Source organism: Copadichromis virginalis, linkage group LG9, assembly GCF_057382275.1.
Source record: "Copadichromis virginalis isolate Kocher_CV1m ecotype Utaka linkage group LG9, C_Virginalis_male_GT1.1, whole genome shotgun sequence".
Taxonomy (NCBI): Eukaryota; Metazoa; Chordata; class Actinopteri; order Cichliformes; family Cichlidae; genus Copadichromis; species Copadichromis virginalis.
In genome coordinates this window covers 1,827,530-1,899,618 of record NC_140626.1, presented here as the reverse complement: position 1 = coordinate 1,899,618, position 72,089 = coordinate 1,827,530, and the positions used below count along the sequence as shown (strand labels likewise).

Below are 72,089 nucleotides of genomic sequence, written 5' to 3'. Positions count from 1 at the left end.
CACACATCACGTAAGGGCAGAGGTAAAGAAGTTTTATTTGATCGAAACTGTGTGTGACGTAAGAGTGCCGAAATAACATCCGGCTAAATAAGATAAGATAACCTTTATTAGTCCCACACGTGGGAAATTTGTTTGCTTCAGATCTGCAGAGGGTTTAGCCTCGTGCACATCCCTTTCCAGAAAGTAATGATTGAATAAAATAATTATAAATATTTTTACCAACTGAGTTGCGTTTTCTCTGTCCAGTAAAAGAATAAAAAGAACTGGGGACTCTGTTGTCCTACTGGGAGACTTCAATGCTCACATGGGCAATGACAGCGAGACCTGGAGGGGCGTGATTGGGAGGAACGGCCTGAATCCGAGCAGTGTTTTGTTATTGGACTGTTCAAACATAAGAGTGTCCATAAGTGCACGTGGCACCAGGACACTCTAGGCCACAGGTCGATGATCGATTTTGTAATCATATCACCAAACTTGAGGCTATATGTTTTGGACACTCAGGTAAAGAGAGGGACTGAACTTTCAACTGATAACATCCAGTGGTGAGTTGGATCAGGTGGCCGGGGAGGACGCTGGACAGACCTGGCACGCCCAAACGTACAGTGAGGGTGTGCTGGGAATGTCTAGCAGAGGCCCCAGTCCGTGAGATCTTCAACTCACACCCCTAGCAGAGCTTCAACAGCATTCCGAAAGACACTGGGGACATTGTGTCCAAATGGTCCATGTTCAGCACCTCCATTGCCTAAGCTGCTGCACTGAGATGCAGCCGCAAGGTAGTTGGGCTTGTCGTGGAGGTAATCCCTAAACCAAATGGTGGACACCAGAGGTGAGGGGAGCCAACAAGCTAAAGAAGGAGTCCTACTGGGCATAGTTAGCCTGTGGGACTCCAGAGGCAGCTGATAGGTACCGACAGCCCAAGCGGAACGCGGTGCGGGTGGTGGCTGAAGCAAAAACTCGGGTATGGGAGGGCATGGAAAAGGACTTTTCGACTGCCTGGAAGACATTCTGGCAAACCGTCAGGTGACTCAGGAGGGGGAAGCGGTGTTCTACCTGCACTGTGTATAGTGCGGGGAGAGTGCAGCTGACTTCGATGGAGAAAATTGTCGGGCAGTGAAAGGAATACTTCAAGGACCTCCTCAATCCCACTGGAATGCCTTCCGTGGTGGAAGCAGAGTCTGGGGACGAAGGGGATGACCCGCCAATCTCCTGGGGCGAGGTCACTGAGGCAGTTAAACAACTCCTTGGTGGCAGAGGCCCTGGGGTGGACGAGATCCACCCGAGTTCCTGAAGGCTTCTTGAAGACTGATGTTGTAGGGCTTGGTTAACACGTCTTTACAAAGTTGCGTGGAGATCAGGGGCAGTACCCCTGGACTTGCAGACCGGGGTGGTGGTCCCCATTTTTAAGAAAGGGGACCGGAGGGTGTGTTCCAACTACAGGGGAATCACACTCCTCAGCCTACCTGGGAAAGTCTATGCCACGGTGCTGGAAAGGAGCTTTTGTCCGTTAGTCGAACCTCAGATCCAGGAGGAACAATGTGGTTTTCATCCTAGTCGTGGAACACTGGATCAGCTCTTTATCCTCTCGAGGATACTTCAGGGTGCATGGGGGTTTGCCCAACCAGTCTACATGTGTTTTGTGGACTTGGAGAAGGCATTCGACCGTGTCCCTCTGGGGGTCCTGTGTGGGGAGAGAGAGAGAGAGAGAGAGAGAGAGAGAGAGAGAGAGATTTGATTGGGTGAATGAGAGTTGTTGTAGTAAGAAGTTTTTAATAACAACAAGTAATAATAATAGGTTTGTTGTTGTTTTCTGTCTTTTGGAATATTAATGCAAAATTTGGAGAGCTTAAATACTGAGTCTATATGGATTTTATTTAATGATACATACACTCAGGTGGACATTCACACCTGCCCGCACAAACAGTGGAGTTCAGTCTATTCGTGGCAGGTCAGTTTGTCAGCTCAGATAGGCAGTGACAGCTCACCTGCAGTGTAAAGGGTACTGCTGGCCTGTAGTCAGACTAAGGGAGGAGGGAGGGAAAGGGAATGGGGTGGCGATGACACAAACCCAGTATGACTCACCCATGTAGACAAACACAGTGGGGGTTAGCGGGAACAGTGTGTATTGCCTTTGATGAAAAAGAATGGAAGGCTAGGTTTGGGGAAGGGTAGTTGCCAGCTGACACAGAGTAGGCCTGCTTAGATGACCAGACACATGTCTCTGCTGAGAGGGAGGATATCAAGGAAAACTGAAATTTTATGTATTTCAAAGGAAGGTTTACAGTCCATAAAAACTCCTGGGTTTGTCACTGTGAAGAGATAATCTTGTTTTATTTTTTATTTGAACAAAATCTAATCATATAGTAGTGGTCAGAATGGGCATTAATATCATGGGAATTTTGGGCTGTTCTTTTTCCAGGATGGAATTGTTATATAGCATACATTTTAAAAACTTTTGCACCTAATTCAGTTTTTTTTAACCATTAAATGAATCCCCCACAAAGTATGCATACAGTCTCAGCCAGATGCTTTTATTAGCTATCAGCTTATAGCATCATTGTTGCTGGATATTTGACCACTCTCCTTACAGAATTGGTAGAGTTGATTAAAAGTTGTCAATTTACTGGCACAGATACGGCTTTAAAAAAATTGTCCACAAAGTTTTACAAGCATGGACTGGCCAATGGACTGGTAGGATAGCAGGACAGTGATAATTTGCATAAATTAATAGCACAATTAGAACAATGTCCACCAATGTTCACCAGTCAGCTGATTTACTTTTAGATGGATGGATAAATTGACATTAGAAAGCAAAATATTTTCTTGCAGTCTCATCTCATTGCTAAATGTTGGGTGATTGCTGTGGGGACACCCTCACCTTCATCCTTCGAAAATTCTGCCCTGAACTGAAGTGCCTTGAGGCGACTTTTTTTGTGATTTGGCGCTATATAAATAAAATTGAATTGAATTGAATTGAATTGAACTGAAATCTGTGTAGGTCTATGTATCTGAATACTGACTCACAAACTGTAAAGCTTCTTTACATTCCTCACACCAAATGGAGGAGCAAGATCTGTTTTCTTTTTTCATTTATTAATAGCATTTACAAATATGCACACACACACACACACACACATGCAAACAAAAATGCACATTCAGACTAACTCTACAGTACAAATTATATGTATTAGGTGTGCATCATATGCCGACATTTAAGGCCAAACATTTTTTTATGTTTTTTATTTCTAAACAAAAAAAAGGTATTCATAAACCAGTGATATTGTTTATATATCAGGGGCTCCAAGAGATGATTATTGTCAGTGGATGAAGCTCAAAGATAGGGTGAGAGTAGCCATGTTTCTGTCTATATCTCACAGTGTGATGCACATGAACCAAACACAAGTATTTTATCCAGGAGGCCCTGCTGTGAGGCACTGTAGCGACCCACACAGACCCACAGGTGTTTCTGGTGTCTGAAGAGGTGAGAGCAACATGTTTTCCTGCTGAGCATGTACCTGCAGGTAGTCAATAGAGATGCATGGAGGGCAGAACAAATGATGGACAGCAGAAGGAACTGGCTAACTGAGGGCAGGTCGAGGAAGATGGAGGAGTTTGCAGAAAAGAGGATTTCAGATGGTAGGGAGAAAAGAATAGGAGCAGTGCAGGATTCTGCTTACCCCTGCTGTTGCTTGGCAAGCCAGCAGCACTAATAAAGACTTCAGGGCAGACAGACTGTCCAACACTGTGGGAGACCAGAGACAGAGAGAACTACATCGAATAACAAAGAGGTGGCAGTTTTACAGTGAAGCTAACTGCCTGAATGCTCAGTTAGTGTCTAGCTGTACATGAACCCTGTTAATTTCCTTTGCACTATGGTTCTTGTGTGAAGACTTGAAATATAACGCAATACAGTAACCCTTCATATAATATAATAATATAGCAAGTGGTGTTCAAAGAAATAGAACATTCATCCTTCTTTTAAAATAATGGACTACTTTACAAGCACATAAATTTACACATTAAAATTAAATTCCATCAGACTATTTTGATTATTCTTGGAATTAAATTGACATTAAATGTCAACATGTCGGTCTAATTGCATTGCCACATTCTTGTGATCTGCCTCAATTATCCCAACGCCAAAGCAGAGGACTATTGGGATCAGAACATTCATCTTACAGTGGGGCAAAAAAGTATTTAGTCAGCCACCGATTGTGCAAGTTCCCCCACCTAAAATGATGACAGAGGTCAGTAATTTGCACCAGAGGTACACTTCAACTGTGAGAGACAGAATGTGAAAAAAAAAAATCCATGAATCCACATGGTAGTATTTGTAAAGAATTTATTCGTAAATCAGGGTGGAAAATAAGTATTTGGTCAATAACAAAAATACAACTCAATACTTTGTAACATAACCTTTGTTGGCAATAACAGAGGTCAAACGTTTACTATAGGTCTTTACCAGGTTTGCACACACAGTAGCTGGTATTTTGGCCCATTCCTCCATGCAGATCTTCTCGAGAGCAGTGATGTTTTGGGGCTGTTGCCGAGCAACACGGACTTTCAACTCCCGCCACAGATTTTCTATGGGGTTGAGGTCTGGAGACTGGCTAGGCCACTCCAGGACTTTCAAATGCTTCTTACGGAGCCACTCCTTTGTTGCCCGGGCGGTGTGTTTTGGATCATTGTCATGTTGGAAGACCCAGCCTCATTTCATCTTCAAAGTTCTCACTGATGGAAGGAGGTTTTGGCTCAAAATCTCACGATACATGGCCCCATTCATTCTGTCCTTAACACGGATCAGTCGTCCTGTCCCCTTGGCAGAAAAACAGCCCCATAGCATGATGTTTCCACCCCCATGCTTCACAGTAGGTATGGTGTTCTTGGGATGCAACTCAGTATTCTTCTTCCTCCAAACACGCCGAGTTGAGTTTATACCAAAAAGTTCTACTTTGGTTTCATCTGACCACATGACATTCTCCCAATCCTCTGCTGTATCATCCATGTGCTCTCTGGCAAACTTCAGACGGGCCTGGACATGCACTGGCTTCAGCAGCGGAACACGTCTGGCACTGCGGGATTTGATTCCCTGCCGTTGTAGTGTGTTACTGATGGTGACCTTTGTTACTTTGGTCAAAGCTCTCTGCAGGTCATTCACCAGGTCCCCCCGTGTGGTCCTGGGATCTTTGCTCACCGTTCTCATGATCATTTTGACCCCACGGGATGAGATCTTGCATGGAGCCCCAGATCGAGGGAGATTATCAGTGGTCTTGTATGTCTTCCATTTTCTGATGATTGCTCCCACAGTTGATTTTTTCACACCAAGCTGCTTGCCTATTGTAGATTCACTCTTCCCAGTCTGGTGCAGGTCTACAATACTTTTCCTGGTGTCCTTCGAAAGCTCTTTGGTCTTGGCCATGGCGGAGTTTGGAGTCTGACTGTTTGAGGCTGTGGACAGGTGTCTTTTATACAGATGATGAGTTCAAACAGGTGCCATTCATACAGGTAACGAGTGGGGGACAGAAAAGCTTCTTACAGAAGACGTTACAGGTCTGTGAGAGCCAGAGATTTTCCTTGTTTGAGGTGACCAAATACTTATTTTCCACCCTAATTTACGAATAAATTCTTTACAAATCCTACCATGTGGATTCATGGATTTTTTTTCACATTCTGTCTCTCACAGTTGAAGTGTACCTCTGGTGCAAATTACTGACCTCTGTCATCATTTTAAGTGGGGGAACTTGCACAATCGGTGGCTGACTAAATACTTTTTTGCCCCACTGTAAATAACATCCATATGATTTCAGAACTCTGCAGACCCAGATACACAAATCATTCCATTTAAAAGCAAAGCTGTCGACATGTTCATCCACCATATTAGGTTCATACATATCATATACATTTAAACACAGAAACACAAGTATCAGAGCTTGTAGAAATATATGAAATGTTATATTGTTATGTATTAGTAAATAAACATTTTTCACATAAATGACCAAAATATGTAATTATAAGGCTAATATGAAACACTAACGCCTCTGAGAACCATCAAACAGTACAGACTTTGGGATCAAATGTGACGTGCAACAGAAAACTGCCATCAAAACAAAATGCTCCACAGTTGATAACCAGGATGATTTCGTGGTCGTAAGCCAAGATTAGAAAATAAATGTCTTACAAAACACAACTCTTTTAAAATGTTTTTATTTCTAGGCTGATAATATTACACATTTGATAATTTTATGTTTTATAATGTTTTATAAATAATCACTATGATTTGTGAAAGTATGTTGGCCCTCAGTGGCCAACTGCACAGTAACTCAAAAAAGCACCAGAAAATATAAAAACACTACAAGACACATGAAACACAAAGGAAGTGGACTCAAACAAAATGGAAACAGAAAAAAATGGAATCACTGCAGAAGTGACAAAAACCAAAACAGGTAAAGGATTGTACCGAGACCTGTGGAAAACAAGCAAAGGATTAATCTGTGTTGTGAAAAAAGTATTCAAGGTAATGTGCTTTTTAATCAATGATACGTAGACTGTGTCTAAATGGGGCTGCATCCTTTGAAGGACACAGTCTACCATGAAGGCCGCTAAGACCCTAAGTGAGGCGCTGTTAGATTGAACGATCAAGCCTACAAAACACTGCTGCTGCTGCTGCTGCTGCCTAGTACCGTATTTTCACGACCATAAGACGCACTGTACTAAAAGGCGCAGTCTCAGTTATGTGTGCCATTACTGTATTTAACACACACATAAGGCGCACTAGATTATAGGGCGCATACAAGTATGCGTATTTAAAAAGAAAGCAGGAGCAAACCTGAGTTCGGTACCTTACTCACATTTCTATTACCGGTAATCATCATCATCAACAACACACAAGCATACAAGTGTGCATATTTAAAAATAAAGCAGGAGCAAAACAAAGTTTGGTACTCACATTTTTATTACCAGTAATCGTCATCATCAACAACACACAAGCATACAAGTGTGCGTATTTAAAAATAAAGCAGGAGCAAAACAAAGTTTGGTACTCACATTTTTATCATCAAACCCATCGAAGTCCTCATCCTCTGTGTCTGAATTGAACAGCTGCGCTAAATCTCCATCAAACATGCCAAGTTCACTTTCTTCACTGTCAGAGTCACTTTCCGTGCCGTGCGGCTCCTCGGAAATGATGCCGGCTTTTGCGAAAGCTCGAACAACAGTGCCAGCAGACATGTTAGCCCAAGCATCTACAATCCATTGGCAAATTGTGGCGTAACTCGCCCGCCGCTGCCTTCCACTCTTGGTGAAACTGTGGTCTCCATCGGTCATCCATCACTCCCAGGCCGCTCGCAGCCTTACTTTGAACGGCCGGTTCACACCGATGTCCAGCGGCTGGAGTTCCTTTGTCAGGCCTCCCGGAATGACAGCAAGCTCACAGTTCATTTGTTTCACTAGTTTTTTCACATCGGCTGTGAGATGGGCACGCATAGAGTCACAGATTAAGAGCGATGGTGATGCGTGGAAAAAACCACCTGGTCTCCTTACATACACCTCCCTCAGCCACTCTTTCATCATTTCCTCATCCATCCAGCCCTTTTCATTTGCCTTAATGATGATTCCTGCTGGAAACTTCTCTTTAGGCAAAGTCTTTCGCTTAGAAATCACCATAGGCGGCAGTTTCTGTCCATTAGCATGGCAGCCAAGCACAACAGTAAAAGAAGACTTTTCATACCCCGTTGTGCGTATCGCTACCGTGCTGGTCCCCTTCTTCTCCACAGTGTGACTCACCGGGATGTCAAAAGTGAGCGGGACCTCGTCCATGTTTGTGATGTGGCTGGGCTGGATGTTTTTGTCGCCGATGTGTTTGCTGCAGTAGGAGCGGAAGATGGCCAGCTTTTCCTTATAATCCGCTGGAAGTTGCTGCGCTACCGTAGTCCTGGTCCGGATGGAAAATGGCACTGTTTCATAAAACGAAAGCACCAAGACGGACCTCCTTGGAAATGTTCAATGTTCATCTCTTCAGCTAGCGAAACTGCTTTTAGCCGAATGGTGACCGTCGAAACGCTTCTCCCGCTCGTTCTTTGCTCGATGATCCACCGCTCGAGTCTTTCCTCCAACTCGGGCCACCTCGCCTTATGTCCACGGAAACTCAGCTGCGTTTTCTTGACCTGCCGGAGCTTGTTTTCTAGCTTCCTCCATTTGCGAACCATCGATTCGTTACTTCTAAATTCTCTCGCCGCTGCTCGATTTCAATGTTCCTCCGCATAGCTGATGGCCTTCAGTTTAAACTGTGCTTCATAAGCGTGTCTCCTTGCCATTTTCAGGGTTGTTAAAACAACGATGTTCCACATAATGCACATACCTTTCCTTTTATACAGGTATGTGCGATTGTCCGGTATATACGATCAACGCCCACACTTCACCCTTTAGCATTCTCATGGTGTTCTCTACTACGTCCTCCTTACAACACACAGGGCGCACTGCGCTATAGGGCGCGCCATACTTTTTGAAGAAAATCTAAGACTTTTAAGTGCGCCTTATGGTCGTGAAAATACGGTAACCATGACAGTAGCAGCTAAGTGACTGAAATAGAGAAAATCTTTATTTTATGTCATTTGTTTGACTTTTATTGGAGAAAATTGAGATATTTCATCTGTGTGTGATAAATACACAGCTATTGGCCGCTAGTAATGCTAACTTTAGCTAGTAAACTAATTTGCAAATGTTGCTCAATTGACTAGTGTCATTTCACTTCATGGTAAATGGACTGGTTCTTATATAGTGTTTTTCTACTCATCTGAGCACTCAAAGCGCTTTACACAACATTCACACCCATTCGCACAAGCACATTTTTCTAAGTGCTTCATAGCTAACATTCACACACATTCATATTCCGATGGATGCATCGGAGAGCAATTTGGGGTTAGTATCTTGCCCAAGGATATTTGGCATGCAGACTAGGGGAAGCCAGGAATCGAACCACCAACCTTCCGATCAGTAGATGACCTGCTCTACAGCCACCCCAACACTTACATTATACTTTATTATCTAAACTATATATACGTTTTTAAGATGCTCAGTGGTGGAAATGAACTCCGTTGTACTGTCTCTAGATGCAGAAAAAGTATTTGAGTGAGTTAACTGGAAATTTTTATTTGCAACTTAAAACAAATTTGGTTTTGGAAACTTCTTTCATAAAGTGGTTAAGAATATTATATAATTCCCCAACAGCATGTTTCAGGCCCGTTTTGTCATTGGGCCTCCTTTGTGTTCCTTGTCTTGCATCTAGTGCTCCTGCTTTCTACGGGGTGGGCCATTTATATGGATACACTGTAATAAAATGGGAATGGTTGGTGGTATTAAAGTCCTGTTTGTGGCACATTAGTATATGTGAGGGGGCAAACTCCTCAAGATGGGTGGTGACCATGGCGGCACACCAGCCTATTAATTAATGAAAGACCAAGACAGACTTTTAATTCATTTGAAAGCCTGATGCTTAGCCTTGTCCACCCCAGCTGTAAAACTCGGAAACCAGTCTTACTTCAGAATCAGAATCAGAATCAGAAACTTTATTGTCATTGTCACAGGTACAACAAAATTAAGAATGGTCCCCGATCATTGCATCATCCCTAGCAATATCAAAATATAATTAAAACAATAAAATTCAATATATAAAATAGATAGAATACCGTAATTGTCGGGCTATAAGCCGCTACTTTTTGCACAAGCTTTGAACCCTGCGGCTTTTAGTCAGGTGCGGCTTTTTTATGGATTGTCCATGATTTTTGTGATATCGTAAGAGGATTTGTTTTGTTTGTTCCGCTGTTGTACGGCACTACGTTGCCTGGCGGAAGGATCGGGGTTCAAGAGTGGTATGTTGGTCACATTTCCGTCCACCAGGCAACGTAGTGCCGTACTAGTAGTGTGAAAAACAAACTTCAAAGTAGCGCTACACGTTCAGTGGGAGGCGTGGATGATGAGCGGCGATAAACTTGCGAAAAGCAAGTTATGCCCAACTCCACCAGTGGATTCTGACAGCGTGGAAAAGTTTGAAAACATCCACGATCACCAACGGATTTCGAAGGGCTGGACTGCTGCATGATGGAGAGGAGGACACCGCCACGGCCCTTCTGAGGGTGTTTGACTCATTTATGAAGCACAGTACATGTTTCGTACTTGTAATTACCGCTACTTGTACATATACCTAAAAAGTTATGCAAATATGTACCCATAACTTGTTTTTCAAAATATTAAAAAAAGGGGTGTGTCTCCAAACAGCCATCTCTTTCCTGACAATTCGCTTTGTGCATATTCTCTTACATATGATAAGTCAACATTGAAACACCTGCGGCTTTTAGTCAGGTGCGGCTAATGTATGTACAAAACAGGATTTCCCCTGATTTTAGCTTGTGCGGCTAATATTCAGGTGCACTCTGTAGTCCGGGAAATTCGGTACTTAAAATACTAATAAGACGTAACAGTAAAACATTCACATACATTCCCCCATACATGCTTCAGACCGTGCATAGATTAACACAAGAGTGGCGTGATGGACATTTTTTTTTTGTAGTATTCAGATGTGTTATTGCAGTTGGATAACAGCTGTATTTGAGTCTATTAGTCCTTGCGCTGATTGCCCTGAACCGTCTGCCTGAGGGCAACAGTTCAAACAGGGAGTGGCCAGGATGTGAGGTGTCTTTTATGATGTTTTGGGCCTTTTTACAACAGTGGATGTTGTGTAGAACTTCCAGTGTGGGGAGAGGGCAGCCAGTGATCTTTTGGGCGGTGTTAATGATCCCTTGGAGTGCTTTACTCTGAGCCCCTGTGCAGCTAGTGTACCAAATACATATGCAGTAGGTTAGAACACTCTCAATGGTGGCTCTGTAGAAGGACAGTCTCTGTGTGATGTTATTCCTCCTGAGAATTCTCAGGGGGTACAGTCTCTGTTGGGCCTTTTTCAGCAGCTCGGAGGTGTTCACACTCCAGGAAAGGTTCTCCTCTATGTTGACTCCGAGGAAGCGGAAGCTTGCCACCCTTTCTACACAGTCCCCATTAATGAATAGTGGTTGGATCTCTGCCTTTTTCCTTCTGAAGTCTATTATGTTATTGTTATCATCTATCATCCAACTGGGCCTTACACAGAGTTTCTGTCTGATTGCTCAGACTTTATATCTAATTTAGTTCTGAGCTCAGATAAAATAATTATTGTGGGTGATTTTAACATCCATGTAGATGCTAAAAATGACAGCCTCAACATGGCATTTAATCTGTTATTAGACTCAACTGGCTTCTCTCAAAATGTAAAAGAACCCACCCACCACTTTAATCACACTCTAGATCTTGTTTTAACATATGGCATAGAAACTGAACATTTAACAGTGTTTCCTGAAAACCCTCTCCTGTCTGATCATTTCCTGATAACATTTACATTTACAATAATTGATTACACAGTGGTGGAGAGTAGACTTTATCACAGTAGATGTCTTTCTGAAAGCGCTGTAACTAAGTTTAAGAATATAATCCACCCACTGTTATCATCTTCAATGCCCTGTACCAACACAGAGCAGAGCAGTTATCTGAACGCTACTCCAACAGAGGTCGATTATCTTGTTAATAATTTCACCTCCTCACTACGTACAACTCTGGATACTGTAGCTCCTGTGAAAACTAAGATCTCAAATCAGAAGTACCTGACTCCGTGGTATAATTCTCAAACACGTAGCCTAAAGCAGATGATTCGTAAGCTGGAGAGGAAATGGCGTGTCACAAATTTAGAGGATCATCATTTAGCCTGGAGAAATAGTTTGCTGCTTTATAAGAAAGCCCTTCGCAAAGCCAGAACATCTTACTATTCATCACTGATTGAAGAAAATAAGAACAACCCCAGGTTTCTCTTCAGCACTGTAGCCAGGCTGACAAACAGTCAGAGCTCTGTTGAGCCAACCATCCCTTTAACGTTAACTAGTAATGACTTCATGAACTTCTTCACAAATAAAATTTTTATCATTAGAGAAAAAATTACCAATTAAAGCTGCAAGCAGCGTTCTGAGGGCCCTCGCATCCCCTGCACGTCGAGCCACACCCAACACCTGAAACCAGCACGTCCGATCTGATGTCACATTGATGAAATTCATGCATTTAACCACCAACTAACATTTCATCTCATTCAATCATGATTAGTTAGTCGTACCACTAGGTGGCGCTCTAACCATTACTGACAAATGGCATAACAAACATTTCCAAGCTCGAGTCTCATCACACCTGCGAACTTTGGGAGAGATTGGACATGGTGTTTTTGAGTGACAGCAGATTACTGCTTTTTGGCGAGTGATTGAAACTCAACGTGCCGCCATGACCACCTCGTTTCCCTGAACGTAAAAAGCTTCGCAATTTAACATCACAAAGGTCGTTAGATGCCGCGCACTGGAGATCGCGTCAATCTGATGAAATCCCTTGGAGGAGTTCGTCAAAGTACGGTGCCTGAAAAGAGGGGAAAATGTCGTCAAAATTGCACATTAATTTTAAAATGGCTGACTTCCTGTTGGATTTGGGATATTGCTCCAAGAGACTTTTTTGTACATCTTGATATCTCCTATAAGCTTACCAGGTTTCAGAATCATACATAGAACACAGAGCAGGGGCTGTGGTTTTGAAATTTTGTAGGGGGCGCTGTGGAGCAATTTCGCACTATTCAATGAAAATGATCACATGCCAACAAAGCCTTCATCCATTTGGAGGTGTGTGCCAAATTTCAAGCCTCTATAAACTTGCCAAGACCCTCAAAAGCCACTTCATCTTTCATGGTGAACAGCGTTGCCACCAGGGTGCGCCGTTCAGTTTAAAGTCACAATTTTTGCACTGAAGCATCACGAGGGACTGATGGTGATATTCACCGCTTTTCAGGTGGCCACGATGAACCTGTGAAAATCAGTACAACAAAATGAAAGCCATGACAGTTCCTGTTCCCACTAGGTGGCGCTGTCCGTATTTCCGACAATGGGCACATCAATCTGTTCAGGGCGGGTCTGACATCATGCCTGTAAAGTCTGGTACTGATCAGACTGGATTTCATTGAGTTATACTAATTTGTTTCTTCATGGCGTGACATCAAAGTTCGCCATGCTGCTGGGGTCACACCCTTTCGCGAAAACTCACAGTTTTCACTGTAACCCAAGACCAACTCCTTAAGGCTTTCCTGGAGAAATTTGAGGCTGCAGATGTCACCCATCACTATACTGTACCCCAAAGTGTAAAACATGACATTTCCTGTTCCCACTAGGTGGCGCTGTCCTTGATGTCAAATATGGCAGTTGAAATATGTTCAGGGGTGGAGCCTTATCATATGTGTTCACTTTGGTCAAGGTCAGAAAATGTATGACAAAATGAGAGGCAATAAGATTTTCATGGCGAGTCATCGAAATTCGCCATGGCGCCACGGCCTCATAGTATTGTGAAAACTCAAAAGCTCCGCAATTTAACATGGCACAAGGGTGTAGTTGACACTGTCCAAATTTGAAGGTTATGAAATGAAACCCCAAGGAGGAGTTCGCAAAAGTTCGAGGCATGGAAATGGCAAAATTAGAGCCAAAATGTCACCTTCTCTTCCAAATGGCGGACTTCCTGTTGGGTTTGCGTCAATGGGCCCACAGACTTTTTTGTTCGTCTTGGCATGATACACATGTGTGCCAAATTTCATACATGTAGCTCAAACGATGTGGTCGTAGGGCTGCATTTAACATGGCATAGGTGGCGCTGTAGAGCCATTTCCCAGTGCTCATATGTAAAACCATTAAAATACAAAATTTTTCACCAGACCTGGCATGTGTGCAAAATTTCATGAGTTTTTGAGCATGTTTAGGCCCTCAAAAAGGCCCTTGTTTGGGGTGAATAATAATAATAATAATAATTAAAGCTGCAAGCAGCGTTATGAGGGCCCTCGCACCCCCGGCGCGTCGAGCCACGCCCAACACCTAAAACCAGCACGTCCGATCTGATGTCACATTGATGGAATTCATGCATTTAACCACCAGCTAACATTTCAACTCATTCATTCATGATTAGTTAGTCGTTCCACTAGGTGGCGCTCTAACCATTATGTACAAATGGCATAACAAACACTTCCAAGCTCGAGTCTCATCACACCTGAGATGTTTGGGAGAGATTGGACATTGTGTTTTTGAGTGACAGCAGATTACTGCTTTTTGGCGAGTGATTGAAACTCCACGTGCCGCCATAACCACCCCGTTTCCCTGGACGTAAAAAGCTTCGCAATTTAACATCACAAAGGTCTTTAGATTCCACAAACTGCAGATCGGTCCAATCTGATGAAATCCCTTGGAGGAGTTCGTCAAAGAACGATGCCTGAAAAGAGGGGAAAATGTTGCCAAAATTGCACATTAATTTTAAAATGGCTGACTTCCTGTTGGATTTGGGATATTGCACCAAGAGACTTTTTTGTACATCTTGATATCTCCTATAAGCTTACCAGGTTTCAGAATCATACATAGAACACAGAGCAGGGGCTGTGGTTTTGAAATTTTGTAGGGGGCGCTGTGGAGCAATTTCGCGCTATTTAATGAAAATGATCACATGCCAACAAAGCCTTCATCCATTTGGAGGTGTGTGCCAAATTTCAAGCCTCTATAAACTTGCCAAGCCCCTCAAAAGCCACTTCATCTTTCATGTTGAACAGCGTTGCCACCAGGGTGCGCCGTTCAGTTTAAAGTCACAATTTTTGCACTGAAGCATCACGAGGGACTGATGTTGATATTCACCGCTTTTGAGGTGGCCAAGATGAACCTGTGAAAATCAGTACAACAAAATTAAAGCCATGACATTTCCTGTTGCCACTAGGTGGCGCTGTCCGTATTTCCGACAATGGGCACATCAATCTGTTCAGGGCGGGTCTGACATCATGCCTGTAAAGTCTGGTACTGATCAGACTGGATTTCATTGAGTTATACTAATTTGTTTCTTCATGGCGTGACATCAAAGTTCGCCATGCTGCTGGGGTCACACCCTTTCGCGAAAACTCACAGTTTTCACTGTAACCCAAGACCAACTCCTTAAGGCTTTCCTGGAGAAATTTGAGGCTGCAGATGTCACCCATCACTATACTGTACCCCAAAGTGTAAAACATGACATTTCCTGTTCCCACTAGGTGGCGCTGTCCTTGATGTCAAATATGGCAGTTGAAATATGTTCAGGGGTGGAGCCTTATCATATGTGTGCTCTTTGGTCCAGATCGGAACATGTATGACAGAATGAGAGGCAATAAGATTTTCATGGCGAGTCATCAAAATTCGCCATGGCGCCACGGCCTCATACTATTGTGAAAACTCAAAAGCTCCGCAATTTAACATGGCACAAGGGTGTAGTTGACACTGTCCAAATTTGAAGCTTATAGGACCAAATCCCAAGGAGGAGTTCGTTAAAGTTCGAGGCATGGAAATGGCAAAATTAGAGCCAAAATGTCACCTTCTCTTCCAAATGGCGGACTTCCTGTTGGGTTTGCGTCAATGGGCCCACAGACTTTTTTGTTCGTCTTGGCATGATACACATGTGTGCCAAATTTCATACATGTAGCTCAAACGATGTGGTCGTAGGGCTGCATTTTACAAGGCATAGGTGGCGCTGTAGAGCCATTTCCCAGTGCTCATATGTAAAACCATTAAAATACAAAATTTTTCACCAAACCTGGCATGTGTGCAAAATTTCATGAGTTTTTGAGCATGTTTAGGCCCTCAAAAAGGCCCTTGTTTGGGGTGAATAATAATAATAATAATAATAATAATAATAATTAAAGCTGCAAGCAGCGTTATGAGGGCCCTCGCACCCCCGGCACGTCGAGCCACACCCAACACCTAAAACCAGCACGTCCGATCTGATGTCACATTGATGGAATTCATGCATTTAACCACCAGCTAACATTTCAACTCATTCATTCATGATTAGTTAGTCGTTCCACTAGGTGGCGCTCTAACCATTATGTACAAATGGCATAACAAACATTTCCGAGCTCGAGTCTCATCACACCTGGGACGTTTGGGAGAGATTGGACATTGTGTTTTTGAGTGACAGCAGATTATTGCTTTTTGGAGAGTGATTCAAACTCTAAGTGCCGCCATAACCATCCCGTTTCCCTGAACGTAAAAAGCTTCGCAATTTAACATCACAAAGGTCTTTAGATTCCACAAACTGCAGATCGGTCCAATCTGATGAAATCCCTTGGAGGAGTTCGTCAAAGTATGAGGCCTGAAAAGGGGGGAAAATGTCATCAAAATTACACATTAATTTTAAAATGGCTGACTTTCTGTTGGATTTGGGATATTGCTCCAAGAGACTTTTTTGTACATCTTGATATCTCCTATAAGCTTACCAGGTTTAAGACTCATACATAAAACACAGAGCTGGGGCTGATGTTTTGAAATTTCGTAGGGGGCGCTGTGGAGCCATTTTGCGCTATTCAATGAAAATGATCACATAACAACAAAGCCTTATGCACATTGGAGGTGTGCGCCAAATTTCAAGACTTTTTAAACTTTCCAAGCCCCTCAAAAGCCACTTCATCTTTCATGGTGAACAGCGTTGCCACCAGGGTGCGCCGTTCAGTATAAAGTCACAATATTCGCACTGCAGCATCATGAAGGACTGATGGTGATATTCACCGCTTTTGAGGTGTCCACAATGAACCTGTGAAAATCAGTACAACAAAGTGTAAGACATGACATTTCCTGTTCCCACTAGGTGGCGCTCTTCATATTCCTGACAATGGGCACATCAATCTGTTCAGGGCGCGTCTGACATCATGCCTGTAAAGTCTGGTACTGATCAGACTGGATTTCATTGAGTTATACTAATTTGTTTCTTCATGGCGTGACATCAAAGTTCGCCATGCTGCTGGGGTCACACCCTTTCGCGAAAACTCACAGTTTTCACTGTAACCCAAGACCAACTCCTTAAGGCTTTCCTGGAGAAATTTGAGGCTGCAGATGTCACCCATCACTATACTGTACCCCAAAGTGTAAAACATGACATTTCCTGTTCCCACTAGGTGGCGCTGTCCTTGATGTAAAATATGGCAGTTGAAATATGTTCAGGGCTGGAGCCTTATCATATGTGTTCACTTTGGTCAAGGTCAGAAATTGTATGACAAAATGAGAGGCAATAAGATTTTCATGGCGAGTCATCGAAATTCGCCATGGCGCCACGGCCTCATAGTATTGTGAAAACTCAAAAGCTCCGCAATTTAACATGGCACAAGGGTGTAGTTGGCACTGACCAAATATGAAGCTTATACGACCAAATCCCAAGGAGGAGTTCGTTAAAGTTCGAGGCATGGAAATGGCAAAATTAGAGCCAAAATGTCAGCTTCACTTCCAAATGGCGGACTTCCTGTTGGGTTTGCGTCAATGGGCCCACTGACTTTTTTGTTCGTCTTGGCATGATACACATGTGTGCCAAATTTCATACATGTAGCTCAAACGATGTGGTCGTAGGGCTGCATTTAACAAGGCATAGGTGGCGCTGTAGAGCCATTTCCCAGTGCTCATATGTAAAACCATTAAAATACAAAATTTTTCACCAGACCTGGCATGTGTGCAAAATTTCATGAGTTTTTGAGCATGTTTAGGCCCTCAAAAAGGCCCTTGTTTGGGGTGAATAATAATAATAATAATAATAATAATTAAAGCTGCAAGCAGCGTTATGAGGGCCCTCGCACCCCCGGCGCGTCGAGCCACGCCCAACACCTAAAACCAGCACGTCCGATCTGATGTCACATTGATGGAATTCATGCATTTAACCACCAGCTAACATTTCAACTCATTCATTCATGATTAGTTAGTCGTTCCACTAGGTGGCGCTCTAACCATCATGTACAAATGGCATAACAAACATTTCCGAGCTCGAGTCTCATCACGCCTATGAGCTTTGGGAGAGATTGGACATTGTGTCTTTGAGTGACAGCAGATTACTGCTTTTTGGCGAGTGATTGAAACTCTACGTGCCGCCATGACCACCCCGTTTCCCTGAATGTAAAAAGCTTCGCAATTTAACATCACAAAGGTCTTTAGATTCCACACACAGGAGATCGCATCAATCTGATGAAATCCCTTGGAGGAATTCGTCAAAGAACGGTGCCTGAAAAGAGGGGAAAATGTTGCCAAAATTGCACATTAATTTTAAAATGGCTGACTTCCTGTTGGATTTGGGATATTGCTCCAAGAGACTTTTTTGTACATCTTGATATCTCCTATAAGCTTACCAGGTTTCAGAATCATACATAAAACACAGAGCAGGGGCTGATATTTTGAAATATTGTAGGGGGCGCTGTGGAGCCATTTCGCGCTATTCAATGAAAATGATCACATAACAAGAAAGCCTTCATCACATTGGAGGTGTGTGCCAAATTTCAAGCCTCTATAAACTTTCCAAGCCCCTCAAAAGCCACTTCATCTTTCATGGTGGACCGCGTTGCCACCAGGGTGCGCCGTTCAGTTTAAAGTCACAATTTTTGCACTGAAGCATCATGAGGGACTGATGGTGATATTCTCCGCTTTTGAGGTGGCCACGATGAACCTGTGAAAATCAGTACAACAAAATTAAAGCCATGACATTTCCTGTTGCCACTAGGTGGCGCTGTCCGTATTCCCGACAATGGGCACATCAATCTGTTCAGGGCGGGTCTGACATCATGCCTGTAAAGTCTGGTACTGATCAGACTGGATTTCATTGAGTTATACTAATTTGTTTCTTCATGGCGTGACATCAAAGTTCGCCATGCCGCTGGTGTCACACCCTTTTGCGAAAAGTCACAGTTTTCACTGTAACCCAAGACCAACTCCTTAAGGCTTTCCTGGAGAAATTTGAGGCTGCAGATGTCACCCATCACAATACTGTACCCCAAAGTGTAAAACATGACATTTCCTGTTCCCACTAGGTGGCGCTGTCCCTGATGTAAAATATGGCAGTTGAAATATGTTCAGGGATGGAGCCTTATCATATGTGTTCACTTTGGTCAAGGTCAGAAAATCTATGACAGAATGAGAGGCAATAAGATTTTCATGGCGAGTCATCGAAATTCGCCATGGCGCCACGGCCTCATGGTATTGTGAAAACTCAAAAGCTCCGCAATTTAACATGGCATAAGGGTGTAGTTGGCACTGACCAAATATGAAGGTTATGAAATCAAACCCCAAGGAGGAGTTCGTCAAAGTTCGAGGCATGGAAATGGTAAAATCAGAGCCAAAATGTCACCTTCAATCCAAAATGGCGGACTTCCTGTTGGGTTTAGGACATTGCCATAATAGACTTTTTTGTTCGACTCTGAACATTATATAGGTGTACCGACTTTCAAACATGTAGGTCATACCCATACCGGGGGCTCGCGTTTTTCATTTTTCTAGGTGGCGCTACTGAGCTAATTTTCCCTGGCCATGTCTGAGAACATTAAAATACGTAAATTTTCACCAGACCTGACGCGTGTGCAAAATTTCATGAGTTTTCGAGCATGTTTAGGCCCTCAAACGGCCAATTCATTTGCCGAAATAATAATAATAATAATAATAATAATAATAATAATAATAATAATAATAATAATAAACAGAGCAATTACAATAGGGCCTTCGCACTGTCAGTGCTCGGGCCCTAATAATAATAATAATAATAATAATAATAAGAAACGGAGCAGATACAATAGGGCCTTCGCACTCTCGGTGCTCGGGCCCTAATAATAATAATAATAATAATAATAATAAGAAACGGAGCAGATACAATAGGGCCTTCGCACTCTCGGTGCTCGGGCCCTAATAATAATTAAAGCTGCAAGCAGCGTTATGAGGGCCCTCGCACCCCCGGCACGTCGAGCCACGCCCAACACCTAAAACCAGCACCTCCGATCTGGGCCCTGTTTCAGGAAGCCGGTTTGGAAAACTCAGAGTGAAAAACGACACTCACGGTTGAGTAACCCCGAACTGTCCAACTCGGAATATTCCGTTTCAGAAAGGCTGATAACAATTAGTTCAGTCAACGCGGAGTTGCTTTAACCCCAAGTGAAGCGCGCGGACGAGGATACATGAAGCCCTGATAAGCGGAGCACAGATTAAGCGAGTCACCATGGAGACGGAGGGAAAGAAGGCGTGATCAATGTATTTTACAGCGCTTGAGGCCGAAATTCTGATGGCAGCATATGCCGATAACACGCAAATTCCGCGGAAAAAAGTAACACAGCCACAGCTGCGAAAGACAGGGAGCATGCATGGCAAAACATAGCCGACAGAGTCAATGCGTGAGTGTTAATATAAACATTGATCTAGGGATTTCCACCCATTTAACACGTTATTTTATCATATGTTATTTTATTTGTTATTTTATACATTTTATTTTGTGATGTGATGTGAGCGCAGGTGCAACCCAACAGGCCCCAAACGTTCCTGGCAGCAAGTAAAAATGAAATATAAAAATATAGTCCAAACAGGTAAGGTGTAATTGTATTATGAGCCATAGTGCTTGGTCTGTTTGTCCCATGTAAATCAATTGCAGTTAGAGGCTACATTAATTTTCTTTCTGTAAGCACTTATTGAAATTATCTGAGCACATTACAAGTACATATTTGCTTACTCTGTATGCTCAAATGTGGCCCGTTATAGCCAACAGAAAAAAAGCGGAGGCCCGAAAAACAGGTGGGGGTCCTCCACCACCACCACTCACAGAGGCTGAGCAGTTGGCCCTCAGCCAAAACAGTGGGCGCCCTGTGGCCGAAGGCATCTCTGCGGGGACATCCTCTGAGTCAATAACCCCGCAAGACACAAGTGCCTACATAGGGGGTAAATCCAAAATAATACATGATGTGCATACATCCTTTCTTCACAGTCACCTTTGCAGTGCTACTCATTCATTTGATAAACTCTTTACCATAATGGATTATTTTGTAGTGAAGTTATTTTCCGACTGATTTTGCCTTCCCTCAGGCTTGGTTGTCTTTGAGAGCATAATGACAATGAAGTGTAAGGTGATTGGTATGTTTGTTAATTGCCATTTGGTCCCTTGTAAGTTATAAGTGACCTGTATAAACCTCATATTCTATCAGTTGATGGTGGTGGTGTACTGCATCTGGTGCAGCCTCCTGTTGAGCCAGACCAACATGCAGTTGTGAGTAATACTCCACAGATTATATGAGTGTACAGTAGAACAGCAATGTTGTTTATTTCTTTACTACAGGAAAATAATGAAGAAACATTGACAGCTGTTACAGAGGAGGAAGCAACAGAGACACTTTATGAGGTGTACATCTTTTAATACTTTGTGTACAGGAAACACAGGCGACCAATAAAGCCAGTTGAACAAAAAATCTGTTTATTCTTCTTTCAACATGTTGAGGTGATGGGTCAAAAGAAATGATTGTGACATATGGTGTCTCTGACTGCACTTCCATCTTGTATGTCCGTGGGAGGGTCAGGATGTTCATGGTTTGGATCACTGCTGATGTTTGGTTCAGAAGGACAGTGTTCTCCTCTAATTGTGGCAATGTTGTGAAGAATCACACATGCCACAATAATGTCACATGCCCTTTCTGGGGTGACCCTGAGTCTTTGCAGGCACTGGAACCGGGCCTTAAGCATTCCGATAGTCATTTCAATTCTGGCTCTTGTCCTGCAATTAGCCAGATTATATCGCTGCTGTGGGCCCGGTTCAGGGTCAGGGTAAGGGGTAAGCAAATAGGGTAAACATGGATACCCCCTATCACCAAGCAAGTAGCCAGTGAACTCTCCTAAGACAGAAGGATACACTTCAGTTCAAATGTCCCTGAAGCAATTGGTCTTTATATATTTTAAAGTATTCTCAACTCACCATGTCCAAATTTTGTGCTCAGTGTACATTCGCGGAATATTTGTGAGTCATGGACAGAGCCTGGCCACTTGGCTTCCACATTTGTGATAATGTTGGCAGCATCATATATGATCTTCACAGTGCAGAGAACACAAATTAGCATCCATTACTATGATAAAATAATTTGTTAGTTTGAAATGCTACAGGGAACTATGTACCTGTACATTAATGCTGTGGAAAGACTTCCTGTTCACATAGTCTCCTTCATTTACTAAAGGAGCAATGACTGGAATGTGAGTGCCATCTATACAGCCAATCACGCCTGGGAACCCTGAAAATAAATGTAAAATTTAAGTAGTAGTCCAAGTATCACCACACCATAAATTAAGTTTTGGTCATCCTGATACCTGCAATTTTGTGGAATCCCTCTTTGATGAATCTTGTGGGTCTATGACCGGGGAACACCACAAACGTGTACAGGAGACGTTTCAGTGCAACTGTAACATTCCTGACTGCCCGACAGACGGTAGCCTTGGAAACGTGCTCAGCGTCACCAATATTATACAGAAAGCTCCCGTTTGCAAAAAACCGAAGTGCAATACAAATAATATGTACAGAACTGAGAGCATGTCCGCGATGTGTCACATGCGTAATATATGGCCTGAGGATGTTATTCAAATAACTTATAGATTGTGCTGAGAAACGGTAACGTTCGCACAGAAAATCATCAGGAAATGATAAAATGTCCAAACGCGCTCTGATCACTCTCTCCCGGCGGAGAGCTCTGCGGAGAATTTGGGCTTCACGATCTACTGGCTCTTCAAGGAAGGGACACGCCATGTCCGACACTTCCTACTGTCAGGTTTCCGACAAAGGGGCGGAGACAGTCAGGGTTAGTTGTAGTAAACCTGCTAGGGGGCAGGTTAGCTTCACGGAGTGTGTCGTCATAGTGACTCACTCAGGCTTCAGCTGAACTCGCTTTGTGAAACCGAAAACCCAGAGTTTTCGTTAACTCAGGGTATACTTACTCAGTTTTTCCACTAAACCGGCTTCCTGAAACAGGGCCCTGATGTCACATTGATGGAATTCATGCATTTAACCACCAGCTAACATTTCAACTCATTCATTCATGATTAGTTAGTCGTTCCACTAGGTGGCGCTCTAACCATTATGCACAAATGGCATAACAAACATTTCCAAGCTCGAGTCTCATCACACCTGAGACGTTTGGGAGAGATTGGACATTGTGTTTTTAGTGACAGCAGATTACTGCTTTTTGCGAGTGATTGAAACTCTACGTGCCGCCATGACCACCCCGTTTCCCTGAACGGAAAAAGCTTCGCAATTTAACATCACAAAGGTCTTTAGATTCTACACACTGAAGAATGCTTCAATATGATGAAATCCCTTGGAGGAGTTCGTCAAAGTATGAGGCCTGAAAAGGGGGGAAAATGTCATCAAAATTACACATTAATTTTAAAATGGCTGACTTCCTGTTGGATTTGGGATATTGCTCCAAGAGACTTTTTTGTACATCTTGATATCTCCTATAAGCCTACCAGGTTTCAGATTCATACATAAAACACAGAGCTGGGGCTGTGGTTTTGAAATTTTGTAGGGGGCGCTGTGGAGCCATTTTGCGCTATTCAAGGAAAATGGTTACATAACAACAATGCCTTCATCCATTTGGAGGTGTGTGCCAAATTTCAAGCCTCTATAAACTTTCCAAGCCCCTCAAAAGCCACTTCATCTTTCATGATGAACCGCGTTGCCACCAGGGTGCGCCGTTCAGTTTAAAGTCACAATTTTTGCACTGAAACATCACGAGGGACTGATGTTGATATTCACCGCTTTTGAGGTGGCCACGATGAACCTGTGAAAATCAGTACAACAAAGTGTAAGACATGACATTTCCTGTTGCCACTAGGTGGCGCTGTCCGTATTTCCGACAATGGGCACATCAATCTGTTCAGGGCGGGTCTGACATCATGCCTGTAAAGTCTGGTACTGATCAGACTGGATTTCATTGAGTTATACTAATTTCTTTCTTCATGGCGTGACATCAAAGTTCGCCATGCTGCTGGGGTCACACCCTTTCGCGAAAACTCACAGTTTTCACTGTAACCCAAGACCAACTCCTTAAGGCTTTCCTGGAGAAATTTGAGGCTGCAGGTGTCACCCATCACAATACTGTACCCCAAAGTGTAAAACATGACATTTCCTGTTCCCACTAGGTGGCGCTGTCCCTGGTGTCAAATATGGCAGTTGAAATATGTTCAGGGGTGGAGCCTTATCATATGTGTTCACTTTGGTCAAGGTCAGAAAATGTATGACAAAATGAGAGGCAATAAGATTTTCATGGCGAGTCATCGAAATTCGCCATGGCGCCACGGCCTCATGGTATTGTGAAAACTCAAAAGCTCCGCAATTTAACATGGCACAAGGGTGTAGTTGACACTGTCCAAATTTGAAGCTTATAGGACCAAATCCCAAGGAGGAGTTCGTTAAAGTTCGAGGCATGGAAATGGCAAAATTAGAGCCAAAATGTCACCTTCTCTTCCAAATGGCGGACTTCCTGTTGGGTTTGCGTCAATGGGCCCACAGACTTTTTTGTTCGTCTTGGCATGATACACATGTGTGCCAAATTTCATACATGTAGCTCAAACGATGTGGTCGTAGGGCTGCATTTAACAAGGCATAGGTGGCGCTGTAGAGCCATTTCCCAGTGCTCATATGTAAAACCATTAAAATACAAAATTTTTCACCAGACCTGGCATGTGTGCAAAATTTCATGAGTTTTTGAGCATGTTTAGGCCCTCAAAAAGGCCCTTGTTTTGCCTGAATAATAATAATAATAATAATAATTAAAGCTGCAAGCAGCGTTATGAGGGCCCTCGCACCCCAGCGTGTCGAGCCACGCCCAACACCTAAAACCAGCACGTCCGATGTGATGTCACATTGATGGAATTCATGCATTTAACCACCAGATAACATTTCATCTCATTGAACCATGATTATAGTCGTCCCAATAGGTGGCGCTCTAACTATTACCGACAAATGGCATACCAAACATTTCCGAGCTCGAGTCTCATCACACCTGAGACGTTTGGGAGAGTTTGGACATTTTGATTTTGAGTGACAGCAGATTACTGCTTTTTGGCGAGTGATTGAAACTCCACGTGCCGCCATGACAACCCCGTTTCCCTGAACGTAAAAAGCTTCGCAATTTAACATCACAAAGGTCTTTAGATTCCACACACTGGAGAATGGTTCAATATGATGAAATCCCTTGGAGGAGTTCGTCAAAGTACGGTGCCTGGAAAGAGGGGAAAATGTTGCCAAAATTGCACATTAATTTTAAAATGGCTGACTTCCTGTTGTATTTGGGATATTGCTCCAAGAGACTTTTTTGTACATCTTGATATCTCCTATAAGCTTACCAGGTTTCAGACTCATACATAAAACACAGAGCAGGGGCTGTGGTTTTGAATGTTTGTAGGGGGCGCTGTGGAGCCATTTCGCGCTATTCAATGAAAATGATCACATAACAACAAAGCCTTAAGCACATTGGAGGTGTGCGCCAAATTTCAAGACTTTTTAAACTTTCCAAGCCCCTCAAAAGCCACTTCATTTTTCATGGTGAACAGCGTTGCCACCAGGGTGCACCGTTCAGTTTAAAGTCACAATTTTCGCACTGCAGCATAATGAAGGACTGACGGTGACATTCACCGCTTTTGAGGTATCCACAATGAACCTGTGAAAATCAGTACAACAAAGTGTAAGACATGACATTTCCTGTTCCCACTAGGTGGCGCTCTTCATATTCCTGACAATGGGCACATCAATTTGTTCAGGGCGGGTCTGACATCATGCCTGTAAAGTCTGGTACTAATCAGACTGGATTTCATGGAGTTATACTAATTTGTTTCTTCATGGCGAGATATCAAAGTTCGCCATGCTGCTGAGGTCACACCCTTTCGTGAAAAGTCACAGTTTTCACTGTAACCCAAGACCAACTCCTTACGCCTTTCCTGGAGAAATTTGAGGCTGCAGATGTCACCCATCACTATACTGTACCCCAAAGTGTAAAACATGACATTTCCTGTTCCCACTAGGTGGCGCTGTTGCTTACGTCAAATATGGCAGTTGAAATATGTTCAGGGCTGGAGCCTTATCATATGTGTGCTCTTTGGTCCAGATCGGAACATGTATGACAGAATGAGAGGCAATAAGATTTTCATGGCGAGTCATCGAAATTCGCCATGGCGCCACGGCCTCATAGTATTGTGAAAACTCAAAAGCTCCGCAATTTAACATGGCACAAGGGTGTAGTTGACACTGTCCAAATTTGAAGCTTATACGACCAAATCCCAAGGAGGAGTTCGTTAAAGTACAAGGCATGGAAACGGTAAAATCAGAGCCAAAATGTCACCTTCAATCCAAAATGGCGGACTTCCTGTTGGGTTTAGGACATTGCCATAATAGACTTTTTTGTTCGACTCTGAACGTTATATAGGTGTACCGACTTTCAAACGTGTAGGTCATACCCATACCGGGGGCTCGCGTTTTTCATTTTTCTAGGTGGCGCTACTGAGCTAATTTTCCCTGGCCATGTCTGGGAACATTAAAATACGTAAATTTTCACCAGACCTGACGCGTGTGCAAAATTTCATGAGTTTTCGAGCATGTTTAGGCCCTCAAACGGCCAATTCATTTGCCGGAATAATAATAATAATAATAATAATAATAATAATAATAATAATAATAATAATAATAATAATAATAAACAGAGCAATTACAATAGGGCCTTCGCACTGTCAGTGCTCGGGCCCTAATAATAATAATAATAATAAGAAACGGAGCAGATACAATAGGGCCTTCGCACTCTCGGTGCTCGGGCCCTAATAAGAAACGGAGCAGATACAATAGGGCCTTCGCACTCTCGGTGCTCGGGCCCTAATAATAATTAAAGCTGCAAGCAGCGTTATGAGGGCCCTCGCACCCCCGGCGCGTCGAGCCACGCCCAACACCTAAAACCAGCACGACCGATCTGATGTCACATTGATGGAATTCATGCATTTAACCACCAGCTAACATTTCAACTCATTCATTCATGATTAGTTAGTCGTTCCACTAGGTGGCGCTCTAACCATTATGTACAAATGGCATAACAAACACTTCCAAGCTCGAGACTCATCACACCTGAGACGTTTGGGAGAGATTGGACATTGTGTTTTTGAGTGACAGCAGATTACTGCTTTTTGGCGAGTGATTCAAACTCTAAGTGCCGCCATAACCACCCCGTTTCCCTGGACGTAAAAAGCTTCGCAATTTAACATCACAAAGGTCTTTAGATTCCACAAACTGCAGATCGGTCCAATCTGATGAAATCCCTTGGAGGAGTTCGTCAAAGTACGGTGCCTGAAAAGATGGGAAAATGTCGCCAAAATTAAACATTAACTTTAAAATGGCTGGCTTCCTGTTGGATTTGGGATATTGCTCCAAGAGACTTTTTTGTACATCTTAAGATCTTCCATAAGCTTACCAAGTTTCAGACTCATAGATAAAACACAGAGCAGGGGCTGATATTTTGGAGTTTTGTAGGGGGCGCTGTGGAGCCATTTTCCACTATTCAAGGAAAATGGTTACATAACAACAAAGCCTTCATCACATTGGAGGTGTGTGCCAAATTTCAAGCCTTTATAAACTTTCCAAGCCCCTCAAAAGCCACTTCATCTTTCATGTTGAACAGCGTTGCCACCAGGGTGCGCCATTCAGTTTAAAGTCACAATTTTTGCACTAAACCATCATGAAGGACTGATGGTGATATTCACCGCTTTTGAGGTGGCCACGATGAACCTGTGAAAATCAGTACAACAAAATTAAAGCCATGACATTTCCTGTTGCCACTAGGTGGCACTGTACGTATTGCTGACAATGGGCACATCAATCTGGTCAGGGCGGGTCTGACATCATGCCTGTAAAGTCTGGTACTAATCAGACTGGATTTCATGGAGTTATACTAATTTGTTTCTTCATGGCGAGATATCAAAGTTCGCCATGCTGCTGAGGTCACACCCTTTCATGAAAAGTCACAGTTTTCACTGTAACCCAAGACCAACTCCTTACGCCTTTCCTGGAGAAATTTGAGGCTGCAGATGTCACCCATCACTATACTGTACCCCAAAGTTTAAAACATGACATTTTCTGTTCCCACTAGGTGGCGCTGTCCTTGATGTCAAATATGGCAGTTGAAATATGTTCAGGGGTGGAGCCTTATCATATGTGTTCACTTTGGTCAAGGTCAGAAAATGTATGACAAAATGAGAGACAATAAGATTTTGATGGCGAGTCATCGAAATTCGCCATGGCGCCACGGCCTCATAGTATTGTGAAAACTCAAAAGCTCCGCAATTTAACATGGCACAAGGGTGTAGTAGACACTGTCCAAATTTGAAGTTTATAGGACCAAATCCCAAAGAGGAGTTCGTTAAAGTACAAGGCATGGAAACGGTAAAATCAGAGCCAAAATGTCACCTTCAATCCAAAATGGCGGACTTCCTGTTGGGTTTAGGACATTGCCATAATAGACTTTTTTGTTCGACTCTGAACGTTATATAGGTGTACCGACTTTCAAACTTGTAGGCCATACCCATACCGGGGGCTCGCGTTTTTCATTTTTCTAGGTGGCGCTACTGAGCTAATTTTCTCTGGCCATGTCTGAGAACATTAAAATACGTAAATTTTCACCAGACCTGACGCGTGTGCAAAATTTCATGAGTTTTCGAGCATGTTTAGGCCCTCAAACGGCCAATTCATTTGCCGGAATAATAATAATAATAATAATAATAATAATAATAATAATAATAATAATAATAATAATAATAAACAGAGCAATTACAATAGGGCCTTCGCACAGTCAGTGCTCGGGCCCTAATAATAATAAGAAACGGAGCAGATACAATAGGGCCTTCGCACTCTCAGTGCTCGGGCCCTAATAAGAAACAGAGCAGATACAATAGGGCCTTCGCACAGTCAGTGCTCGGGCCCTAATAATAATAAGAAACGGAGCAGATACAATAGGGCCTTCGCACTCTCGGTGCTCGGGCCCTAATAATAATAATAATTAAAGCTGCAAGCAGCGTTATGAGGGCCCTCGCACCCCCGGCGCGTCGAGCCACGCCCAACACCTAAAACCAGCACGTCCGATCTGATGTCACATTGATGGAATTCATGCATTTAACCACCAGCTAACATTTCAACTCATTCATTCATGATTTGTTAGTCGTTCCACTAGGTGGCGCTCTAACCCTTATGCACAAATGGCATAACAAACATTTCCGAGCTCGAGTCTCATCACGCCTATGAGCTATGGGAGAGATTGGACATAGTGTTTTTGAGTGACAGCAGATTACTGCTTTTTGGCGAGTGATTGAAACTCCACGTGCCGCCATGACCACCCCGTTTCCCTGAATGTAAAAAGCTTCGCAATTTAACATCACAAAGGTCTTTAGATTCCACACACAGGAGATCGCATCAATCTGATGAAATCCCTTGGAGGAGTTCATCAAAGAACGGTGCCTGGAAAGAGGGGAAAATGTTGCCAAAATTGCACATTAATTTTAAAATGGCTGACTTCCTGTTGGATTTGGGATATTGCTCCAAGAGACTTTTTAGGTCACACCCTTTTGCGAAAAGTCACAGTTTTCACTGTAACCCAAGACCAACTCCTTAAGGGTTTTCTGGAGAAATTTGAGGCTGCAGATGTCACCCATCACTATACTGTACCCCAAAGTGTAAAACATGACATTTCCTGTTCCCACTAGGTGGCGCTGTCCTTGATGTCAAATATGGCAGTTGAAATATGTTCAGGGGTGGAGCCTTATCATATGTGTTCACTTTGGTCAAGGTCAGAAAATGTATGACAAAATGAGAGGCAATAAGATTTTGATGGCGAGTCATCGAAATTCGCCATGGCGCCACGGCCTCATAGTATTGTGAAAACTCAAAAGCTCCGCAATTTAACATGGCACAAGGGTATAGTTGACACTGTCCAAATTTGAAGTTTATAGGACCAAATCCCAAGGAGGAGTTCGTTAAAGTACAAGGCATGGAAACGGTAAAATCAGAGCCAAAATGTCACCTTCACTAGACTTTCCAAGCCCCTCAAAAGCCACTTCATCTTTCATGGTGGACTGCGCTGCCACCAGGGTGCGCCATTCAGTTTAAAGTCACAATTTTTGCATTAAACCATCATGAAGGACTGATGGTGATATTCACCGCTTTTGAGGTGGCCACGATGAACCTGTGAAAATCAGTACAACAAAATTAAAGCCATGACATTTCCTGTTGCCACTAGGTGGCGCTGTACGTATTGCTGACAATGGGCACATCAATCTGGTCAGGGCGGGTCTGACATCATGCCTGTAAAGTCTGGTACTAATCAGACTGGATTTCATGGAGTTATACTAATTTGTTTCTTCATGGCAAGATATCAAAGTTCGCCATGCTGCTGAGGTCACACCCTTTCGTGAAAAGTCACAGTTTTCACTGTACCCCAAGACACTGACCAAATATGAAGGTTATGAAATCAAACCCCAAGGAGGAGTTCGCAAAAGTTCGAGGCATGGAAATGGCAAAATTAGAGCCAAAATGTCACATTCTCTTCCAAATGGCGGACTTCCTGTTGGGTTTGCGTCAATGGGCCCACAGACTTTTTTGTTCGTCTTGGCATGATACATATGTGTGCCAAATTTCATACATGTAGCTCAAACGATGTGGTCGTAGGGCTGCATTTAACAAGGCATAGGTGGCGCTGTAGAGCCATTTCCCAGTGCTCATATGTAAAACCATTAAAATACAAAATTTTTCACCAGACCTGGCATGTGTGCAAAATTTCATGAGTTTTTGAGCATGTTTAGGCCCTCAAAATGGCCCTTGTTTTGCCTGAATAATAATAATAAGAAACAGAGCAGATACAATAGGGCCTTCGCACAGTCAGTGCTCGGGCCCTAATAATAAACAGAGCAATTACAATAGGGCCTTCGCACAGTCAGTGCTCGGGCCCTAATAAGAAACAGAGCAGATACAATAGGGCCTTCGCACAGTCAGTGCTCGGGCCCTAATAATAAACAGAGCAATTACAATAGGGCCTTCGCACAGTCAGTGCTCGGGCCCTAATAAGAAACAGAGCAGATACAATAGGGCCTTCGCACAGTCAGTGCTCGGGCCCTAATAAACAGAGTAATTACAATAGGGCCTTCGCACTGTCAGTGCTCGGGCCCTAATAAACGGAGCAATTACAATAGGGCCTTCGCACTATCAGTGCTCGGGCCCTAATAATAAGAAACAGAGCAGATACAATAGGGCCTTCGCACTCTCGGTGCTCGGGCCCTAATAATAATAATAAGAAACGGAGCAGATACAATAGGGCCTTCGCACTCTCGGTGCTCGGGCCCTAATAATCATCCCACAGATGTAATATTATCTACAGCTACTCTTAGTACCATTGATGTTAAGTTAGACTCTTTTTCTCCAATTGATCTTTCTGAGTTAACTTCAATAATTACTTCCTCCAAACCATCAACTTGTCTTTTAGACCCCATTCCTACAAAACTGCTCAAAGAAGTCCTGCCATTAATTAATTCTTCGATCTTAAATATGATCAACCTATCTCTAATAATCAGCTATGTACCGCAGGCCTTCAAGCTAGCTGTAGTAAACCTTTACTCAAAAAGCATCTCTAGACCCAGCAGTCTTAGCTAATTATAGGCCAATCTCCAATCTTCCTTTCATATCAAACATCCTTGAAAGAGTAGTTGTCAAACAGCTAACAGATCATCTGCAGAGGAATGGTTTATTTGAAGAGTTTCAGTCAGGTTTCAGAGCTCATCACAGCACAGAAACAGCTTTAGTGAAGGTTACAAATGATCTTCTTATGGCCTCTGACAGTGGACTCATCTCTGTGCTTGTCCTGCTAGACCTCAGTGCAGCGTTCGATACTATCGACCATAATATCCTATTAGAGCGATTAGAACATGCTGTACATTACATTATACATGCTCCCCTTAGGCAGCATCATCAGAAGACATAGCATACATTTACACTGCTATGCAGATGACACCCAGCTCTATCTGTCCATGAAAAAAGATAACACACCCCAATGAGTTAAACTGCAGGAAGCAAACTGAGGTTATTGTACTCGGCCCTGAAATTGTTAGAAATATGATATCTAACCAGACTCTTACTCTGGATGGCATTACCTTGGCCTCCAGTAACGCTGTGAGGAACCTTGGAGTCATTTTTGACCAGGACATGTCCTTCAATGCACATATTAAACAAATATGTAAGACTGTTTTCTTCCATTTGTGCAACATCTCTAAAATTAGGAAAATATCCTGTCTCAGAGTGACGCTGAAAAACTAGTTCATGCATTTATTACTTCCAGGCTGGACGACTGTAATTCATTATTATCAGGATGTCCAAAAATTCCCTGAAAAGCCTTCAGCTAATCCAAAATGCTGCAGCAAGAGTCCTGACAGGGACTAGAAAGAGAGAGCAGATTTCTCCTTTTTTGGCTTCCTGTTAAATCCAGAATTTAAAATCCTGCTCCTCACATACAAGGTCTTAAATAATCAGGCCCCATCTTATCTTAATGACCTTGTAGTACCATATCACCCCATTAGAGCACTTTGCTCTCGCTCTGCAGGCCTACTTGTTGTTCCTAGAGTATTTAAAAGTAGAATGGGAGGCAGAGCCTTCAGTTTTCAGGCCCCTCTTCTGTGGAACCAGCAGAATGGAGTAGTATCTATATAAGAAGCTAAACTTGATACATAATCCTAAACAGGTGACTTTGTTAGGAGGCTGACTTATCATTGTAACTCCTATTAATATTTGTACTTTCTTTTTCTGTTGCCTTTTATATCAGAATCTGCTACTGCTACAGCACGTGAAAAAAAAGACAAAAATATACCAGTATTGCTTTGTTGTAGCTAATGTAAATAACATTTTTCTTTCTTTCCATTCATAAAACCAAACCTGATTGAAATGAAATGATGACTAATACAAAGAAGCAAAATTCACACAGTTGCTCCTTTGGTTGCCTGTTTTTCAAGATTTAAATACTGACAAATGACAGTTTCCACTCTTCCTTCTCTATGACCCAGGTTTGAGCTGAACTGATAATGATCTTTCCAGCTTTTACCAATAGGTCCTGCCAGACAACAAGCTGCAGTGTGGCTTGCTGCATAATTTATAAAGGCAGATGTAGAAGGTGGGTTATTAGCTCCCCATGCTACACTGCTTCTCTGATTTACAGTTTAAGGAAGCAAGGAAAAACAAATAGAACACATAAACAAATCAAACTACTGAAAAGTTTGTGTCTTACAGGGTGAATATGTATTCAAAAGGAGTAGGTGTAGAGGGGGAAGGGAGAGAAAAAGCACACAGCGGTCAATTAGTGCATGTTGGTGTGATTGTTAATGATGCCACACAATCAGGTTTCTGAGTGGGAAAGGCGTGCTACTTCTCATTATAGGAGATGGATCTCCCAAGTTTGCAGCGGTTATTAGGTATTAGGCAACAAATAGATGGCTATCATGCAGGACATGGGGCCAAGATAGTGCTGTGTAAATGAGAGCCTTTCTTGTCCATAATGAGCCTAACTCACTGTTTCTCCTTTTCTCGTGGTCTTCTTCTGAGCTACCCCACCCCACAGGGACTCTGTGGTTTATGATAATGGAGCTCTGAGGGTAATATACATTTTAATGCTCCATAATGGGAGGAGATAGAGAATGGCAGAGGAGGAGAAAGAGGAAGAAAAAAACGAAAAGAAAAACAGTGGGTGGATTAGAAAAGGCCTTCACTATGGCTGTCTCAGCTTTAAATTAATGAGGAGGCTCAGCACACTAAGATAAATTTAGCTTTTCATGTGTAATTATGCTATGACTGTGGAGGTTCACTGAGGATGAATCACACAATTATTATGCTTCTCACCCATCGCTTGTGCTTCCCCGCCCCCCCCCATTCTTTTCTTCTCCTGCCATCTATTTGTTTATTCATAAGCCAATGTCTTTTCTTAATAGTTTTTTCTTATGAGAGGAAATAAGACCAAAAGCCCTGTCTGTCTGAGAGGAAGCAGACAAAGTGAGAAGGAAAACAGTATGCGAGCAAATCTAGCGGAAGAGAAATAATCTCCTCCACACATCACTCACTCACTTGGACACTAGAAGGGGGAATTATGTTAAAATGCTCTTCATAGACTACAGCTCTGCATTTAACACCATAATTCCCTCCACACTCACCACCAAGCTGGAGCATCTGGGACTCAGCTCATCTATGTGTCAGTGGATCTCCAACTTCCTAACTGGCAGACCACAGGCAGTAAGGATGGGCGGACATGTCTCAGCCTCCACCACTCTCAGCACTGGAGCCCCCCAGGGGTGTGTTCTGAGCCCCCTGGAGTACTCTTTGTACACATATGACTGTGTGGCCACTACCAGCTCCACCACCATCATCAAGTTTGCTGACGACACCGTCATGGTGGGCCTGATCTCTGATAACAACGAGACGGCCTACCTGAAGGAGATTAGGAATCTGGAGAACTGGTGCCAGAGGAACAACCTCCTTCTAAACATCAGTAAGACAAAGGAGCTGATAGTGGACTTCAGCACTAAGCAGGAGAGGAACTACCAGACCCCCGTCATCAACGAGTGCCCAGTGGAGAGAGTGGACAGCTTCAAATACCTCGGAGTTCACATCACGCAGGACCTGTCATGGTCCTGTCACATCAACACCGTGGTGAAAAAGGCCCGTCAGCGTCTCTACCACCTCAGACGCTTGGGAGACTTCCAACTGCCCTCCAAGGTGCTCAGGAACTTTTACTCGTGCACCATAGAGAGCATCCTGACGGGAAACATCTTAACCTGGTTCGGGAACAGCACCATGCAGGACAGTCAAGCTCTACAGAGAGTTGTGCGGTCAGCTGAGCGCACCATCCGCTCCGAGCTCCCTGACCTGCACTCAATCTACAGCAGGCGGTGCTGGACCAAGGCCAGGAAGATCGTGAAGGACCTCAGCCATCCCAACAACAGACTGTTCTCTCTGTTGAGGTCAGGAAAGCGATTCCGCTCCCTGAAGACCAACACAGAGAGACTGAGGAGGAGCTTCTTCCCGCAGGCGATACGGTCTCTCAATCACACCACCACACAGTACTGACCCACACATATGGTTCTTACACACACACTGGACTTTCTGGACATTGTTTTCACTTCATCACTTAATCACTTTAAGCATATTTGCACTGCACAAGACATAATGTGGATTGCACAACACTGGTCACTATATTCTTCATTTCCAGTTAATACTGTACAGCTGCTGTTATTGTGTATATATTTATTTATATTTCTTCATACATTCTTATATAGTTCTATATTGTGTATTTTGTTGTACAGTTATTTTATTTTCAACTTTAATTTATATATTTTATCTTATTCTTTCCCAGTTAAATTTACCCTTCATTCTAATTTGTGTTGTACAGTTATTTCATTTTTAACCTTAATTTATATTTTATTCCTTCCAAGTTAAATTTACCCTTTTTAATTTTTCATATTTATTTCCTATCTTATTCATAGCCTTTTCCTTTTTTGTTTTCTTTAGGCAAGGCAAGGCAAGTTTATTTGTATAGCACAATTCTTCAACAAGGTGGTTCAAAGTGCTTTACAGAGACATTAGAAGCAAAAACAAATAAAAAGCATGATTTAAAATTGATTAACACAAGCAAACAAACTAACTAACTAAATAACAAACAAACAAACAAAACAGTATGTAAAAAAAAAAATCAAAACAGATAAAATCAGAACAGTAGATAAAACTAGAAAGCGAAAATTTCTGAAGAAATTTTAAGTGTGCCTATGCTACTGCCAATGAGTGTAGTTTGCCTTTAATGTCGTGCAATTAGTGCAGGTTGCCATTTATAATACTAGGGGGAGCAATATGCAACATGAGCATAGTTTGCTATTTATACCACAAGAGGGAGGGAAATTGAATACAGCTGATTTTCAAGTTAAAGAAAAGTAAGCTGTATTGTGATCTCTGCTATATGCAGTGCAGCATACATAGATGAGAGAAAGATGCTCCAATTACACCATTACAAAAGAAGTTAATAGATATAAAAGAAATTATGTTTAAGTCTGAGGTGTTCAAGAGAAGTTACAATTTAGATTTTACAGTTTTGAGTCGTTTAAAGTGAACAGTTTAACAGATTGTAAACCAAAGTAAGTTTTCTTAGTAGAAAAAAAAAGTCCATTAAGAAGTGTTCAATTTGTATTTCAAAGGTATTTTAATGTGAAAAGGGAAAATTATGCAAATTATGAAATTTCCCCTTGTGGGACTAATAAAGGTATCTTATCGTATTCAAACTATATTTCGTACAAATACCATTTACAATAATGTATTCCATTTAAACATGATATTTAGATTGTGGTAAACAGCAAAGCAATATAAAAAGGAAAAAGGAAACCATTCAAGTAACTTTATATTATGAACCGAAGAGTAAGGCAAAAGTATAAATGAAAAGCATACAAGCATTAATGTATATAGATAAACCCAACAATCATATGACCCCCTATGAGCAAGCACTTTGGCGACAGTGGGAAGGAAAAACTCCCTTTTGACAGGAAGAAACCTCCGGCAGAACCAGGCTCAGGGAGGGGCAGCCATCTGCCGCGACCGGTTGGGGTGAGATGTAATCAAATCAAAAACTGTCCACAGAGCTACAGGGGGCACACTGGGATCGCAACAGCAGCCATAGAGGGAGACAGATTAGGATGTTCTTTCCAGTACTGAAGTGGGTCGCTTTTCTTATGTGTGCGTTTTTCTCTGAGAGGTAGGTCTCCACTTTAGTTTCTTCTCATGAGGCATTCACGGATACTTCTGGATAAGGGTAATTTGGAAGCAAGAGGTTGGCTGACTTTGCAAAAACAGCTAGAAAACAGATAAAAGCAAAACACAATTTAAAACAAAACAAGAGACATCACAAAGTGCAGGTCTTCAGTTAGCGAACTGGCAAGTCATGATGTTCTAATAAATAATTGCAAAAACAAATGTAACTTTAGAACTAAATAACCCAAAACTAAATTAAAAAGGAAGTAAAAAAGAGAAATTTGTTTAATACTGGTGTCTTTTGATTAAGTAAGTTGCCATGTGAGGTAAAACCACATGTGGCTGTAATTTGGTGGCCTGTATATAGTTCCAATCAAAGCGTATAGTTGGCTTAAATGGGTTTAATACTGGTGTCTTTTGATCACTTGACTGTATATAAACCTGTTGAACAAAAGATGCATTTTAATTTCACTATACCTGCCCATCCTTGTAGCTGGTTTCTAGAAGAGTGGCACAGTTTCAACATCAGTGTAGGGCTTCTCCACTGCCTTCACTGGACAGAACACATCTGAGGAGTTATGAATGAATGGATGACTTAATGAATGGATGAGATTATAGTTTGTTTCAAACACTATCAATATCAAATGTTACAATATAAAGAAAGAAACAAAAATACAATTACCTGTTATGGCAGGGATCCCATCAGGTGCAGTTGCAGTTTTTCTGTTCACGTTTCTGGTCAGCTCTTCAATGTGCTCAGTCGCAAAGACATGAAGATCACGTTTTGGTTGCAGTAGGCTTCGCACCACGTAGAGGCTGGTGTTCTGTTGTGTCTGCGTATAAGAGAACATGATTGACTTTATTTTTCAACAAATTCGGTTCAGAGTGTATAGGAATTAATAAAATAGAAGTACATTAAAGAATGTTACAAGAGGACTCACCTGTACTTCTTGTTGTAGATGCTGATATCCATATTTAGGTCCATCTGTATGACTTCTAGCCGAGAGTAGGCCAATAGGGAGTGACACTTGGCAAGTCCATATCCCTCATACCCTTGCAGTCATTTTGTGTTAGTGAATAACACAATAAATGGGGTTATGATAACTGTGATATGTATTCAGAACACCTGATTGGAGGCAGGCGTATGGCTGTGATATGTAAATGTGATCAATCAATGTGTGTTTTTCGGTAGTTGCAGCAGTAATCAGTTGTGCATATCCTCTTGACTGCAACAGTTCTTGGATGGGTTTTTTTCCTCTGCTCATAAGGTCCTCATTGAAGTCTCCACAAACAATAATTGGTTGGTGATTCATCATTTCCAACGAGTCCAAAAGACATTGCATTTGTGGTAAAAACCTCACATGGCTGTAATTTGGTGGCCTGTATACAGTTGCTATCAAAGCTGTAACTGGCGATTCAACCTTGACAACAACAAATTCAAGGTCAGTCACATTTTGCAGGTATTTTCGGGACTCTGCTGTAAGAATTGTGTTGTAGTAAATTGCAACTCCACCGCCATTTACCTTTGCCATGTCTGTATGATTTGTGTAAGAGACGTGTCTGTTGCGTGTGGCCATGTTGTATTGTTTCAGCTGGAAGCGGGGAGAAACCGATGATCCAGACAAGTGTGTTTCTGTTATACATAAAACATCAGCAAGGCTGAGTTCATGGTGGCATCTCATGTCCTCCATGTGAGTTGGGAGACCTTGTGCATTATGATGGATAATTGTCAACGTGGGGACTGTGGGATCTACTGATTTTAAGAATTGCAACAGTGGTCTTGCATTCTCAAATGATGCATGTCTCATATTTTTGAGTGCATCTGTGATGGCAGGATCAGCATAGATTTTCTTTTCATCAAAGTCTGTGATGTACAGTCCTTTAAGTGAGGTTGTGCGGCTGAGTGCAACATAGGCCATTCCAGGTTCAAAAACACGCTTCAAGCATACTACTGCTGATTCCATTGTCATGCCTTGTACTTTGTGAGCTGTACATGCAAAGGCCAACTTCATTGGAAATTGCCTGCGAACCACTCCTTTTTTACTTGTGCATTCTTCACATTTCTCAATATACACAAGATTGTCTGAGGATCCTTGTATTTTTCTGCGAAATTTTTGCCCAGAATTTTCATTGTCCAGCGTGAGTCCAATGAGATTCACAGTTTTTGGTCCATCCTGTGTGGCTGTCACAATGTTCGTGATTGTTCCAAATGTCCCATTAACAAGCCCATCTTCAACATCCAAATTTCTGATAATCATAACACGCACTCCAGGTGCAGCTTGTATGTTATCAGGTAAATCTCCTTTGTTGCCTTTCATCATTTCTGCCAGGAGGACCATCTCACCCGTTCGTGGGTCTTTTCTGTAGTCTTCTGCCTGAATATTTATGATATCAGAATGAAGAGCAGTTACAGTTGCTGAATTGTGTTTGTCGACCTCTTTGTTTGTAGCATAAATGTGTAATACATTAGATGGACAGTCTTTTATGTCATGGATAGCCTGTGTGAGCAAGGCTTTGTCATCGGCTTCAAGAGAATCTGTTTTTTGCTTCACTCTTATCCTGTTCAGAACTTCAGCAAAAGAATGATCATCTTTCTGTCGCATGATTTCTGTCAGGTTGACCATGTGGAAATAGTCTTTCCAGAGATCAAGGACATTGTCCTCGTACACACAGAGTGGTTTGGCTTTTCCAAGGGGTGGCAGCTGGTAAAAGTCTCCTACTGCAAGGATAGACATCCCACCAAAAGGTTTCTTGTTTCCTTTGATCTGCTGAAGTCTCCAGTGGATGTAGGCAAAAAGGTCTTTAGAAACCATAGATATCTCATCAATGATCAGAATCTCTGCATTTGAAAGTGAAGCTCTCACTTCATCCAGTGCATTCCCCAGTCCCTGATAAGGCGGTTTTAAAGATCTTGGCAGCTTTAGCAGAGAGTGCAGTGTTTTCCCAGATATGTTAAAAGCTGCAGTGCCAGTAAATGCAGTCAGCAGTACTGCAGGGTAGGACATGTCTGCTTGGTCTCGGAATCTGGGGAGTTGGTGCAAAATCTTTGTTGCCTCCTCATATATGCACTTGATAACATGTGATTTTCCACAGCCAGCTCCTCCAGAGACAAAATAAAAGAACTGCTCAGGACAGTGACCCCACACAAGTTTGAAACACCACTCACGCACTGCGTAGAATATGGATGCTTGGGTTTCATTCAGACTTTGGTACATTTTTCTGACAAAGTCTTGGCTCAGCTTTGGTGCTGTGATTGCTGGCATGGTTCCACTGCTGCTACCACTGACTTGGTAGTCAGGAACAATGTCCATTTCATTTTCGTCAGTGTCATGTCTGGATTGTCGTTAGGCCACACACTCTAAACGATCTACTTCAACCTCAGGTGCAAAGGTGTTCCATGCATTGATAAGTGGGCCTTGTTGTTCAATCTGTTCCAGTGCCCTTTCCATTGTTTTGCCATGGCCTTCATAACGCTTTTTGTTAAAGGTAACAATTGGCCGTACTGCAAAACCATGTTTTCGTCCACTTTTGTAGAACTGCTCGGATGTGGGGTATTCTGTGTTTTTAAGGTCATCATTTGATCGATGTGGATAATAAAGTTTTAGTAGTCTGCTATAAAACTTTTCTGGTTGTTTCTTTTCTGAGAACCGAGGATATCTGATTATTGCAGGTTTCCCTCTTGTTCTTTTTTGAATATAACCCATGTTATTCAAAAGAGGGATGGCATTTTTGGACTCTGTTTGACGGCCGTAGAGAATCCTGTACTCTGAAGCAAATTCACCCAAACACATTCTTTCAAAGTCAGGTGTTCTGGGTCTGTTTGCATATTTTTCTGGCAATCCGGACATCCACACATTTTCATCATCTGGTGCCATGCTCTGCAACCTGCTCATCGGGAGACTCATTTTCAGGGCATCATCATCAGTCTGTATGAAGACCACACTGCGTGAACACTTTTTTAGTGGCAGGCTGCATGTCCTTGCCACGGATTCTTGGGCACTGACTTCTCTGTGTTTAGCATATGCCTGCATTATCTGTTTCATTTCATCTCTTTCATTGACATTGGACTTTTTTACTTCCTGGATGACGCCATTAAGAAATTGTGTCATCTCAAATTCAGGTTTAGAGACATAAGACATCATGTACATCAGGCAGCTGTAGTCATCAATGACATATTGGATGTCCATGTTGGCATTCCAGGCCCTCAGCAGATCTGCATTGTATGCATTCACCCAGCAGTCATTAGGTTCACGTTGTAAGAGGATGACATGACCATTGCTTAAATTGAAGACACAATCCAAGTATTGTTCATAAGTTAATTTGCATTTGTGAAGCAGCTCAGACAAGTCTTCAAACGAGGAATTTGGGTCGCAGAGCAAATCTCTCAATGGCTGGAGTTTTTCTTTGGCCTCTTTCATTTTTTTTGCGAGAGCCATTCGTCTGTTCTTTTGCTTTTCATTTGTGCCTTTCTCCTTACTTGTGCTATGCTGCTTATCATTGTGATCATCATCATCATCATCTGGGCTTGGGAAAGTAATCATTGTTTGGTCTACGGGTAGTTTGGGGAATCCAAACCTACATGACACATTACCTTTTTTACAGGATCTGGAGTGATTTCTGCTGTGGACTTGAACCTCAGACACAATTTTGTGAAGTTCAGGATCGGCGTTTTGGTCAGACATCTTACATGTTATGTACTTGTCAATAAATTTGTACACGTGGTCTTCAAGGTCGCTTCCAAATTCAGGTGCATCTTTGACCCAAACCAGTAAATGGATATGAGGGCTACCTCTGGCCTGAAACTCCACTCGATAAAAGTAATCTTCTACTTCACCGATGGGCTGTGCTGGGGACAGGATCAGTGTTGTCATTAGTGCATCGACTCTTTTTTCAAACAATCGCATCACAGTGACAGGGTTGCTTCGGAGAATTTCACACTTTGTGTTCCAGTCAAGTTGTGAAAAATCCACCTGTTCACCTTGTTGAGTTTTTATGACCTCAACAACCTCAGGCCATCTCATTTCAGCAGCTGAAAATGTCAGGAAAAAAGTTGGCTTTCCTAACTGTCTGACCATAGCATGTAGGTCTTTCAGTGCCTTCTCCCAATAGGCTGGAGTACCTCTCAGAGGTTTCATGAAGCGTGTTGCGTCTTTGTTATTTATCAGTTTCTCCACTTCGTCTTTATTTTGAAGCATTCTGTTAGAAATTTTACGCCCATCCTTGGTGATTGCCTTTCCTTTGCGCAATTGGATGGACATGCTGTTTGTAGCCATGTGTGTTTCTGTTACAAACTGTGCAAAGAATAGGTAGCTTTGGTCAGTTGCAAACCGTGTGTCTGCAGAGAACAGCCGTGTATTAAAATACATGCTTGGGGAAAGTTTAACTTGTCTGGCTTCATCTAATGTGTTCTGTCCAGTTGGGAACTGCACAGGAAAGGCCATGGCTTCAAGTTTAGGAACAGAGAAGAAGCCAACAGGTCTATTTCCTTGCGCGGGTGCAATGCTAAATATTCCTTCACCATATGATAAAATGTCCTGTGCTATATCTGGTGGTTGCATACAGGTGTCTAGAACAAGACCAGGTCGAAGTTCTTCCTTTTCTTTCTCCATATCTTGTAAGGGCTCTTCATTTGACTGTTCAGGCTCCATTAGTTGGTTTACATCATGACATGGCTCAAGCAGTCCAGCTGTTGCATCCTCAGTGGTTCTTCTTTCTGGTACAATTTGCTGGTCGAAGTTTCTAGGCAGTGCATCTTGAATATCTGCATCAGCAGTGTCATGTTCCGTCTCGATTATCTGATTACTTGTGGGATCAGCAAAAGTAGCTTCATCATCAATAGATACATCTTTGTATTCTGAATGCATCTCTTTTAGCTTTGATAATCCCGCTAACACGTTCTTCATGTTTACAGTGTAGAAGTGTTGGTAACCTTTGAATCTGATGTGTCTCTTCAGTTGTACCTGCAGGAGCTGGGCTTCACTGTTAGGTCTGGGAAGACAGTTTACTGTGGTTTCCACATCCGATGGTACACAAACAACAGCCCCATGTACGGCTCTTTGCTGTCCTTTTGGTAATGCAATTATTTTTGCAAACGGGAGAATTTTAGCAGTCAGTTGTCGTTCTAGTACATTTAATCGACTCAGTTCAATTGGAATGGTTGCTAGTGCTAAATTGTTTGCTACTGCGACGGATGGCATCTTGCCTCTTTGTAGGTGGTTGTCACAGTTGTAGCAAATCCACTCTTCCATTCTTTGTTTTGGGAAAGTACAATTAGCTGAGCATTCCCCGTCACAAACATGGACAAATTTTCCTGTCAAGCAAGTGGCAACAATGTTACTATTAGTAACATACTTTGATCTTTTGCAGTGTTTAACTTGATTAGGAAACAGAGTTCTGTGGCACACTGTACAGACATGGGTGGGTCCTAACTGAATGGCTTCAGACTGTGGACCCTGCTGGAACTGTGTTACTAGTCGTCTGTATTTCTTCTTTATTCTCTGTGCACACAACTTTTTATAAATGGCAAAAGATGCAGTGGTAGCCATTTTGTGTCTCTGGTACTGGGCACAGCGCTGTATATGGTGCAGTCTGAATTGTGAGTCATTGTGATACCTGGCATAAAGTGATTTTTTCTGTTTGTGCCTGTAGTTTGGATCAGATGCATATTTTGTTCTTATGTATGCACTCTTCCTTTCTCTGACATGATCCTCTCTGTATTTCTGGCCCATGTATTTTTTCATTCTGCTTCGAAAGTCAGTATCCGTGTTGTACCTTTGGACCAGATATTGCTTCTGTCTGGTTCGAAAGTCAGTATCCGTGTTGTACCTTTGGACCAGATATTGCTTCTGTCTGGTTCGAAAGTCAGTATCCGTGTTGTACCTTTGGACCAGATATTGCTTCTGTCTGGTTTGAAAGTCAGTATCCGTGTTGTACCTTTGGACCAGATATTGCTTCTGTCTGGTTTGAAAGTCAGTATCCGTGTTGTACCTTTGGACCAGATATTGCTTCTTCTGGTTTGAAAGTCAGTATCCGTGTTGTACCTTTGGACCAGATATTGCTTCTGTCTGGTTTGAAAGTCAGTATCCGTGTTGTACCTTTGGACCAGATATTGCTTCTGTCTGGTTTGAAAGTCAGTATCCGTGTTGTACCTTTGGACCAGATATTGCTTCTTCTGGTTTGAAAGTCAGTATCCGTGTTGTACCTTTGGACCAGATATTGCTTCTGTCTGGTTTGAAAGTCAGTATCCGTGTTGTACCTTTGGACCAGATATTGCTTCTGTCTGGTTTGAAAGTCAGTATCCGTGTTGTACCTTTGGACCAGATATTGCTTCTGTCTGGTTTGAAAGCTGGTATCCGTGTTGTACTTGTGAACCACATATTTTTTCTGTCTGATTTGAAAGTCGGGATCCGTAGTATATCTTCTGATAATGTAGTCTCTCATTTTTTGTTGAAAATGACGATCACTTTGGTATCTCTTCACCTTGCAGGCTTTTACTTTTTCTTGAATATGAGGATTTGCGTAATATTTTTTGGCTGATAACAGTCTTTGTTTACGGTAATGACAGTTTTCAGCATATTGAGTTTTCATAGCCTGTAATCTTTTCATTCGAAATTCACGACAGGAGGCATATCGTTCTCTGTTGTGTCTTTTTTTGTTTGTCTTCTTTGCCACTTCTTCAGTTGAAGATTTGTCTTTAGCTTTTACATACTCCCTCTGACTTGTTTGAGCTTGATGAATAGCTTTCCGACGTCGTCGTTTATTTAATTTGCTCACATTTCTTGCTGTTCGGGGGGTTTTAGCCATTTTGTCATCTGGTGAGTTTAAAGTATTGTCTAACATCGTCATGTGGGTTTTGGCTGATTCTGGTTCAGGCATTTGCGCAGTGGGATTCGTGATTTGTGGTTCATCATTTTGTGTTGACGATGTAGCTGTAGCACCTGGTGTTGCCTGAGTTGACTGTCCAGGGGGTTCCGTGTGAGTGCTGACTGTTTTGAAAGAAACAGGCACAAACTCATATCGTGCATACTTGCCTTGATTTTGAAAAAGGTTATGCAGGTGGGTGATCAGGTCATTCACATGAGTGAAAGTGAGCATGACTGCTGTTCCATTTGGCTGACGTAAACCCGCTGCACTTCTTGAATGTGAATCAAATAATCCATACCTCCCAGATTTGTCACGGAAAACCGCAAAGCACTCAGGTGAGACCATGAGCAAAGCAAAGTTCACATCTTTTGACAGACATACAAGGCGACTAGCAAGAGGCAACCACCACTCTGTTCTTTGAGGACTGTTCTCTGCTGCTGCCACATATCCATAACTTACGTCATCCATTTTCACACTGTAGACATTTATGTCAGTATGAAGTTCTTTGGGCAGGTCCTCCATGGTCAGATGATCGTGTGTATAACGCTTCTCCTGCAGAAGACAAAGAAATCGCCCAGACAGGCATAAAAAAATCACTTTCAAAGCTAAATTTCAAACAGAGGGAGAGATATGGACTTACCTTGTCAAAGCTTACGCTGTCTTACCGAACACTTCAGAAAATCACGTTCAAAGATCAATTTCAAACCGGAGGCGAAGAGACGCGTGGAAGTCACTTCTAAGGTCAAATTCAAACCCGGAGGAGGGGCAGAGAGACGCGCGCCATTGATAGTGTCGTCATTGCGTTAATCCAAATAAGGGTAGACAGGCCATACTACTCCCGACATACCACTAGAGTGAGCCAACACACCACAAATGAAGTTTCAACAGGATAAGTTTTATTTTTACTTCCCATTCATTTCAATGGGAAAAAAACTTGCATTAAAATATTCATATTTAAAAAACTATAGAAGTAATAAACACCAAAAGTCATAGCACACCATTCCTGATCCAGCCGCACAAAATTATTTAACATATATGAAGCTTGTGTCAAAACTGTGGGATGAGTTACGTGCGAAAATTTCAGGCTGAAAAAGGAAAATAATAATAACTAGAATAATAACTAGAAAAATTTGCATTTCCTGCGAAAATGCAGTGTGGATGCTTAAAGCTGAAGCTGTATGCAAAAAGTAGCTGAAAAAGCTGAAAAGTTGCAGAAATTGTAAAAACTTTGCAGAAGCAAAAGAAGTTTGCTAAAATGGAATAACTTAGCAGAACTGCAATATCTTAGAGGAAACATAATACTTGGCAGAAATACAATAGCATAGCAGAATTTAGCAGAAATATTGTAACTTACCAGAAACATGATAACTTCTCAAAAATACAAGAATTTAGGAGAAATAGTATAAGATAACAGAAAGAATATATTTAGCCAAAAATACTTAAACATTACAGAAACACTATGATTTAGAAAAATAGTACAACAGAGCAGAAATATTGTGATTTACCAGAGACACTGTGATGAACTATGAATATTGTAATTTTAAATTAAGACTATGTTTTAGCACAAATATTATAATTTGGCAGAAATACTATAATTTAGCAGAAATACTATATTAAGCACAAATCCCATAAAAAGCAGAAATACTGTACTATGATTTAGTAGAAAAACTATAATTAATCAGAAATACTACATTTAGCAGAAATACTATATTAAGCACAAATCCTATGAAAAGCAGAAATAGTATGATTAAGCATAAATACTACATTTAGCAGAAATACTATATTAAGCACAAATCTTATAAAAAGCAGAAATACTATATTAAGCACAAATCCTATAAAAGCAGAAATAGTATATTAAGCACAAATCTTATAAAATAGCAGAAATAGTATGATTTAGCACAATAGTAATAAGTTAAACAGAAAAATTGGAAAAGCAAAATGGACAGCTGAAAAAATGCTGAACATGCTGAGGTTCCCTCAAATATACTAGTTAAATGACAAAAATCTGCAAAAAAATTTATGACAGCCACACAATTACAAATATGCACACATGAGGAAACACACATGCACAGAGAGACACACACACAAGATCCAATTCAGTCAAACAGTCTAAATATATTGAATTTGAATCTTACAATGAGATCATCCCATTAAAAGGCTCTCTCTCTCTCTCTCTCTCTCTCTCTCTCTGTCACACACACACACACACACAAACACACACACACGCACACACAAACACACACAGACAGACACAGAGGGAGAGAGGTGCTGAATTTGAATCCACCAATCAGAGTGGCTGTTTACGTTTTCCCGCCAAAATAGGTGCCTCTGTTTACACACGCAGCACAGAGAGGCACAGGATTATTGCAGTCTATTTCTCATAGTGACGACTCCCCTCAAACAAATGACCATAATTTCCTAACCGTAGGGGCTAGAGCGGTCATTCTTACACCGTTTTGTTCAGAAGAGATGGGGGAATCTTCAAGTGTTGACAATTTATCATTAAAATATGAATTTTTAGAGATATATGACATGGATGACTTATTGACTTAGAAACCACGAATTCCCCAATATGCAAATTTGAATGGCTGAGGCCACATATATGATTGGCTGGCTGGGAAGCCGTGCAGGCCCTGATTTGTGGATTTGAATTCCTCAGCCCTCAGATATGATTGGCTGGCTTAGAAGCCATGAAGGCCCCAATATGCAAATTTGAATGCCTCAGGACACATATATGATTGGCTGGGAAACCGTGCAGGCCCTGATTTGAAAATTTGAATGTCTAAGTCCTCACAGAGGATTGGCTGCCTGGGGACCTGGCAGAAATCTATAGAAATAGTATGATTAAGCATAAATACTACATTTAGTAGAAATACTATGTTTTAGCACAAATACTATAAAAAGAAGAAAAACTATAATTTAGCAGAAATACTATATTAAGCACAAATCCTATGAAAAGCAGAAATACTATAGTAGGCACAAATCCTATAAAAAGCAGAAATACTATAATTTAGAACAATTTGTATAAAAAGCAGAAATAATATAATTTAGCAGAAATACTATGTTAGGCACAAATCTTATAAAAAGCAGAAATACTATAATTTAGCAGAAATACTATGTTAGGCACAAATCCTATAAAAAGCAGAAATACTATAATTTAGCAGAAATACTATGTGAAGGATATAAAAAAACAACAACAGCAATAGAATAATATTAAACACAAAGTGAACCGTCTTCCTTCATTAAATAGGTTCTTTTAGATGTTAAGGAGGAATTGACTTAACCAGGCTGGCGGAGAATGAAGACAACCGGACACCTGCAGCAGATGGGGAATCAGTGAACTTTTATTGAGACAGAGACAACCTCTCAATACAGTTCACATCAGAAGATTCCTAATATTTGCTGTAAGGATGGGTATATATTCTCTAAAACTTACAGGAGGGGGTTGTGAGGAAAGTGCTGCATTAGCAGAAAAACAACTCCATAAAAGGAAAGCGGCCTTGGGTGTTCTAGCCTCTTCGCTTGCAGATATCTTCCACCTGCAGGATGAGGCGATCGCTTCTTATCGCTCTCAAGGCCAAAGTCGTGAGCACACAGTTGCACAGTAACTTTAAAGCTGTGAGCACATTTTTATTACACAGTTGCACAGTAACTTTAAAGCTGAACAATATTTAAAGCTGAATAATGTTTGATCAGATTATATTTTCTTCATATGTTAGGCACAAATCCTATAAAAAGCAGAAATACTATAATTTAGCAGAAATACTATATTAGGCATAAATCCTATGAAAAGCAGAAATAGTATGATTTAGCAGAAATACTGTATTTAGCACAAGTACCGAAAAGTACCAGAAATACTATGATTTAGCAGAATAGTAATAACTTATTGAAACAGAAATGCAGAGAGGGACACACAAACACAGGCTCTAATCCAGTCAACCAGTCTATGTTCAATTTAAATCCTACAATGACATGCTGCCAAATATGGGTAGGGTTCTCTCTCTCCCACTAAACACACACACACACACACACACACACACACACACACACAGAGGGAGAGAGGTGCTGAATTTGAATCCACCAATCAGAGTGGCTGTTTACGTTTTCCCGCCAAAATAGGTGCCTCTGTTTACACACGCAGCACAGAGAGGCACAGGATTATTGCAGTCTATTTCTCATAGTGACGACTCCCCTCAAACAAATGACCATAATTTCCTAACCGTAGGGGCTAGAGCGGTCATTCTTACACCGTTTTGTTCAGAAGAGATGGGGGAATCTTCAAGTGTTGACAATTTATCATTAAAATGTGAATTTTTAGAGATATATGACATGGATGAATTGTTGACTTAGAAGCCACGAATTCCCCAATATGCAAATTTGAATGCCTGAGACCACATATATGATTGGCTGGCTGGGAAGCCGTGCAGGCCCTGATTTGTGGATTTGAATTCCTCAGCCCTCAGATATGATTGGCTGGCTTAGAAGCCATGAAGACCCCAATATGCAAATTTGAATGCCTCAGGACACATATATGATTGGCTGGGAAGCCGTGCAGGCCCTGATTTGAAAATTTGAATGTCTCAGTCCTCACAGAGGATTGGCTGCCTGGGTACCTGGCAGAAATATATAGAAATAGTATGATTAAGCATAAATACTACATTTAGTAGAAATACTATGTTTTAGCACAAATAGTATAAAAAGCAGAAATATTATAATTTAGCACAAATAGTATAAAAAGCAGAAATATTATAATTTAGCACATATAGTATAAAAAGCAGAAATACTACATTTAGTAGAAATACTATCTTTTAGCACAAATAGTATAATAAAGCAGAAATACTATAATTTAGCAGAAATACTGTATTTAGCACAAGTACCGAAAAGTACCAGAAATAGTATGATTTAGCAGAATAGTAATAACTTATTGAAACAGAAATGCAGAGAGGGACACACAAACACAGGCTCTAATCCAGTCAACCAGTCTAACTATGTTCAATTTAAATCCTACAATGACATGCTGCCAAATATGGGTAGGGTTCTCTCTCTCCCACTAAACACACACACACACACACAGAGGGAGAGAGGTGCTGAATTTGAATCCACCAATCAGAGTGGCTGTTTACGTTTTCCCGCCAAAATAGGTGCCTCTGTTTACACACGCAGCACAGAGAGGCACAGGATTATTGCAGTCTATTTCTCATAGTGACGACTCCCCTCAAACAAATGACCATAATTTCCTAACCGTAGGGGCTAGAGCGGTCATTCTTACACCGTTTTGTTCAGAAGAGATGGGGGAATCTTCCAGTGTTTACAATTTATCATTAAAATATGAATTATTAAAGATATTTGACTTCTAATGCACCATAACTGAGTAGAGCGAAGCAAAAACTGCCTTGACTTGCCCTCAAACAACGCTTTGTAACTTGAAATCTGTTTGGAGTATCGATATCATTCTTTCACCGTAAGAGACAGCAGGCTTTGGTGAACAGTCATAGAAATTTTCAGGTCTCTGTGGAAATCCAAAAAAAAAGTTATGACGAGAGAAAAAAGTGGTTCATTTCCAGGGTTTGAAATCTGAAGAAATCTGAGCGAAGGACAAATTTCCTACCCTCAAACAAGTCCAACTCATTTCAGAACGGTAATAGGTGAGAAAGAAATTCTTGAATTGTGAGCGTCAGGGGTGTCTGAAGATATGCCGGGACAAGCCTCATGTCTTAACTTTGCTTCGTTAAGGAGATATGACGATTCGAATATGCCTCTCATTACAGAAATCCAGCGGTGATTTTGAACAAGCTCTCCATTCACTTTATATGGAGAGTTTTCTGATATTGTGTTGGTCTGAGGAGATTTGCGAAAATTCTATAAATCCCACAACAATGATAGTGACATTTCCTGAAAGCCAGCAAAAATACCTACGTTTTGATGTATAATTTGTGGAAGTTGAGTGAAAATTGAGCAAGTAGCAAAATGTTGTTCGGACATGAAGAGAAGACTGCAAAAGCTTCAGTGTCACACTGGAAGCCAAGAGCATAGCAACCATAACAACGCATGTATTTTGTGAAAAATCACAATTTTGCAACTCAAAACTTTAAGAGGCATAAAAGTAAAAAGGTAAAAGATTTGAAAAAGCTGATTTATACCTGAATAGCCCAATAATTTGAGAACATTTTAAAGTTTGAATGGTTGTTCTAGGTGAAAATATGAGGAAGTAGTTAAGTTTCAAAAACAAGCAAATTTTAGCAGAATTGCTGAAGTTTCCCATTCATTTCAATGGGACAAATTAAAGGAAAAAAGCTTAATATTTTAAAAAGTATAATAGTGAAAAATACCAAAATATATAGCGTAAATTAGCAGAAATAGCAGAATAGTTTAAAATTTGAACGGTGAAAATCGGCTGAAATTATTATTGTGTGGATGCTTAAAGCATCCACACAATAATAATAAAGAATAAAGAGAAACAGGAACTCAATAGTGTGGATGCTTAAGCATCCACACAATAAAGAATAAAGAGAAACAGGAACTCAATAGTGTGGATGCTTAAAGCATCCACACAATAATAACTAGAAAAATTGCATTTCCTGCGAAAATGCAGTGTGGATGCTTAAAGCTGAAGCTGCATGCAAAAAGTAGCTGAAAAAGCTGAAAAGTTGCAGAAATTGTAAAAACTTTGCAGAAGCAAAGGAACTTTGCTAAAATGGAATAACTTAGCAGAACTGCAATATCTTAGAGGAAACATAATACTTGGCAGAAATACAATAGCATAGCAGAACTTAGCAGAAATATTGTAACTTACCAGAAACTTGATAACTTCTCAAAAATACAAGAATTTAGGAGAAATAGTATAAGATAGCAGAAAGAATATATTTAGCCAAAAATACTTAAACATTACATAAACACTATGATTTAGAAAAATAGTACAACATAGCAGAAATGCTGTATTTAGAAAGAAAAATATAATATAGTAGAAATAGTATGATTTGGCTGAAATACTATATTTAGCACATATACTGTAACATGACAGAAATTCCTCCAATTAGTAGTAATACTTTAACATAACACAAATGTTATGATTTGGCACAAAAATCATGATTTGTCAAAAATACTATGATTGAGCAGAAGTACTAAGATGTATTAAAAGTACTTTGATTTAACAGAAATACAATTATGGAGGAGTAATACTTTAAAATGGGAGAAATATTGATACACACACACACATACACAGAGCCTAACACTAGCATCCCCAGGCTTCTACCTTTCTACCTATAAAACCCGAGAGCAGTCAAATGGTGGAAGTGGCTTCTACCTTTCTACCTATAAAGCCCGAGAGCAGTCAAATGCTGGAGTCATTCATATGTATATTAGGTCGTTACCTAGGAATTCTGGAGGGAGGGGAGTGGGGGTGAGTGATTGAGGGGGTGGGGGGGGGGGGGAGCTGCTAAAAGCTGTGAACTTCCTTTTGTGTTTCATCTTGATGCATTCTCAATCATCCAGGGAAACAAATCTCCAAAAGTCACCAACTTGGAGTGTTTCAGTTTGCCATCTTGGGGAGAAATCAACACACATGGGTGTATGTCCTTTGTTGCTGACATTTATTGATAAAAACAGTACAAAAAACCAACCATTTGTACACATATTTACAAATAATTCAACATTGTCAGCAATCACTCACAATCCTGGCACTGCCACGGTATCTGTCGTCTGCATTTACCACATGTGTACCTGTAGCAGTGAACACATCGCACAGTGGCCTGATTTTTTTTGCATCTGTGTTTGACCTGACACGTGGCCCTTTTTCCAGGGCTCGGTGTGGAGGGTTCTGCCCGAAGCAACTGATCTTTTCTTGCCTTCTTCGCAGCTACATGAGAGTGAGCCAACTCTGTTGCAAGCGCCACCAGGAAGTCCACCCGTCTTTCCTTCGTCCCGGTGCATGCTTGATACAGCACATGTGCATTCAGTGCTGCCATGTCAATCATGTTATAAAACACGGCGACTGGCCAGCGCCGTGTTCCTTTGCGGACAGTGTACTCCCGAACCATCTGGTCCATCACATCCACGCCACACTTTGTTTTGTTGTAAAGGGTGACAGTGTTTGGCTTTCTTTTGGTGGTGTTATCAGTCTGAACCACGCTGTGCATGCTGCTAAGAATATAGACTGTCTTCTTCCGTTTGGCCGCATACGCCGTCAGCGTGGCAGCAGAGGTTGAAAACACCTAAGAAATAAGATAAATTGTTATTTTCATAGCCCTTTTACACACAATGAAACACATAAACATAGAACCACAAAAGACCTGCAACATACCTGAGTGGTGAATTCATTGCGATCTGTCTGTCTAGTGGATTGAGGAATTTCCCTGCGAATCTTGTTGACTGTGCCGAGGATGGTGGTTTTCCGTCCAAGAAGTTTTTGCGCAAGTGAAAGCGATGTGAAAAAATTGTCCGTGGTAACATTTCTGCCCTTGTCTAGGAATGGTTCCATCAGCCTCATTACTACATTTTCAGAAAGTCTCTCCCCGGTGGGACGACTGGGGTCCTTGCCAAGATATGGGAAGACATTGCAAATGTACTTGGATTTTAGGTCGCAAGCCACCCAAAACTTGATCCCAAACTTGTCCGGCTTACTTGCAATATACTGCAGGAAACAGCAACGAGTCTTTGATGGGAAAAGCTGTTCATCAATGGTGATATGCAGACCAGGGTTGTAGCACTGTCATGAACCGAAGTTCCGAGCGCAGGCAGGACCCAGTAGCAGAACACACACACTAGGGAATGAGCGAATAAAGAAAGTAATTTTTTATTGAAACTAAAGGTGTCCCGTGAGGGTAGCCAGAAAAACAACGGGTGAAACCAGATGAAACCGAGGGACCGCACAGGGAACGCCGAGAGCGGGGCTGTGAGAGGCTGTAAAACAAAAAGAGAGACAGATTACTGGGGTGCGGAAAAAAGGCAGCATACGAGGGAAAGTGGAGTGTGCGTCTCACGGTGATAGCCGGGCCGAGAGAACCAGAGGGGGGTGGAGCTCCAAAAGGGGTCGAGACGGCGAAGCTGAATGTGAACCGAATCTCAGGCGGACAGGTGGACAGGCAGGTGGCTCAAAAAACACGCCGAGTTGTGATCTGGGTACACAGGGAAAGAAAAACAGTGTTAGGTCCGATGGAGAGTTTGTCATACGAGTTCTTTTCCGCAGGCGTACGTTACCGCTGAGAGGCGACTACGGACTGGCGTGGAGCAGCAGGTAGGGCAGGATTAAATAGTCCACCTGGTGATCGCCTGGGATGGGATGCAGGTGTGGGGTTAGCAGCCACGCTCGTGGGCGTGGACATCCCAGCAGCACCCCGGACGCCGGGCCGCGGACCATGACAAGCACGTGATGCAGTTGGTGACAAATGATCCCCACACACTGGAAATTGCAGCGAACTTGTCAGTCTTTGCTCGATCACAGCGGGTGGACTTGTCATCAAAGCGTAGGTGTTGCATGATGTTTTGGAAGCGGTTTCGTGCCATAGTTCCAATTATCTGTGGGTTTCCCAGGTTTGCTGACCAGCAGTCATTTACCGATGGAAGCCTGCAAACCCCCCGCAAGATCACAATTGCAATAAATGCCATTAGTTCAGGGAGGTCCATGAACCAATGAACATCCTCCGTTTCCCGTGCATGTTGAATAGTCCATTCTTGAATGCTACGAAGCATGTCAAGAGTGACGAAGCACAGGAAGCTCTGAAGGCGAGTCGAGATACTTCTCCTGGCCTTAGCCGTTGGCTCTCCATCTGCAGCGTACGCTTCTATTGGGGTGAAAGGGAGACAGGTCCCCACATGTTCTTCACGCCACACTGTGCCATCTTTCGCTGTCTCAGTCCCCAAACAAGGTCTCTTTTTCGGTGGAGAAGCAGTCTCCTCATCTGCAGTGTGAACAAATTCAAATTGTGAGCAAAATGGGAAAATGGGAAAATGGGAAAATCACAAATGCATGCATAGATACTAATTATAATTCCAGTATCTCCTCCTCTGTATCAGAATAATGTCTGAAATATCTTACTTACTAACTACATCCACTTACTTGTTTGAAATGAAAAAGGAAATAACATGAAATGAAACTAACCGGAAGACTGATCAGACAGCTCTGAGTCCGAATCCGGCTGAACTGCTAGGTCTTCTCCATCCGAGTCACAAGGGTCGACCTCCGTCAGGATCATTTCCAAGGCTTGCTGAGTGGTGAGTCTTCTCTGCATTTTCTTTCCTTGGAGAGGAGACGATTCTTCAGGGCGATGAATTTTCTTTCCTTGGAGAGGAGACGATTCTTCAGGGCGATGAATTTTCTTTCCTTGGAGAGGAGACGATTCTTCAGGGCGATGAATTTTCTTTCCTTGGAGAGGAGACGATTCTTCAGGGCGATGTTTTATAACATGATTGACATGGCAGCACTGAATGCACATGTGCTGTATCAAGCATGCACCGGGACGAAGGAAAGACGGGTGGACTTCCTGGTGGCGCTTGCAACAGAGTTGGCTCACTCTCATGTAGCTGCGAAGAAGGCAAGAAAAGATCAGTTGCTTCGGGCAGAACCCTCCACACCGAGCCCTGGAAAAAGGGCCACGTGTCAGGTCAAACACAGATGCAAAAAAAATCAGGCCACTGTGCGATGTGTTCACTGCTACAGGTACACATGTGGTAAATGCAGACGACAGATACCGTGGCAGTGCCAGGATTGTGAGTGATTGCTGACAATGTTGAATTATTTGTAAATATGTGTACAAATGGTTGGTTTTTTGTACTGTTTTTATCAATAAATGTCAGCAACAAAGGACATACACCCATGTGTGTTGATTTCTCCCCAAGATGGCAAACTGAAACACTCCAAGTTGGTGACTTTTGGAGATTTATTTCCCTGGATGATTGAGAATGCATCAAGATGAAACACAAAAGGAAGTTCACAGCTTTTAGCAGCTCCCCCCCCCCCCCCCCCCCTCAATCACTCAAACCCCCACTCCCCTCCCTCCAGAATTCCTAGGTAACGACCTAATATACATATGAACGACTCCAGCATTTGACTGACTGCTCTCCGGCTTTTAAAGGTAGAAACGCAAAATGATGACTCCGCGGGGGTCTAAGGTAGAAAACCAAAATGACTGCTCTCCGGGGGTCTAAGTGCTAAAGGGAAGAGTATTTGTGCATTGGAGTGTTAACAAGAATGTGAGGTCCATATTAGAAAAGCTGGTAAAATCATAAAAGTTTGCAGAATTGTAATAAATGATGAATATGAATTACTGGTCTGTGACAGTGTATTAATTTGTAGGGAAAAAAACATGTTGACCAAGGTCAACATGTTGCCAACTTTTACAGACGATTCATCCGGGACTTCAGTAAGGTTGCATTGCCTCTCACACAACTCACATCACCCAAACAGCCTTTCCTGTGGTCTCCAGTAGCTCAACAAGCATTTGACTTTCTCAAACACCTTTTCGCTTCGGCCCCCATTGTCACCTCGCCCTACCATTCGTGGTGGAAGTGGATACTTCTAATTTGGGAGTTGGGGCAGTCCTCTCTCAGTGCATAGAAGGTAAATTATACCCCTTTGCCTTTTTCTCCCGTCGTCTTTCTAAGGCCGAAAGGAATTACAATGTGGGCGACCGGGAGCTTCTTTCCATCAAGCTGGTGCTGGTGGAGTGATGGCACTGGCTGGAGGGGAGCGAACATCCTGTTGTTGTTTGGACAGACCACAAGAACCTTGCCTACCTCCTGAATGCCTGACAAGCCAGATGGGCATTGTTTTTTGCACGGTTTAACCTTACCATAACCCTACAGACCCGGGTCCCGGAACAGAAACCGGACGCCTTGTCACGCCAGTCCGCGCCAGACACTGACCCTGAGGAGAAAGAGAGGCCCATTCTGCCTGCCTCCTGCATTATGGGGACCCTCACCTGGGAGATTAAAAAAGTGGTCCAGGTTGCCCAGCAACAAGAGCCCGACCCCGGAACAGAGGCAGAATGTATGTTCCCTTGGCAGCCAGGAGAAAGGTTATCCACTGGGGACACACTGCAAGGTTCGCCTGCCATCCGGGTAAGAATCGAACAATCACCTTTTTACAACGGTTGTTTTGGTGGCCATCTCCCTCTCAGGAGGTCGGGGAGAATGTAGCGGCATGCCCTGTGTTGAACACTTCAAACTCACCTCCATCAGGACTCCTCAGTGTCTCAAGGAGTGCAAGTATTTCCAGTCTGCGCTTTGTGTGTGTATGTGTGTTTTATTAAAGTTCTCAGTTGTTTTCTTTTATTTTTTTTATTATATATATAGAGCCTGATATTCGATGTCCCTGTTTATTCTTTGTAACGTGTTTTTTTTATGCTTTTATGTTCTAGAGCAGAGGACTTGCCAGCAGCCCTGGGACCTCAGGTGGGGGGTCGTTTTCCACACTTCTTTTTGTGCAGCACTGGGTGTGTAGGTTGTATTGGTTAGTTGTGTGCTTTTCTTTTGGCCCCGTGGTTACTGGTAAGTCCCAGTAAGTTAGATCATCATTTTATTGTAATTTAGGACACTGTTACAGACGACCCTACGTTCAGCACTCTTTTATTAATTGTTGTATTATCTTATTGTCGTACCATAAGTAAATTCTATTAATATTTGAGCCAGCCTGCCTCGGTGTACGTCCCTGAAACTGTGCAAACCTCTTTTTTTATTATTCTATTGTATTCTCAAAAGATTTTATTTCCTGAGGGTGAAATTCCCCTAAGTGGTGTTGTCATTTTATAAATTTTATTACCCCGCTGACCACTTGGTTTCATATACAACATCCTTTTACTGAAAACTACATTTGAACATTTTACACTCCCATGAACACTTCGAAAAATGAACAAGCTAGCAGTCTTTTCCATCAAATACACATTTATTTTGGCAGAAAAAAGTATTATTTGGCATGACTATGTCTGAAGGATTTTTACAATAGTGTGTAAAATCTGATTTCTGGACAAGGTAAGTGTAGATTTAAAATACTGAGGTTTTAGTTACTGAGTTAATATACAGGTGTCCGTGTATTTTTGATCTTCTTCCATATGAGGTCATTAATGATATGAGTCCAAGTGCCAGGCTTCAAAATTGTGTATTCCCTTTTTTGAGGAGAAAACCTGTCTACAAATGGCTTTTGAGGTATCTAAATAAAAAGATACACTATGATTAGGATAGAAAAAAAAGATGACTTCTCACCTATATATTCAGTCAGGGGCAACCCCCCTCCATGTTCTCCACCAATCAACACAATCATATTTTGTGGATTTCTTGTTTTTAAGATGGAGCTATTTAATTTGTGAATTTTATTGACTTGAGTCTGAGTGTTTAGCCCATTTACATACACTGTACAGCACTTTGGTCCAGTGTACTGGATGTTTTTAATTGTCTTTCAAATTTGTAATTGCTGTACTTTTGAAAATATTTAACATCATTCACTTTCATCCAGACAGAGCAAAGGTCCATCCAGCTGTCACCAATAATTACCCGGGACATTAGAGGCGACTGTCAGGAGTGTCATGGTCAGTTAGAAATGTCATGTGACAGACAGACAGCAATTAATAGTCCAATGGTGCTCCAGTGTTTCATGAGAAATACAGATCTCTCTTTGCACACTGGCCACTCTAAGCTGTTCATGTCTGGAAACCTGCATGAAGAGATCGCTAAAGAGCTGTGTGCGAGCAGAATGAAACTAGCTGTATGGAGGTCAGCGAAGGCAGCAGATCTGATGGATGTTGGCGATCCTGAGCCAAGCCACTCTGTGAAATGCCAAACAAGAGAGAAAGGACTTGGAATTAGGGGACATGGACCTCATTGCATCTCTGCAGTTATTAAAATATAGTGTTCCTCACAGTCGTAGCATACGAGATATTGGACTAGAGTCAAACTCAGCTGCATGTTTACAAGACATTGTGGGAAAAAAAATCTCCCAACTGTATGTTTTGATGCAACTGGTTCAGTTGTGTGAAAACTGCTGAGACCAAATGGTAAATCTGGCCATATCTTCCTTTATCAAGGTATTCTGAGAGAAAACAATTGCCTCAGTGTCCCAGTGGTGCAAATGCTATCAAAAAAGCATGATGTTAATGCCATCGCAAACTGGTTGACATAATGGATTTGTGCAGGTGCACCTATGCCAAAGGAAGCTGTGAGGGACTTTTCTCTGACAACTCTGGGAGCTCTGGTCAAGGTTTTCACTCCTCATCCTGATCTGAAGTCCTACCTTAATGAATGCTTTCATGTCCTTCTTGAAACCCAGTCTGCCAAACTCCCCCTTGTTTTATCAGGGTTGATGTTGCGCGCTGCATTAAGATGATATGCCAGTGGGACTTCCTGAAGAAGAAAACACATCGTGTTAAAGATTTCTTTGTCAGGTCATTAGCAAAACTTCTTCAGTCTCAATGCCTGGACCATGCAAAACAGCTCCTATGTGCTATCACTGTTGTGGCCCTCAGTAATGCAGAAGGTGATGACAGTTCTGGAGCACCTCTTCCTTCAGAAAGATGCAAGAAATACCTGAAAGCCCAAATTGTTCAAGACTCATCATCATTCCAGACGAACAGATAGAGGAAAGTGAGAGAGCGGACTCAGAGTTGATAAGATCCAGACTGACCTACGACAGTGGGTAACAGAAATATGTGAGGAGAGCAGGTCACCTGCTGCAGCAAACTGGGATAGATATAATATTCACTTTCTCCTTGACATTATTCCCCATATAATAAGACTGGCAAGTTACTTGCCACTCTGGACAGGAATAATGGTCCCTCTCTTCCAAAGCACCAGCATCACAGCAAGTTCAGTCACTGTTGAAGCTGAGTTCAAAAAGATAAAACATGGCCTTTTTAAACATGAAAACTTGCCTGTTTGTGTCAATTGCTTTATTGCTTGTCATCTTTCCTTCATCGAGGGAAATATGCGGATATGTTCTGCAAAAGAAAAGACCAAAGATGAGGCAACAGTGGGATCACAGAAAGTCACAGATGCCAATTCTGGAACCATGACGATTTACCATACCATACCACCTTTATTTATAAAGCACTTTAACATAAAACCAGAGTTCACAAAGTGCTGTACATGCTAATAGCATAAGTAAAGAAAATTTAAATGAGATAAGATAAAATAAATAACTAACAAATTATTAATAACTAACAACTAACAAATTGAGTCAACCCCTCTAATCAATGCCAAAGGCTTCAGTGAATAAATATGTTTTAAGAAGACTTTTAAATTCAGAGAGAGAAGAGGCCTGCCTAACATGCAAGGGTAGATCATACCACAACTGTGCAGTTGTGTCTTCTGCATTTCACAGTGCAGAAGACACAACAAAAATGGATGCTCACCCGTTTGTGGGATCTGATGCTGCAACAAACGTTCCTCTGGCTGATGAAGATGCAGTTGAGAACTGGAGGGGCCTAGCTGTTCCACCCAGAAAAAGGAAGAGGACTTCCTACCTCTCTTCATGTCCCAAATGGCTCCATGCAGATGAATCTTTTGGGGCCAAAAGAGTGAAGTGGAATTATTAATAAAATGGAAACCTTCATCAGCCTATTAGATTAGGCGACAATCTCTGTGCTCATTACCTGTGCATTTGATGCATTTTTTCAGTGCTTATGTTGTGCCTTCTGTGACAACTCCACATTTCAAAATGCTGTTCTGAAAGACACTGAAACCCAGTCTTGCAACTGAGCTCTATGCAGGGACAGTTACTCACAGCTACACCATTGGAGATATCGTGTGGATTGACACTGACCTTGCAAACTAAAAGGAATTTCCATTGAGTGAATTTCCCTCCAACCTGGTTCTTCAAGGAAAGTCGTTCACATTAGCAGTGCGTTAATGGCTTTCCATGGAAAGATGACCAGTGATGGTTTGGGGCATTAAAATGGTAAACGGCCTGTATTTATATAGCGCTTTACTAGTCCCTAAGGACCCAAAGCGCTTTACATATCCAGTCATCCACCCATTCACACACACATTCACACACTGGTGATGGCAAGCTACATTGTAGCCACAGCCACCCTGGGGCGCACTGACAGAGGCGAGGCTGCCGGACACTGGTGCCACCGGGCCCTCTGACCACCACCAGTAGGCAACGGGTGAAGTATCTTGCCCAAAGACACAACGACCGAGACTGTCCAAGCCAGGGCTCGAACCAGCAACCTTCCAATTACAAGCCGAACTCCCAACTCTTGAACCACGATCGCCCCATTACACTGCATACAGAATGAGAGCTCCGTGTGTGTGGGAGTTCTATGATGAGTGTGTGGAGTGACAGGAGCATCTGAAAAGAAAAAAACTACAACCCAATGCTGTGTTATACACAGTATATAGAGTGTTGCCTGCCTTTTTCTGTTTTATTTGGTTCATTATACTTACATGTGTTCAATATGGCTAGTTTGTGTTATCAGTAAGTTCAGTTTTTCATAAAAAGTTAATTTTCAAAATTAAAAATCTTTTAACACGCTTTTCTTTGTCAGTCTGATGTATATTTGCTTTTACACAGCCATTCACCTTCACCTATAGCCTCTTGAAAGTAAACGTTCAATTTTTTTGTGTATAATTTATCTGTATTTGTTTTGTGTTGACCTCATGGCTTAGATCAGGGGTCAGCATCCTTTTCAGTTCCAAGGGGCCCCTTGTCCCCTGCCACTACAAAATGAGTCTAGAACTTGTAAATATCTAGAAAATGAGTTATTGTGTCATGAAAGCTATGGAAATGTAAATGAAAATATTTTTCTTTCAATTTTAGAACAAAATGAATCATCTAACGTTTACAACGGGAAAAAGTATTTGTTAAAACGAAGCAAGCTAAGTGAGTCTTTTTCATAAAAATGGAAAATTAGGAAAGATGGGAAACCAACTTGAAATTTACAGCAAATAGTTTTGAAGTTTTGAAGCTAAGAAACATTATGATAGGTTCGTAGCTTGAACCTATTCGCTGGAACGTTGAAGGCAATATAATTACACAGCAAGCAAGACACGAAGTAGGCAAAGTTCTTCATGTTTCTCGTGCACGGGAGAGAACCGGACAAACACCGTTCCTTCACTTGACCTCAGTTGCTCTCGTCCGTTCTCCCGTAACACTGCTCTTTTATTGAGGTTACATGAATATGCATAGGTTCATTAACATATGACGTGTACATACACACAAAGAGTACCTCGGCTTTGTGTGTGTGTGTGTGTGTGTGTGTGTGTGTGCGTGTGCGTGCGTGCGTGCGTGTGTGTGTGTGTGTGTGTGTGTGTGAGTGATTTGTGTGTGTGTGTGTGTGTGTGTGTGTGTGTGAGGTCAAGTTGTGACCCTGTGAAGACTCCCCAAAGCTGGTGCTAGGAGTCTAGCGGGTCCATCTGAACAAAAGGCTCTTATACTTAAACAGATATACGTGTGTTTGCTATGCCATATATCAACAAGAGAAGATATGACCTCTCCTAGGAGGTGTGTGATCTATGCCAGAACACTCTGTAGAGGAGTGAACGCACCCCCCTCTTCATGCTAAACAGAGTTGTTACAGACCTCCTAGGATGAGACATTCTTTCAATCTACAAATGATTATACACTTCTAAGCATATATGGTTAAATATTTCTAAGCATAAATGACAATCAACAATACAAAACCTAACATTCCCCCCTTTTGACCTTTATGCTAGAAAAGCTCCCAGTTATGAATACCTCATGTCTGACAGTTTCAATGCAAACATTTTTATACACAGCATATGTCAAATCACCCTAAATTACTGTAAAAGTACACAGTTTAACAAATGTATCAGCAGTTATCCCATTCCTCATTGATCTCATCCAATGGCAACCTGCATCCTACGAGCAAACAAATGAATTGTTAATTTAATAGTTGAAATAAGAAAGTAACATTTTCAAAAACAGCTCAGCTCGGTGGTGCTTCCTCCGGGTGTGCAAATCACATGTCTCTCTGCAGAGTGTTTTAAGTTCTGCAGGGCGTCATAAATGTCTCTTCCAGTTGTTTCCATCACTGTCCATAGGACCAGAGTCCAAATGTATGTAGAATAAACATTAAAACATACCAGTTAGTTTTGTTGTTTGTCAACATGGGTCTCAGCTATCTCCAAAGCTGCAGACCTCTCAGCACTCTAGTTTTATGGCCTCTACCAACCCCCATTACCTCACTTCAGGCCTTCGTCCTGCGAGGGGGATACTCATGACTCCTCCACTGTCCACGCTCTGCAGAAAAACCCCTCTGTGAAAAGGGTGCTGGGTTCAATTATCTTACTGCTGTTATGATCCCAGCAGCCTTCAGAGTGTCATCGTATGCACAGTGCAGTGACACAGCATTAGGTGATGTTCATAGGAAACTGCTGTCATCACCACCATAGCTTCTGGTTCCTGTGCTTTTCACAGAATCATGATGCCATCCTTAGACTCCCTCTGCGCTGTCGATGGAGCTTGGCACGCTCCCCTCATCCTTCAGGTGCCCGTCTGTTGTCCACAATCTCCTCTGTTGGCCTCTGGAAATCCCCCTTGGCACAGCTCTCATTCCAACGCCGTTTCATGGTCCTTGCTGTGGCTCCAAAGTCTGATCTCATGATGGGCCCCAACCAGCTTGACCTTTGACCTCAACCACTGCCTGGGCTGTCAGCTGTGCCTGGAATGGTTCTCGCTTCTTCACTGGGCCTCTTAAGATTTCTCAGGAGATTACTGCTGCACCTGTATTTCCTTGCTAGGAGGAAAAACTTCTATTTGGAGAGCATGTCAACAATCATCAAACAACATTCTTTAGTTCAGTGAACTTCACTTATAGGCTATCAAAGCCTCATCTGAACATGGATGCATCACTTGCATAGGTTTAATACCTGTAAATAAACTGTTAATCACACAAATCACTGCAACAATAATAAAAAACATTGTTTAATGTTAATAGAAAACATTGTTTAATGTTAATCCTGGACCCCACCTCTTGACGCATGGACGCTCCCATGAGTCAACTCATCAAACCTGGATCCCTGTCTTAAAGAAAAAGGTTAGCTAAATCATGTCCCAGGCAACATCAGGGCATCTCCGCCAGAGCAGCTCCGTAACCCTGCAATAAAAAATGTTAGCGTGTTTTGCATATTAAGTTTGCTTAACACCTGGCTCTGCCAGGAGCCTGCATACACACCATCATGGCCTGGAAAAGAAGATCTGGAAGTAAAATCAAACTTCACACTTGTAAACAATTGTATCATAAGCAGTGTTGGGTAAGTTACTTTAAAATAGTAACTTAGTTACATTACTAGTTACTTCTCTCAAAAGTAACTCAGTTACTTCAAGTTACTCGTTACTTTCAAAGTAACGAGTTACTAGGGAAAGTAACTTCGGTTTTACTCAGAATTCTCTTGTTAATGTGTTTCTTCCATAACTTTGCCAGTCTTCTAGCTTGCTTACTTGCCACAAGTGCACTGTGCCACCTACCAATAGAAAGGAAAAGATAATGTGCATATTCCCACGAGAGAAATTCCACGCCTGGACCGTCATTGACTGCTGCCATGATTCTAGCCTACGTCACAGAGTCATGTGCGCCTTTTACATCCAACACAAAAACTGCAGTCGTGGTGCTTTCGATTGTACTCAGAACTCAGAAATTCTGCCTTCTGAATAGGAAGATGTAGGTAACACCAGACTGCAGATGAGCTGCATACAGGGCTGGACTGGGACAGAAAATTGGCCCAGAGAATTTGACTAGAGACCGGCCCACCATTATAGGAAAAATCATAAAGCCTTTGAATGAAAATAAACACTGTTGTGACAGTGATGTACACTGTTTTGATGGTATATATGCATCAATCTATCAATCGTTTGTTGAAAGATTCAGATAATTATTTTTTAAAAGCTAGACATTTTAAATGAGAATAAAAAAGTATTTCCTTGTGCCCCCCTTTCCCTGTTAATGCCCTACCTGCCCCCTGGCAACACTTTGCTAGACCCGCCCCTGCACAGTTACCAGCTGTCAGCTACCTAAAAAAAGGATCCTGGTGTTATTTGTCTCTCAGAAACAGTTCATAACTTCCCTTCAACTCATTCATGTCACCTAAAAGGTAAACCTGTTTCTCCATCACCTGTTCAGCTCTGATGATCCAGTAAGGACATCTCCTGGTTTCATCTTCATGTTTCCCTCTCACCACATATCCAAACCGTATCATGACCAGCAGGTTTACAGCTGTGGCTCCAGCAAACATCAGCTGATACTAGAAATTAATATTAAATAAATTCTAACAACAGCTGATCAAGCTTAAAAGTGCTGCTGTTGTTTAGCGCGACATCGGCTGGTTTCCTCTTTCGGCACAAAGTGGGCGATAAACAAACAAGAGAGACGATCAGCTGATCATTGATCAGTTTTCATGATTGAAGTAGAAACGGGAGAGGGAGGGGGAGAGGAGAGAGAAGAAGAGGCAGCTGTGCAGCAAAGACAGAATAACTCCAGTTTTGTGCCTTTTTCATTGTAGCTGAATTACGGGACAAACTGTTCCTTTTCACCTCAATAAGAAACGCGTAATATTTTCTCTGAATACCAGACAGGACGGTTGGCAACTCTAATAACTTATGAACAAAATAAAGTTCAACATCATTAACTTCATAGCACCCACCCAGCTGTATAGAAACTCCATCATGCTAGCTAGCACGCAGTACGGAAAAAGTCAGAATAACGAAAATAAACTCCACCTAAACATGGTTCATATCTGACCCAGATAGACTGCAGGCCATAACTTCTTACCTGAAGTTCAGTTCACACTTGGACCGGCGGCTGCCTCGGGTCTCTTTTCCTTCTGCGTCCCTTTTCCTTCATCCACCTGCTGGCCTCCACCACTTGCTAATGTTACTGAATCTGTGGAAGCTCCGCGATAGCCACCACACGAAGTAACGAGTAACGACCCTATCTAAATCCCAGTAACGACTAACGCGTTCCTGATTTTGGCATAATAACTAGTTACCGTGCTCGTTACCACAATAATAACGTAGTTACTGTAACGCGTTACTTAATAACGCGTTAGTCCCAACACTGATCATAAGAGCAATAAGCATTCAACATCAGCAAGACAAGTGTCATGTGCAGGTTTTCTCAAATCAGTAAACTACAACTATTACCCTAATTTGCCTCAGACATGGATCATCCCATGTGCTCAGTTAACATTAATGTAAGCGGTGACTTCCCTTAAGCAAAGTCACTCCACTCATATATTACTATGGGCTCAAAGTGGCCAGCTAATGAGCCCATCTTCAACTATTCCATAAACACTGCATCCCTTATTTGTTTTTCTCATGTCACTTGTCTGCTTCTGCTGAATCCTCTACATGCATTCTCAGAAAAACAAACATTAGCAATACACATTGACCGTGGGCAGACGCAGGTCGACAGGTTCCAGAGGTGCCATAAAAAAGACCATAAAATCAACCATCCATTGCTGTGGAAAGAATGTTATTCATATCATCAAAGTAACCTTCACATTTTCCGAAAAACACAGTGTAGCAGCATCACCACTCATAACCTGTAAACCCAGAAATCATGTAGTAGGAAAAAACATCAACCAGTTGTCCTGGTATAAATCGCATCATCAAGTCACATGAAGAACTGTAATGCTGTAGAAAAGAAAATGCAAATGTTAGCGCTGCGCAGGTGTGTACACACTTTCTCACAGTTTCCTCTGTGAGCAACACAAGGTAGTGAATAACACCCCTGGTAGATGCACCGACACAGAAGGTGGCACTTAAAAGGTTAAATGATTTCGCAACCCCGAATGTTGCTGTCATCTTTCTGCTCCTGTAAAAGGAAATACACAATGATTCATCTGCACCTTTGTCAGGTGGGGGTTAACCTTGAGTCGTGCTACATCAGTAAAGTCTTTTCAGCTTTTGTCAGCTTTTACCAGTCAGTTTTTTTTCTTTCACTCATTCATTCATGCATTCATTCTTTCTTTGCTGATAGTGGAACCCATCGCTGCATTTAGTTTCCACTCTCAGCAAAATGACGTCATTTCAAAAAGAAAAAGAAGAACTTTAGTTCGGATTATATCGCTGAATCCTTTTTGGACAGGAACTTACTTTCTAATTGTCCCAAATAAGTGGCTTTCTCCTGAGCCCATTTTAATGTGGAGAAACTCACTTGTAACAAATTTCTCGACGACGTGTTGTACAGCGCTTTCTGTTCTAATCATGCAGATCTGCTCAAACAACAGAGATTATCGAACAAAACTTTCAGTGCACTGTGAAAGTATCAAAATAAAAAGGCCTCGTTAAGTCATGACACAAGCATCTCAGGAGGGTAAATCATACCATTAGCATGGTTTATCATACCATCATACTAATTGGCAGGCTCAACTTCACAACAAAAGAAAAATCATCAGCTAGATTAACTCCAAACCAACCATCAGCTGCACAACACACAACATAACCCCAATGTCTTATTAGCTATGAGTTTAATCCCCAGGTCTGTGCTCATCACTCATTTAGGCCACACACCCATTTTATTCAGTTTTCCTTTTTCCCTTCATCATAAAACATGTGACATGTTGTCATGCACTTCACAAAAGAAGTTTGTTCTGACGTATTCAGAGTTGTTTATTTGGGTACAGGATTCACTCGCACATCAAAACAGGAAACATAGTGTTTTAGAGTCTCCACCCAACACACAACAAATTCCAACACATCCCATTCACTCGTGCTAGAATTCAGTCACCTTTCCTTAATCTAAGAACGATCAACTAATTTGCATATCAGCTATTAACCCACTAAGATGACAGGACAACAGAAAAGCATGTTCAAAATAGTATCACAAAAATAGAATTTCCCTCATACAGTAAATTACTTGTGCTGCATCAATCAAGCAGGAAGCTTCTCCCAATTTACTATATTAACAACTAAATTTATTGTCTGATCACTGGTTGGTCAAACCAGAATCTTTTTTTTTCCACAAAAGTTAAACTCTTGTCCTGCAACCTAGAGAGTCAATGTTTTGCATTGGATAAATTCAGCATTTGATAACAAGTGTCTGCTAAATTTACACTATTTTAACACTGATGAAAGATAACAAGCTAATTTTCATTGCATGTGTGTTTGTGTTATTAGGCAGGTTTAATGCATGTCTGTGGAGCTGCATATCCAGCAGAGCATGTTCTTAAGCTGCCTTTCCTACACACTTCTCTACTATTATTTGATCATTTCTTAACTAATGTGCTATGAGTCCACTGGTCTTTGCATTACACTAAGTGACTTGGACAAGATGATAAACAGACTCACATGCTTAAGATGTTGTCTAATCTTCATAGGCTCTCTTGTGTTCGGAAGTGTTAGTAGGGTTAATGCATGTTCTGCTTGTGTGTGTGATTTTGTATGTTTCTTTTTTGCAGTGTTTCAGACTCCTTCACAATTTTCCAACTTAAGCAGTCAGTTTTGTTTTCCCAGGTTTGCTAACCCAAATTTTGATTTCCCACATTAAATAATTCCTATGTGTTCTCACCTAGTCTTCTCACTCTGTTGTTCTCTCACTCTGTTGTCCTCTCCCACTTCAACAGTCCATCAGCCGGCAGTTCTCCTTCAGCTTTGTCCTGTGTTCCACTGTCTCTTCTTTCCATCTTCTCCAAAGGTGGCAAATGTCAAACTCCAACAGTCCCCTCAGTTCTTCTCAAAAGTTTTCTTCACATGCATAGTGAAGTTTCAGCTTGTTGTAGACACAGTGCCATTCATCCGATCAGTCAGGATGATGGGTTTGCTCTTCTTCTCTGATGCTGTTTGTCCACACTGCTGCTGCTTGCTGGGACTCTTTGCTCAGGACTTTGCTGCTGTCTCTTTATCTGCCATGTTATTGCTCTTTGGAGCTGCATTCCTTGTCTTCAGGGAGGAGTGAGAGCTTGCTTGTGAGTTTGAGAGACACATGGCGCTGTAAATAAGTTAGCCAGAAACTTGGCCTGAATGTTTCCGATGATGTTAAACTATAACTTTCTTCCGACAGCTGCATGTGGAAAATTGATTCAGGTCTGCTTTTCACCTGAAAGTAACAAACTAAGACATGTTCATCATTATCATCACTGCTTAATCAACACACATCTCTCTCTCTCTGTTTTTGTGAACAGTCCTTTCTTAAAAGCAGAAAATAAGATTGTAGTTGTTCTTGGCTGATCAACACAAAACCTTTTTCCTATGATTATTTTTCATCTACAATGTAAATTTTGTCTCTTCTTCACTCTTTTTTTTTTAAAATAACTGGTGACCTGCAGAATCACCGCTCTCATAATCAAAGGCAATTACTTTTACACAGCGCACAGAAGCACTGTGACATCAGACACATTCACACTCACTTTTTCATCTGCATAAATAAATCACATGGCTGATGATATGTGTCATGGTGATCCATAAATATGATCACCAGTTTATTAAACTATTTTTCCACCCAACAAAACAAATGAACAAAAACATAATGCTGATGCTATGAACACTCTACACATGAGTCAAGATGCAGAAAAACTGCTCACGGAAACGCTGCACACTCTAGTTATCACAGTTCTGTTTCCCTCTCTTTGAGGAGTTCTCAGACAGCTCTTGATCTGATGATGTGTAGCTTGCTCATCAGCTCAGAAGAGACTGCAACGCAACTTCACAGTGGTCGCGTGCTTTGCCCCACACAGTGGCAAAGTCTTGCACTTTCATGTTCAATTCAGCTTCTCCATCATGTACCTTTAGATGTTTCATACAGGGTTCAACATATTAGTTGTTTTCACAGGTGTGCTCTATATCTCAACAATGGCTCATAATAAGACGACAGTCTTTCACACAGATCAAGTGCCTCTATGCACTTCATTATATCACTTCACCTCATATGTCATTGTACTGAACTTGAGCAACCACAAGCTTAATGTAGATTACTTTTAACAACTATCCACCTCAATTAAATCTATGGTCTGGCACACAGGCTGTTGTCGATCAGGGCAAGCTAAAGAATAAACATTTTGTGTCAGCAAGGGGTGGGGGAAAGCCATTCACCAGAGCATATCTTAAGTGCTGCTGATGTGGACTGGCCTTCTCCACACGCTCTTCAAGGCTGGTGTGTTTTCTGAAAACTTCTGACATTTGAATCTCTTCTATTTATAAGCCTGCGATTAACCGCACGGCTCAGGTCCACATGAAACCCGCGCGACCGTGCTCGCATGAACCCGTGCAGCTAAGGAGCCGTCGCTCTTTTTTTTTTTTTATTTAAATACTTTGTGCTGCCAGGAGCAAAGTCCAGCATAAACGTCTGTCACCCTCTGACTCACTCTTGGTTGCTTAGGAACCCATGATAACAACAACAGCTGCTGACGTCACAGACCACGTGTTCTGCTCCGCACACACTCACACAAACACACTCAAACACAACAACAACAACAACAACACAAAATAGGCCTAATCCGGACTCGCACCGGACCGCTCGGGACACTAACCCAATCTTTCGGGACCCTCACCCAGTTCTGGGACCCTCACCCAGTTGTGGGACACTAACCTAGTCACGCGACAAAACCCAATGAAGGGACGCTCGGGACACAAACCCAGGGCGATTTCAAAACCGGACACTCACCGGACGCTTGGGCCTTTGGGCGATTTTACCAAAACCTCTTTTTCGGGACACTAACCCAGTTCTGCGGTTATAGAGTCGCTCTCTCAACTTACTCGGAGTTGCTTAGCGTGTAATATAGCCTCGAATCCCGCCGATCGTCACTCATTGAGGAGAAAAGACAGACAGTTAATCCACAGGAACTTCCTGGCTGACGTCAGTCTTTCAGCGTGTCTCTTCTCCCCTCGGTGAATGTCGATTCCAGGGCTCCGGCTCTCGAAGGACCAATTAATGATAGGTTCGTAGCTTGAACCTATTCGCTGGAACCTTGAAGGCAATATAATTACACAGCAAGCAAGACACGAAGTAGGCAAAGTTCTTCATGTTTCTCGTGCACGGGAGAGAACCGGACAAACGCCGTTCCTTCGCTTGACCCCAGTTGCTCTTGTCCGTTCTCCCGTAACACTGCTCTTTTATTGAGGTTACATGAATATGCATAGGTTCATTAACATATGACGTTTACATACACACAAAGAGTACCTTGGCTTTGTGTGTGTGTGTGTGTGTGTGTGTGATTTGTGTGTGTGTGTGTGTGTGTGTGTGTGAGTGATTTGTGTGTGTGTGTGTGTGATTTGTGTGTGTGTGTGTGTGTGTGTGTGTGTGTGTGTGTGTGTGTGTGTGTGTGTGTGTGTGTGTGTGTGTGTGTGGTCAAGATGTGACCCTGTGAAAACTCCCCAAAGCTGGTGCCAGGAGTCTAGCGGGTCCATCTGAACAAAAGGCTCTTATACTTAAACAGATATACGTGTGTTTGCTATGCCATATATCAACAAGAGAAGATACGACCTCTCCTAGGAGGTGTGTGATCTATGCCAGAACACTAGAGGAGTGAACGCACCCCCCTCTTCATGCTAAACAGAGTTGTTACAGACCTCCTAGGATGAGACATTCTTTCAATCTACAAATGATTATATACTTCTAAGCATATATGGTTAAATATTTCTAAGCATAAATGACAATCACAGGGATTTTCGAGATGGATGAAAATGTCCGGGTTTTCCTACAAGCCTACAGAGGACCCATATTGTGAAATTATTATATAGTTTTAGTTTGCATTATTCCCCTGAAGAGTTGATAACTATTAGATTTATTAAACTGATTTGTATTACGTTAGACTGCTAATTTATTGTGAATAAATGATATTGTTTTATGATGCATTATACTGCTGAGTTATAAGAAGTACTGTTTTCAGAGAGTCTTGTCCTTATTTGTCTGATTAGATGAGAACAGAGCATACCGGAGAGGTTTTCTGCCCCATCTCATCAGGAGGAGATAAAACAGGGAGCCAAGGCCGTCACTTAGGCGCCGTAAGAGAGAAAGAATGTGAATGTTTAGGCTTTATGACTAGGTGGAGGGGGGCTGAAGCTATAAGAATGTGAGAAACGCTCAGACACTTCGAGATCAGGCGGACACACTCCCGCGCTCATCTCCCTTCCGGATGTGCTCATAAAGTGTTGAATTGTATGGAATAAAATGATTGTTTATTGAGCATTTATACACCGAGTATTGTCCTTCCTTCAGCCCAAAGATCAAAAGAATTGGGAGGATGTAACTCTGGCACATACGTTTGTGTGTCTAACAAAGGTGCCGGAGATATTGTTGCTTACATGGACACAGAAAAACATAAAAAGGCTGCGCGAGGCAAAAATTCATCTAGTAAGTTGACTGAGTTCTTTGTTACACATGGTAAAAATGAGGATGCTGTTGTATCTGGAGCAGAAACGGCACTGGCATTTCATACTATGAAGCATCACAATGCTACAGATCCATGGATTGCTCTAGTGTGTTGCTTTCCAGACTTTAACACAGCTAAAAAGTTCAGCGGTGCCCGCACCAAGACTGAAGCTATTGTCACTTTTGAAGTTAATGAAATCCAGTACTGTGGCATTTCTCAGACTTCAGTAACCATGGAACAGAGAAAATATTCCCAATCATCCTTTGACTGGAAGA

General features: G+C 42.0%; 2 long non-coding RNA genes across 2 annotated transcripts; both read right to left on the bottom strand.

Annotated features, from left to right (window-relative positions):
* Positions 1-20,740: 20,740 nt before the first annotated feature.
* On the bottom strand, positions 20,741-22,873 carry LOC146701091 (uncharacterized). The gene is made up of 3 exons (XR_014922134.1): positions 22,038-22,873; positions 21,841-21,952; positions 20,741-21,760 (listed from the first exon to the last, which is right to left on the bottom strand). It is a non-coding gene; the product is annotated as an uncharacterized LOC146701091 (long non-coding RNA).
* Positions 22,874-53,387: 30,514 nt separating this feature from the next.
* On the bottom strand, positions 53,388-53,920 carry LOC146701090 (uncharacterized). Its single transcript, XR_014922344.1, has 3 exons — positions 53,758-53,920; positions 53,541-53,675; positions 53,388-53,460 (listed from the first exon to the last, which is right to left on the bottom strand). It is a non-coding gene; the product is annotated as an uncharacterized LOC146701090 (long non-coding RNA).
* Positions 53,921-72,089: the final 18,169 nt, after the last annotated feature.